Here is a 72,089-nt window from a genome sequence, read left to right as displayed (position 1 = left end):
TTATGTAGTGCACTCTATTTTAGTAAACTAGTGCATTGTTGTTGACTATTTACACCCAAGTAATTGACAGTATGAATAAAACTGTTATGAACATAAACATTAAGACACATTTGTTATATTTTGTGTCCCTGTGGCACACTACAGGAAAGATTCTGAAATTTTTACGGCATCTATGTATGAGCGACTGTGTCCTAGCCAGGCTGAATACTGTATGTGCTTTTAATGTGCAAAAAGTTTTAAATGCACTTTTTAGAAATTCTAGCAAGTTCATGTTTTCCAGAATGTGAATGGAATCCAATGGCAATATGAGAAGTTAAGGTACCATTTTTTTATCATTCTATTTTTTCATGTTTAATCATACAAATTAATAAAGTGAAATTCACTCTTTTTAGTTTACATTTCTGAGTTTCAATAAACCTGCAACTACCACAATAAAATACAGAATTGTTCCATCACTCTCCCAAAAAACACCCATGGACACCTTTTTAATCAACTCCCACTAGCCCTTCTAGCCTTTTATCTGTTTTCTGTGCTAATAATCCTGTCTTTTCCAAAATGTCTTACAAATGGAGTCATGCTGTGCATATCCTTTGCAGTCTTGGTTGCTTCACTTAGCCAAATGCATTTGAGATTTTTCTGTTATATTTGTATTAGTTATTCATTCCTTTTCATTGCTGGCAGTATTCCATTATATGGATGTACCAGATTAAGTCATCCATTTTCTAGTTGCACTACATACATTTGGATTGCTTTCAGGTTCTGATGATTACAAATAAAGATGTTAAAATTTCATATATTTGATATGAAGTGAAAACTAAATTACACTTCATTTGGCTAAAAATCTAAGTCTGTGTTTCTCATTGGTTAGAGTGTGGGCACACAGAGAGAGGTTCTCGAGTTTGATACCCGGTCAAGGGCAGGTACCTGGGTTGCAGATTTGAACCCTGCCCTGGTTGGGGCAGGTGTGGGAGGCAACCAATCAATGTGTGTCTTTCTTACATCTATGTTTATCTCTCTCCCTCTCCCTTCCTTCCACTTTCTCTAAAATCAATGGGTGAAAAATATCCCTGGGTGAGGATTTGAAAGAAAAAATCTCAGTCTAAGATTGCCAGATCTTAAGCTAAGCACATATTTAACTTCAGTTAAAAATTGCCCAATTTCTCCAAAGTGCCAATACTTTTGTGAATTTCCACCAGCAATGTGTGAGCTGCCATTACTCCACATCCTCGTCAGAACCTGGTACTATCTTTTTTTCAATTTAAGCATCCTAATAGGTTGTCAAAGGTACATCATTGTAGTTTATGTTACATTCCCATAACGGTTAGGTTTGTTACGCAGCTTCCCAGGTGGAAGACACTAGCCTAGGCTCTGGCGGAGCCCCACCAGCAGCCATGAGAACAAGTGGAAAAAGGGAATCCTTGCGCACGATTGGTGGAATGCTAAATGGCACAATCACTATGAAAAACAGTATGGACGTTCTTCAAATCATTAAAAATAAAACTACCATGTGATTCAGCAATCCCATTTCTGAGTGTACATCCAAAGAAATTAAATTCAGAAACTTGTAAAGATATCTGTATTCCCATAATGCTGCAGCATTATTTACGGTTACAATATATGGAAATAGCCTAATTGTCCATCAACCTATGAATGGATAAAGAAGATATGGGAACAGGTATATATAGATAGATAGATAGATAGGTAGGTAGGTAGATAGATAGATAGATAGATAGATAGATAGATAGATAGATAGATAATTCAGTTATGATAATGAAGAAAATCCTGCTCTTTGTAACAATATGGATGAAACTAAGGGGGCATTATGCTAAGATAAATAAGTCAAATAGGAAAAGATAAAAACTCTATGATATCAATTTATGTAGAAAATAAAATAGCCAAACTCAGAGAAACAGATTAACATGGTGGTATCCTGGGGCTAAGGGTTGGAGGAAATGAGGAGATACTGGTAAAAGGGTACAAATTTCCAGTTATGAGATTAACAAGTTCTGGAGAACTAATGTACAGCATAGTGATTATAGCTAATACTACTGTATTATATATTTGGATGTTGTTTAAAGAGTAGATCACTTAAAAATGGTAGTTATGTGACAGGATGGAGGTGTTAGCTAAAGCTGTGGTGTTCATCATTTTGCAATACATAAATGTACCTTAAAATTACACAATGTTGACAGGATCCGGCTGGAAGAGGTCAATGGTGGGGGTGGGGAGGAGGACCTATGTAATACTTTCAACAATAAAGATTTTTTTAAATTACACAATGTTATATGTCAATTATATATCAAAAAAGTTGGAAAGAAGGAAAAGAAAAGGAGAACAAAGATACATGGCAAAAGATATGCAACCAATAAATGCCATTGTATTTAAGGATTGAAAAAAAAGTATTGCTATAAATGATTGAATCCTAGCTAACATAGTAATTATGAATATGGACTGAATATTAGATAATGACATTGTATCAATGTTAAATATCCTGAATTGTGTACTGGACTATGGTCATATGAGAGGTTTTTGTTCTTAATAAATACATGCTGAATATTTAAAGTGAAAGGTCATGATATCTGCAAATTATTTCAAATGGTTTACCAAGAGAAAAGTGTAAAGCCTTGGCCAGATAGCTCACTTGATTACTGTACTTCCAATATGCCAAGATTGTGGGTTTGAAACTCGGACAGAGCATGTATAAGAATCAACCAATGAATGCATAAATAAGTGGAATAATAAATCAAAATTTCTCTCTCTTCCTTTCTCTCTATATATAAAAGGAAGAAAGAAAAATGTAAACATATGTATATATACATACCAAGGATATGAAAGAGAGAAAGCAAAAAGAAAATGTGGCAAAAGTATAATAATGGGTAACTGCAGATGGAGGCTAAATGGGTTTTCATTGTAATATTCTTCCAACATTCTGGTACATTTTAATTTTCTTAAAATTAATATAAGTGAAAATTTTTTATTGAGCTTCTCTATAAATTAAGTGGAAGTAGAATTCTGGATCACCTTCTTATATCATTTTGACTAGAATGCTATGGTTTAAATATAATGCATACAGGGGTTTAGCCCTGGCCTCGTGGCTCGGTTGGTTGGAGCATTGTCCCATACACTAAATATAATGCACAGATAAAAATATATTTATTAGGCATATACAAATATTTATATGTACAGTTACTTGGCTTAATTAAATAAAAATAAAAAGATACGAAAAGGTGGAGATACATTTACCAGAAGCAGAGCTGAATAAGATAACTGAAAATTAAATGTAGATCATTTGGTAGCCAAAGGAAAAGAGGATGCAGAGAGGCTGTCATAGTTGACCTTGATTCACATTAAGTAGTACAAGTACACTTTGCAAAAGATATTCAAGTATTTTCACATAAATACTTAAAACATTATTATTACAAACCTCAAAGTTGTATTGACTTAACAAATGTGGTATAAATTTAATTCATTTCTCTACGTTACCAAGGAACACTTTTGCTAAGTGTTTTTTAATTATGTTGATTTTCATAATTGTGCTGACTGAAAACAGGATTAATATTTACTAATTGCCATTAAAATAGAAACAGGACTAAATTGTGATAATGCTAACAATTTATTAGAAATAAGTACATGAGCACAAATAAAGGCATATGCAGAGTAAACAGTGGGATAGTCAGACTTGAAGAGCCATAATGACTTGATCCCATGTATGGGAGAAAGGAGATGTTGTTGAAAGGACAGCTCTAAATCTGGACTCCCTGGAATAAGAGCTGCCCCTGAGGCTCTCAGGCAAATACATAAAATCTCAGTTCCTTGGCGCCAGTCACTCGGAGACCTCTTGTGACTCACTTCATCTAGCCCATGAGAACTTCATTTAAAGCAGGTGAGTGATATTTTTTTTTCCTGTGGGATGAAATTTCAAGCAAGAATGCCCTCTCCACACTCGATGCTACAGGACCTACGGTAGGTGGTGGAAAATATTAGGACCATGAACTAGAAATAAATAGGATGGAAGAGACAAAATCAGCTGTGTGCTAGAGCCACTGGTACTGACTCATTTGTACCCATTGCTTGCAGACTCCACATTCACTGGCATCATGTGGGCAGCTGGAACAAGACCATGGTAGGAGAATGTACAATGCAGAAATTGGCAAATACTACCGATCAGGATTTTGTATTTGCATATGTATTTAAAGTATGGAAATGTAGAATAAACCACAATGATGTATCTTTAACAGCCTATTAGAATGCTTAGCTTTTTAAAAAGGTAGTACCAGGCCTTAGCCAGTTTGGCTCAATGGACAGAACATCAGCCTGCTGACTGAAGGTCCTGAGTTTGATTCTGGTCAGAGGCATAGGCCCGGGTTGCAGGCTCGATCCTCAGTGGGGGGCATGCCAGAGGCAGCCTATCAGTGATTCTTCCTCTTCATTGATGTTTTCATCTCTCTCTCCCCCTCTCCCTTCCTCTCTGAAATCAATAAAATAAAATATATGTGTGGGTGTTTTTTTAAAGTACCAGGTCCTGATGAGGATGTGAAGTAATGGCAGCTCATACATTGCTGTTGGAAATTCACAAAATTGGCACTTTGAAGAAACTGGGCAATTTTTAAATAAAGTTAAACATATGCTTACTCTATGACCTGGTGATCTTAGACAGAATTGTTTTAAATACTCACCCAAGGATATTTTTCCATTGATTTCAGAGAAAGTGGAAGGAAGGGAGAAGGAGAGAGAGAGATAAACATTGACATGAGATAGACATTGATTGCTTGCCTCCCACACATGCCCAGACCAGGATAGGGATTGAACCTACAACCCCAGGTACCTGACCTTGGTTGGGAATCAAACCTGAGACCCTTCCGTCTGTGTGCCTACACTCTAACCAATGAGAAACACAGACCAGGGCTAGACTTAGATTTTTAGCCAAATGAAGTGTAATTTAGTTTTCACTTCATATCAAATATATGAAACTTTAACATCTTTATTTGTAATCATCAGAACCTGAAAGCAGTCCAAATGTATGTAGTGCAACTAGAAAATGGATGACTTAATCTGGTACATATAATGGAATACTGCCAGCAATGAAAAGGAATGAACTACTAATACAAGTATAACATAGAAAAATCTCAAATGCATTAGGCTAAGTGAAGCAACCCAGACTGCAAAGGATACATACAGCATGACTCCATTTGTAAGACATTTTGGCAAAGACAGGATTGTAAGTACAGAAAACAGAAAAATATACAGATAATCGAATTTTCCTGTCTCTGTAAATAGGTGACAAGGTCTTAAAAGATTTCCACGAGCATGACTGCCTCAAACCACACTGGTGTGAGCCACACAGTCTTCTACTTGCTGGGCATCCCTGGCCTTGAGGACCAGCACGTGTGGATTTCCATCCCCTTCTTCATTTCCTACCTCATCGCCCTCCTTGGGAACAGTCTGCTCGTCTTCCTTATCCTCACCAAGCCCAGCCTCCATGAACCCATGTACCTCTTCCTCTGCATGCTGGCCGGAGCAGACGTTGTCCTCTCCGCGTGCACAGTGCCTCAGGCCTTGGCCATCTTCTGGTTCCATGCTGGGGAGATCTCCCTGGATCGCTGCATCGCTCAGGTATTCTTCCTCACTTCCACTTTCATGTCTGAGTCAGGGATCCTGCTGGTGATGGCATTTGACCGCTACATTGCCATATGCTACCCGCTGAGATACACAGCTATCCTTACACATGCGCTGATTGGGAAAATCGGTGCGACAATCTTTCTGAGAAGTTATGGTACAGTTTTCCCTGTTATATTTCTTCTAAAAAGACTGACTTTCTGCAAAAGCAACACCATCCCAAACACCACTTGTAAGCACATTGTCTTGGCCAAAATTTCCTGTGATGACATACGAGTAAACATCTGGTATGGTTTTTTTGTCCTAATGTCAACCTTAGTCTTAGATGTTGTGCTAATTTTTGTTTCGTATATGCTTATTCTCCGTGCTGTCTTCCACATCCCATCGCGAGATGCTCGACACAAAGCTCTCAACACGTGTGGCTCCCACGTCTGTGTCATCATCCTCTTTTATGGACCTGGGATCTTCTCGGTTCTCACGCAGCGCTTTGGGCGCCACGTTGCACTCCACGTTCACGTTCTGCTGGCCAATGTCTATACTCTCATTCCACCTATGTTAAATCCCATCATTTATGGCATTAAGACCAAGCAGATTCGGGACCTGGTGGTTTGTTGCTTCCAAAGCAGAAATGACTTTAATAATAGAAACTAACCTTGTCCTTTTCTCAGTAATTCCCACCAGGCTTGAGGTGACATTATTTATCAGGATATGGAGAGGTCCAGTAGAGATACTAGTCAAACGTCTCTGTGTCAAGTTGTCTTACAGCAATTGTATGAGTGATATGTTGATGGATGTTTCTTGCAAAGCCTTGAATAGGTCATTAGATATCAGTTTCTTTGGGGTCTTACTTAGCGTTCTCATAGAATTCAGATCAGTTCACCTCTCTACTCCTAGACGAAGGTTAGAATACAATGAAGTGGAGACTGGCCTTCCCTGGAAAATTGTTAAACTATACTGGGGTATTCTATGCTTTGAATGTCAGCACTTGTTTTATTCCTCTCATTAGGACATTTTCCCAGCCATTCATCCCTATATCAGATCCTCATATTTTTTTCTTTTAGACAGATTATTATGAAATGTATATATTACATATGTCATATATATTCAATTTACCATTATACTTTTAGCATAATTGAGTATTCATGTAAATATATTTTTCTTCTCTCTTTTAAAATACAAAACAGTTCATTAATGCTTATGTTTGTAAAATTTTTATTTATGTTGTTAATTATTTAGAAGAAAATATTCAACATGAAACCAAATAAAGTACACACAAAAAAAGTATACTAATCAAGTATTAAACAGAAAATACACTACTATGTAACAAATGCTATCTAGGTTAACAAAAGTGCATACTAGGTTAAATCAACCATGGCACATCTATAATTTACAATATAAAAGAGTAGTAAGAGGTAATAATATGGGTTTATATGTTTGCTGATGGAAATATATTCACATTATATTTGTGAGACAAGTATGTCCCAGATCAATCAGTTAAATATGATGGAATTTTAAAATAATATGTTAATCTAAACATCACACATCAATCTATGCTAAAATTGTATGAATGAGTGACTATACTTGGGTTATAAGGTATAGGTGATTTTTATAATAATTTTAGTCTGAATTTTCTAATACTTATACAGTGAGCATAAAGAAGAATAAGTTAAAGGTTTTATTTTTTTTAAAAAAAAAGTATGTTCAAACACCATTGATCAATATTTCCTTTAGTATAGGAATACAAGAGATTAATTATCTCAGGTTTTGATTGTGTGGAAACATTTTTATTTTGTTAGTCTTAATTTTGAAAGGGATAATTTCATGGGTATAGAATTTTAATTTGGCAGGGGTTCCTAGAACTTCAAAATTGTTCATCGAGTACTTTTTATTTCTATCTTTTGTATTAAGAACTGACTTGAAAGTTTTACTCTTGCTCCTATGAATGTAATGTACCTTTTATAGCTGGCTTTTTTTGGTCTTTTTTTTTTTTAAGAACATTAATAATATATCCATCTGTGGATAGTTTGCATATATCTTCTTGGAGTTTTTCTGACCTTCTTGAATTTGTGAATTTATACCTTTCATTCATTTTGGATGGTTTCTGTTATTATTTTCTTGAATATTTTTTCCCAGCTTCTCTCTGGTTGGAACTACAATTATTCTTATATACCGAGTGGCCAGATTATTATGACCACCCCATTAGTACTTCGTTGGGCCACCTTTTGCCTTCAGTACTGTGGCAATTCTTCTTGGCATTGACTCCACGAGATGTTGAAAGGTGATGCGAGGAATCTGACACCATAATAAGGGATTATGGTGTCCTCCCCTCTGACAGCTGCCAATCTGTTCCATGTATCCACTCTGACTTATTTCATCCTGATAAATAGCACTGTCCAGTTCTGTGAGATTTGATGGTTGTGGAACCAGCTGCCTGATGGCTCTTTTAACTTCGTCCCACAAATGCTCAATTGGATTGAGATCTGGTGATTGTGGGGGCCACCTAAGCAAGGTGAAGTCTTCCTCATGTTCTTGAAACCACTCCTGCACAATATGAGCACCGTGGCATTGTCTTGTTGGAAGAAGCCATCTCCATTGGGATATGCCTTCAACATGATAGGATGAACTTGATCAGCAACAATACTTGGGTATGTTGTTGCTATTCAGACGTTTATAATGGTCTGGCCCTCTAGCAACTTCAGCGCGAAATTATAGCTAATTTGCCTACAAACGTCAGGTGGTCATAATAATCTGGCTACTCAATGTATATATTTTGACTGTGTCTATCATTTGTCTTATGCTCATTTTTTGCGATTTCCTTTTTCTTCCTTTCACTTCAGTTTCTGTCATTTGTATTAATCTATCTCCCAGTTCCTAATCCTGTCTTCTTTTTTAAAAAATCCATTGTTTAAACCCATCCAGTAAGTACATCTTTTTAGGTAATAATGTTTTTAGATGTATAATAACATTTGAATACTTTCAAGATCCTAATTCCTATTATCTCGCTAAACATTCAAGTATCTTAACTATATTTTATTTATTTTTAACAAAATTCTATAAATCTTGACTGATATTTCCAACAGTTGGGTTATTTATTTGTCTTCTTGTTTCTGTTTTAACTTTTGATAATCCTATCTAATAAAAGAGAAAAATGGTAATTGGCGTACGACGATACCCTTTTCATTGGCTAATCAGGGCTATATGCAAATTAACTGCCAACTATGATTGGCAGTTAACTGCCAACTAAGATTGGCAGTTAACTGCCAACAAGATGGCGGTTAATTTGCATATGTAGGCACAATGCAGGGAGGCGAAAGGGAAAGCAGGAAGAAGCCCCCTGCCACTGACAGTGATCAGAAACCCAGGGGGGAGCTAAGAGCTGGGGGGCAGGGCAAAGGCGGCCCTGGGGCCGCCTTTGCCCTGCCCCCCAGCCATGATTGGAGAATCAGGTGCCTTTTCCGCCCTGGCCAGTGATAGCAGGAAGTAGGGGTGGAGCCAGCGATGGGAGCTGGGCACGGTCGAAGCTGGCAGTCCCAGGAGCTAGGGGTCCCTTGCCTGGGCCTAAAGCGGAGCCCACGATTGCGGGGCCGCTGCAGCTGCGGGTCCCCGCTGCCCGGGCCGGACACCTAGGCCAGAGGCCTCAGGCCTGGTCAAGGGGCCGATCCGGTGATTGTTGATCGGAGGGTGATGAGGGTCAACTCCTCTGGCCGAGGCATCAGGCCTGGGTGGGGGGCAGAGCCGGGGATTGGGGGGATATGATGGTCCCCTTGCCCAGGCCTGAAGCCTGGGTCAGAGGCGTCAGGCTTGGGCGGGGGGTGGACCAAGCGATCAGAGGGAGATGGGGGTCCCCTGCCCAGGCATGATTCCTGGGCCAGAGGCCTCAGGCCTGGGTGGGGGCCAGAACCAGTGATCAGGGGGAGATGGGGGGCCCCTGTCCAAGCCTGACACCTCTGGCGGAGGCGTCAGGCCTGGGCAAGGGGCCGATCAGGCGATCGGAGGGTGATGGGGGTCAACGCCTGAGGGCTCCCAGTATGTGAGAGGGGGCAGGCTGGGCTGAGGGACACTCCCCCCCACACACCCAGTGCACGAATTTCGTGCACCGGGCCCCTAGTTGATTATAAGGTCATATCTTTTTCCCGATCAAGTAATTTTTTTATTTAAAGATCTAAACAATCCTAGTATGTATAATGTGTATTTTGTTAACACTTTGTACATATTAAACCTGATCAGGAACAAGTTAAATATAATTTTTTAATTTCAGTAATCTCTCCTATATAAAACATAAATAAATATAATAGACCACAATCAAAGACTCATGAATTATTATGTTTATAACAATTTTATTAACATTGGGAACTATTTGAAAGAATCCACTGATGGACTATTTCAAAAGACATTCATGCCCTAACCGGTTTGGCTCAGTGGATAGAGCATTGGCCTGCGGACTGAAGGATCCCAGGTTCGATTCCGGTCAAGAGCATGTACCTTGGGCAATAGTGTTGATGCAGCAGTGTTCCAATAAAACTTTATTTACAAACCGGGCAGGGGGCACATCTGCCCACAGGCCACAGTTGGATGACTCCGCCCTAAGCCAAAAAAAAAAAAAAAGAGCATGTACCTTGGTTGAGAGCACATCCCGAGTAGGGGTGTGCAGGAGGCAGCTGATCGATGTTTCTCTCTCATCGAAGTTTCTAACTCTCTATCCCTCTCCCTTCCTCTCTGTAAAAAATCAATAAAATACATATATTTTTAAAAAGACATTCATAATTTGAAATAGATTGAAATATATTGTTCACATAAAAATATATCATTGTGGAGATTTCAAGATGGTTACAGAGTAGGTGAAAGCTACCCTCACCACATCCAGGTGCCAAACCAGATTTATAGCAAAATTATAGAGCAATGAACCTAAATGAATGACTGAAGGACAGCTGAGCAGGACCATTACATCCAAGGATTTATTAAAGAAGCTACACAGAGACTGGTAAGAAGGGCAGTGATGTGAAGAGGGCTGGCCCCCGAATCCATGTGTGGTGACTGAGGAGCCAGAGGGATATCTTGGCTATAAAAGTACTGCCTGAGGAGCTAGGGACTCAACCCCACGCCAGGACCCCCAACCCAGAGCACCAGGGCTAGGAAGAGGAGTCTGCATAGCACCAGGCAGTGAAAACTGATAGGAACGCAACAGGAAGAGGAGAGAGTCTGCCAGAATACCAGGTGCTGTCCTAACGGGTCACTGCACAGGAGCTTGCTCTCAGGAACTCACCAAGAGCTCACAGAGAGGGAAGGTGGCCGGGGGCATCTGGTAGTCATAGAGATCTGGTGGCATGACCCCAAAAAGAGAAATGGAGGGTCAACTACCTCAGTCACAGTCCTGAATCAATATCCCATATCACCCTCAGGCACCATCTTCCTATTATTTTTTGTTTGTTTCTTTGTTTTTTGTTTTTAATTTATTGTTGACACTATTACAGATGTCCCCTTTTCTCCCCCTCCTTCACCCACTCTACCCAGCCTCCGCTTCCCCTCCCTCTGGCCATCACCACACTGTTGTCTATGTCCATGGGCTATGCATATATGTTCTTTGGCTAATCTCTTTACCTTCTTTCATCCAGTCCTCTCGTATCCCCCTCCCCTCTGACCTCTGTCAGTCTCGTCCATGTATCCACGCCTCTGATTATCTTTTTTTCACCAGAGGGCATAGATACATAGAAAAGACTGGCAGCTGTCTGTTAATAAAATATTTTTAAAATAAATAAAACACAAACATAGACATGTATACAATATTTTTAAACTCAATGAGCTTATAATATTTAGTTGGGTAAATAAAACACAGATTTTTATATATATACATATATATGTGTATATATATATATATATATATATATATATATATATATATCATTGCATTATGAAGTTAAGCTTAATATATGTGACATATTTTTGTTGAATTTTTGAAGTGCAATTGGTTCACAAAAATACAGGTTTCAAGTGTACAACTCAACAAAACATCCTCTACACAGTACGTTCTGAACCCATTGCCCAAAGCAAAGTTTCCTCCCCTCCCCTTTTATCCCCCTTTTGCCTACCTCCACCTACCCCACCCCTCTTTCCTTCCGGCTATCACCACATTTTTGTCTGTATCTATGTATTGTATATATATATATATTTTTTTTGCTTAATCCCTGCACCTTCTTTTACCCAGCCCCCCAAACCTCCTCCCCTCTGACAGCTGCCAATCTGTTCTATGTATCCATGCCTCTGTTTTATTTTAGTCAGTTTATTTTGTTTGCTAGATTTCACATATAAGTGAGATCATATGGTATTTGTCCTTCTCTGCCTGACTTATTTCACTCAGCATAATACTCTCCAAGTCCATCCATGCTGTCACAAAATGTAAAATTTCCCTTTTTCTTTTTACAGAGGAGTATTCCATTGTGTAAATGTACCACAGCTTTTTTATGCACTCATCTACTGAGGGGGACTTGAGCTGTTTCCAGATCTTGGCTATTGTAAATAACACTGCAATAAACATAAAGTTGTATATATTGTTTTGAAGTATTTCACATTTCTTCAGATAAATTCCCAGAAGTAGGATCTCTGGGTCAAAAGTCAGTTTTATTTTTAATTTTTTAAAATATACTTTTATTGATTTCAGAGAGGAAGGGAGAAGGGGAAGAAAGAAATATCAATGATGAGAAAGAATCATTGATCGGCCACCTTCTGCACAACTCCCCCTGGGGGTAGAGCCTGCAACCCGGGCATGTGCCCTTGACCAGAATCGAACCCAGGATGCTTCAGTCCGCAGGCCGACATTCTATCCACCGAGCCAAACCAGCTAGGGCTCATTTTTAATTTTTTGAGGAAACTTCATACTGTTCTTCACAGTGGCTTCATCAATCTGCATTCCCACCAACAGTACACGTGGGTTCCCTTTTCTCCACATCCTCACCAGCACTGTTGTTTGTTGATTTATTGATGATAGCCATTCTGACAGGCATCAGGTGATATCTCATTGTGGTTTTAATTTGCATCTTTCTGATGATTAGTGGCATTAAGCATCTTTTCATATATCTATTGACCATCTGTATGTCTTCATTGGACAAGTGTCTATTCAGATCCATTGCCCATTTCTTAATTGAGTTGTTTGTTTTCTTTGTGTTGAGTTGTACAGTTTTTTATATATATATATATTGGAAATTAATCCCTTATCAGATGTATCATTGGCAAATATGTTCTCCCATTCAGTGGGTTGCCTTTTCATTTTGTTGATGTTTTCTTTTGTTGTTCAAAAGCTTTTTAGTTTGATATAATGCCATTTCTTTAGTTTTTCCTTTGTTTCCCTTGCACGAAGGGATATAGCAGCAAAAATACCTATGAAATATTTCTTTGTATGCCAGAGAAAATTCTTTTCATTTGACCCTAAATAAAAATGGAATTCATAAAAATCATTATATCATATATCAATGTGTGAAAATATGCTTAAAGAACAAAATATTTTCTAAATATTCATGATTATGTGTCATGGATGAGATCGTTGTGATTATTATGTTTCTTTATTATGTGTTTTTAAACAAACAGATACTATTGAAATGTTAAATATAAAATTTAAACTCTAGCACAAATGAAATTTTAATAAATAGTAAGTAATGGATGTATCTTAAAATGAGAAAAACTGAGGGGAAAAGAAAAGAATAATCCAAGGGAAAGACCAGTGATTTGACTACATGGAAATCACTAGGCATCAGGTTACCCAGCTTCTCGAGAGTTTCCACCAACTACTATCATATAATTTATTGATCCACCCTCCCATTCATCCTCTTATGATTTATTCATTCAACAAATATTTAATGAGGTCCTGAAATGTGCTAAGAACAGTTATTAGATGCTACAGATACAGTAGTGTAAATATCACACAAAAGTATTTTCCTCATCAAATTTTTACTTACTTAAAAGAATGCTAAAATAAACAAAATAAAAGCAAAGCTGGCATATAGTCAACTCTATGTAATGGTTTGCTATGACAACCACCACCAGCAGCAGCATGTATTATAGAGAAAAATAACAAATGCAAAGGGCCTACATTATCAGTTGTGAGATGTCACGGGGATTCTGATATTAAATGGGATGGTCATTAGAAATCTGTGCTTTGGGATCTCAGCATTCTCATCCATTGAATTCAGAATAAGATCCATTTACCTGTCTACATCTAGACTAGAAGTTTGAATGAGATAAACTAGAAAATGGCCTTCTCTGGAAATTTGTTGAACTATACTGGGATATTGTATAATGGTTAATTTTATGTGTCCATTTGACTAAAATATGGTGCCCACTTCTTTGGTCAAGCACCAGTCTACATGTTGCTGTGAAAATATTTTTAAATATAAATAATATTTAAATCATTAGACTTTAAGTGAAATAGATAACCCTCCATAATGTGAGTACGCTTCATCCAATCAGTTGGAAACCTTGAAAGCAAAGACTGAGGTCCCCAAGGAAGATGGAAACATAGAAATTCAGATTGCAACATAGAAATTCTGCTGGCACTGTGGACTACGGAATATGGACTAAGATGAGGACACATTTTGATTATTGATTTTCAAAATGTGGAGATCATTATGATTTTAACAAGTGCAGTTTAAATGAGCTGGTATAAGCGAATGAGAAAATGGAGTGGGGTCAAGAAAAAAATTAGGGGATTTGAGACTGCCAGTGGACATTAGGTACTTTCCTCTATGAAGAGAAATGAAGTAGTAGATGTAGGTGAATGTAGATTGGGGGGGGGGCGGTTCAAATTTATTTTTGTTTTGGTATATTTTTACATTGAAGGAAAAAGTGATATGAAAAGATGGGAATGGCTCTGGCAGGTGTTGCTCAGTGATTAGAGTGTCAGCCTGCGCACTGTGGTGTCATGGATTCAATTCCCCATCAAGGGCAAGTACCTGGGTTGCAGGTTAGATCCTGCACCCTACTCAGGGCCAGTGTGGGAGGCAACAGATCAATGTGTCTCTCTCACATCACTGTTTCTCCCCCGCCCCTGCCCCCAATCTGATTCATTCTCTCTCTCTCTCTCTCTCTCTCTCTCTCTCTCTCTCTCTCTTTCTCTCTTTCCCACTCACTCTATCCCTCCTTTCAACTCTTTCTAAAAATCAATGGAAATCCTTGGGTGAGGATTAACAACAACAAAAAGATGAGAATGATTCCAATAAAGAAAAATATGTTAAAAATAACAAGGACAGAGAAAAAAATGGCTGGAGAAATGTCCTAAGCTTGATGAGAGACAAGCGAATTCAAAGCACAGAACACCTTGAAAAGAATAGTTCACCAATTTTTAGGAAAAACCACTGTTAAAGATTTAACTCATTGAATTCCTTAGTCCACAGTTACAGCGGTAAATAAGACTTAGAGAAGTGGCCTGATCTAGTTCTTAATTCTATGGGTGAGAAAGCTAATTGAGGCTCCCAAGACAGATACTTAATGACACATTAGAGGCTTTGGGAGAAAACTGCATCAAAACCTCACTGATACAATTGCACTAGAAACACCAACTTCTGGATTCATTTGGCAAGTACTATCTCACCTGCCGAGATATACTGGTGCTAAAGATCACATCATGCATGGATACCATAGCTGCACAAAAGAATCAGCTTCCAACAGGGAAAGTTATTTCTGCTTTGTAAACAACAGGTGGACCACCTGATCCCTAATTTGCTTGGTCTTAATGCCATAAATGATGGGATTCAGCATAGGAGGAGCCAGAATGCAGATATCAGCCACCAAGACATGGATATGGGGTGAGATGTGGCGTCCAAACCTCTGAATAAGGGTTGTGAAGATCCCAGGCCCATAGAAGAGGATGATGACACAGACGTGGGAGCCACAAGTATTGAGAGCTTTGTGTCGAGCATCTCGGGATGGGATGTGGAAGACAGCTCGAAGAATCAACACATATGAGACAAAAATTAGCACAACATCTAAGATCACTGTTGACATTAGGACAAAAAAGCCATACCAAATATTTACTCGTATGTCATCACAGGAAACATGGGCCAAAACAATGTGCTTACAAGCAGTGTTTGGGAGGATGTCACTTTTGCAGAAGGTCAGTCTTTTCAGAAGAAATATTATGGGGGACATTATACCATAACTTCTCAGAAAGATTGCCACACCAATTTTCCCAATCAGTGCTTGTGTAAGAATGGTGGTGTATCTCAGTGGATAGCATATGGCAATGTAGCGGTCAAATGCCATCACCAGCAGGATCCCTGACTCAGAGACGAAGGTGGAATGGGTGAAGAATAGTTGAGCGATGCAACAATCCAGGGAGATCTCCCCAGCATGGAACCAGAAGATGGCCAAGGCCTGAGGCACTGTGCACGTGGAGAGGACAATGTCTGCTCCGGCCAGCATGCAGAGGAAGAGGTACATGGGTTCATGGAGACTGGGCTTGATGAGAATAATGAATATAAGCAGGCTGTTCCCCAGCAAAGCGCTGACATAGGAAATGAAGAAGGGGATGGAAATCCACATGTGCTTGTTCTCTAAGCCAGGAATGCCCAGCAAGTGGAAGACTGTGTGGCTAACACCAGTGTAATTTGAGGTAGTCATATCTGAATCAGATGACGTGGCACCTCACTTCCTATTCACGGGCAGCAAAGAAAAATAAGATTATACTAAAGATTTTCTTACCAAAACCGGACTGTTCACGTCTACTTAATACTATTCCATTCTGAGAGCGCCATGGACTACGATATTAAAGGTGAATAGCCCTAGCCGGTTTGGTTCAGTGGTTAGAGCATCAGCCTGTGGACTGAAGGGTCCCAGGTTTGATTCTGGTCAAGGGCACATGATGGGGTTGTGGGCTCGATCCCCAGTGGGGTGCATGCAGGAGGCAGCAGATCGATGATTCTCTCTCATCATTGATGTTTTTATCTCTCTCCCTTTCCCTTCCTTGCTGATATCAATAAAAAAATATTTTTTAAAAAAGTGAATAAAATATGGCTTCTTTTCTGAATGAGGTCTTAAGCTCCTAAATAAGATAGACATTTATATAACTAATGATTTAGTCAACATATTATATAAAGTCTATATATATATAAGGCAAATATGCTGTGTCCCCCTCAGGAGTTCCATTGCTCTCTATGACGTGCGCTGTCCACCAGGGGGTGGCGTGAAACGAAGGAAGGCCCCAGCCGGCAGCCGGCAGGCCCTGATTAGCCTTGACTGCCGGCCAGGCCTAGGGCTCATACCTCTAGCATTTAATATTGAAAGACAGTATTACTTATTGTTCATATATCTAGTAGTCTTAAAAATTACTTCATATTTGAACTTTGCCTTGAAAATAAAGTATGATATCATCAGGTTGAGGAAGTACCAAATAATGAATGGAGTGAAGTTGTTTGGGAGTCTAACAAGAAAAGTTTGACACATGAATGCAAAATATTCAAAGCAGCTTTCAGCTCTGAGAGGTTGTGATAGTGAAAATTTGAAGTAATTGGGGTAAAAAAAGATCACAACAAAGATAGATTGGCTCCTAATATAAATTAGAGTATAGATGTCATGTTAGGAAAAATGGTCAGCCATAGTTTTGGAAATTGGAAACCATTTTGGATATATTTACCTGGCAGCTACCGGATAGATAGAAAGGATGGAAAAGGAGAGCAAAGACTAAAATAATGAAGTTTGCTCGATTAAGAGAAATTGATGTATTGATGAATTACTGTCACATTGAAGTAAGATCAGGAAAGTATCCTTTTTAAAGTAACATCTCAATTTTAGGGACTAAGAGGAACATGTTACTTGTGACACACCGTTCATTTCTTCTGCCAACACTGTCAATAGGGATTATCATCATCCACTTTTCAAAATAGGAATTTCAGGCTCAAGAATATTGTCACAACTCAAAGAACAGAGCTTGGAATCTGAAGCTTTTCTACATTTACTAGGCACACTTTCTCATCTTAGAAATAGGTCAAGTAAAAGAGACCTTTCTAAACTAATGAAATTGAGATGCCCTCCTGACCTAGGGAAGGATGTCCCTCAGTAGGTAGCTCTATGTGACCCCCTTTACCACAGAATGAAGAGCAGGAAAAATACCACAAAGTTTTTATAGTTATGATTGAAATTTCACCAGCTTTTGATATTTGCTTCCTTGGTATTGTCTCAAAAAAGGTGGGGGATTGTAAAATTGTGGTAAGGATGTAAAGTACTGTGCATCCAGTACCCAAGCCAGGAAAAGGCTGACACCTTGAGAAATGCCTCTGTTGTCCAGTGTTGTACAGACCAAAAAAACAGGTGCTAACATGGATAGCAGGCAAGTGGACCAAACTACAAAAACTGGGGAAGAAGGCAGAAAAAAGAAAAAGTTAAACTGTTTCAGATTCTAGAAGCGCAATGGTTTAGTGGATAGAAGCAAGCACAATTACTTGTGGAAAGAATAATTTCAGCCCTGGTCATGTGGCTCAGTTGCTTGGAGTAGTGTCTATACACCAGTATACCAGTAGGTTGTGGGTTGATTCCTGGTCAGGACACATACCTAGGTTGTGGGTTTCGATCTCCAGTTGGGGCGTGTACAGGAGGGAACTAATCAATGTTTCTCCATGTTTTGTTCTCTTCTCTCTCTCTCTCTCTCTCTCTCTCTCTCTCTCTCTCTCTCTCTCCTGCTAAAATAATGATGATAATAATAATAATAAATAAAAATTAAAAAACAGAATAATTCCACTCTCAGGGCAAAGCTCTAGATCCTAAACTCTGCACACCTCTCCAGGTGATTGTTTAACTTGATATCCATTTGCAGGATTTGAGCTTAGTGCAGAACACAGATAGTGAGAAGTTCAGAGATTCCAGGGATGAAGAAGCAGAGGTAAGCTATTTTAGCATCTTTGCATTACACAGTGCCTGGCTTGGACCTAGCACATAGTAAGTAATATAATCATTTGTTCCCTTGTCCTCCAGATTTTATTCTCCTCACCTCTAAATTTAATTTCCAGAGCAGGAATATCTGCTCCTGCTTTTATTTTCATGCTCCCCCTAAGAAACAACTAAAATTGTACTGAAAATAAAATCACTTGAATGGAGCCCAGTAGATGCTTGTGAAAGTGCCTGCTACAGTCAGCAACTACCACCAGGTCACACTCTATGGTCACACAACCACCATGAGTATATAAATTGCCCTGAGGAAAACCATCCTCCAGGAGATGGAAGAAATCTGAATAGGTATGATAATGCCATTGGGGGTGATGGACAAGTGTGACTCTATTGACAAAGTAATGGCAGGGAAAGGTGGTGATAAAGCAAATAAGTAACTAAAGAGAAAAGCTAAACAGGACCTCTTACACATATTGATAAATCTGGGATACTTTGGGAGCACCATAGAGGACTTTTCTTTAAGGTAGAAGAGAATATAGGCTAAGGAGCTTGCCAATGTGGGCTGGTCTTCAGGTGAAGTTTTATGAACTACAGTGGCTCCTTGTATAACTCAAGGTCACTTTTAAAAACTTTCTCAAATGCTTCTGCAGCCTTGATCCGGGCACCTTCAGTCCCCTAGACAAGATGCATTTCGCTGTCTGATTTGTTCTGTGGAGCTGCCTGCCCCAACTCAGTGCACTCTCACAGTCTGCCCACTATGTCAGGAAGGTGCCTGCATGACATCTTTCCACAGGTCGCTCCTATCCCTCTGGTTTCATAGGCGTCTAATCATCAGAGCACCTATTCAGGGATAGTAGCATATTGTCACTGTTTCCCAATTGATTGTAAACTTTCTGAGATTTGAGAATTGTCTTGTTAAAAAATGGATGCTCCCAACACTCTGATGCACAATGTAATTCCTCAATAATGATAACTAGCGGATGGGAGGTATAAACAGCCAGGACAGGAGCCCCCAGTGAGTTCTTTCTAGCGCCTAAAATGCTCCCAGTAATGAGAATCTGGTGACAAAGTGGAACTTTCTGTGGAGGGGTCCAGGCTCCTTGGCACACTGAGAGCTAAATTGTGGGCTCAGGCCCAAAGACTCCCCACCTGCCCCTCCCGGACAGTAGTGTTCATTCTACTTAAACATCTATATTTGTAAGTCTGGTCCAGTGGTGTGCTGATGAAATAGCTCTTGGGTGTGGGGGGGGGGGGAGGCCCTTTTATTATTTGTTGTTGTTGTTAATCCTCACCTGAGGATATTTTCTCCATTGATTTTCAGAGAGAATGGAAGGGAGAGGGAGAGACAGAAAGATCAACCCAGGTACATGCCCTTGACCGGAACTGAACTCACAACCCTTCCATACGTGGGCTGACACTCTAGCCACTGAGCTAAACTGGCTAGAGCAAGGAAAACCCCTTTCTTTAGTGTTTGCCAATTCCTTCGGTTAAAATCCGTCTGTGCCCTGACTGGTTTGGCTCAGTGGGTAGAGCGTCAGCCTGCAGATGCAAGGGTCCCACGTTCGATTCTGGTCAAGGGCATGTACTTGGTTGCGGGCACATAACTCAGTGGGGCATGTACAGGAGGCAGCTGATCGATGTTTCTCTCTCATCGACGTTTCTAACTCTCAATCCCTCTCCCTTCCTCTCTGTAAAAAATCAGTAAAATATATTTTAAAAAATCCGTCTGTGCTACTCAGTTTCAAACTACCTACATGATGCCCCTATATGTAGATTTAGCAAGAAATGTACACAATTGACTCTTACAAACACTACTGCAGTCATTATTCTCATTCTACCCAATTAACTCAAGACGAAGGTCCTAATATTTTCAACCATCTAATTTATGCCTCATACCACCTAGTATCCCTCTTGAAATTTTATTTCAGCCTGGCTGTGGTGGCTCAGTGGTTGAGTGTTGACTATGAACCAGGAGCTCACAATTCGAGTCACAGTTCGATTCCCTGACAGGACACATGCCCAGGTTGCAGGCTCCATTCCAGCAGGGGACATGCAAGAGGCAGCCGATCAATAATTCTCTCTCATCATTGATGTTTCTATCTTTCTCTCCCTCTCCTTTCATCTCTGAAATCAATGAAAGTGTATTTTTTTTTAAGTTTATTTCACAGCAATAAAATAGTCACTCACCTGATTCATGTGCAGTCCTCGTGGGCTAGGATGGGATGCGTCACAGGAGGACTCTAAGAGATGAGCATCAGAAAGCGGAGATTTTATGCATCTGCCTAAAGACCACAGAGTAAGCTAATGCACAAGGGATCTCAGACTTAATACACATGCGTCAAGTCGTTATGGTTCTGCAATGACACCCCTACACCACCCAGTCCTCCAGGGTCCATCCGTACATAACAAGTGCACAGGTATTGTTTTCAAGAAATTCAGTGTTAGCATTGCTATGGGAAATATCTCTGATTTCTTTTTAAGGGAAATTAATAAACATTAATTCCTGTCTTAATCAATACTTATAACCTGAAAATCAATATACAAATTATATTTTATAATTTTACTTTTAAACAGTTTCCTACTTAAAGAAAAATTACATAGTACACAAGTGCCACACTAACATGTTACATCAGTATGATACATATGCTAAAATTAAATAATACTGGTGGATTGCTATTAACTAACATCCATACTGTATTTAGACTCCATAATTTTTACCCACTGTCCTTTCTCTTCCAGGATCAGATTCGGGATTATACTGAATAGTAGTCATTGCTCTTTAGGCTGCTCCTGGCTTTGACAGTTTCCCAGACAAACAATCTTTGGGGATTTACCTGGTGCTCTTTTCATAACAATACTGAGGTTATATGATTTGGGGAGGAGGATTACAGAGGAAAATTGCCATGTTGAACCCAAACATGGTTTATCACTGTTGATGTTGACTATATTCACATGGCTGAGTGTCCTTCAGGCTTCTACACTATAACTTCCTCTTTTTTCTCTCTTTCCTGAATACACTCTTTAGGAAAAAAATCATTATGGGCATGCCACAGTGAAGAGGTGGGGAATTATGCTCCACTTCCTTGAGGGTGGAATATCTGTACAAATTATATAAAATTAGGTAGTTTCTGGTCAAGATAGTGGTGTAGGTGCATACGGTACTTGCCACCTCCCACAACCACATCACAATTACAACTACTTTGTAGAACAACCACCGGAAATCTAGCTGAACAGAAGTCCTATAACTAAGGATATCAAGAAGCAGCCACATCGAGACTGGGAGAAGAGGCAAAGGCTGCAGAATGGGCTGGTCCCACACCCATGTGTAAAACTTAAAATTTGAGAAGGAAGCCCAAGCCTGTTTGGCTCATTGGATAGAGTGTTAGCCGGTGGTCTGAAGGGTCTAGGGTTCTATTCTGGTCAAGGGCACCTACCTTGGTTGCAGACTCAAATCCTGGCCTACGTTGGGGTATGTGCAGGAGGCAACCAATCGACGTGTCTCTCTTACATGATTAATGAAATGGCTATAAATATATCTATCTATCAACAATTACTCTAAATGCAAATGGATTAAGTGCTCAAATCAAGACATATGGAGAGAGAAACCCAGAACTTCCAAAGGCCCAAGGCCCCACAGCAGCTTGCATTGCTTCACAGCTGGGCTTCTGCTGGGTAGCCTCAGGCAGAGGCTAAATTAGCACCTCCTCAGAGATCCAAGAGCCAGTGTACCCAGTGGTCAGAGTGGGACCAACCAGATTACAACTCCTCAGATCCATAAGGAACACACTCAGGGGGCAGACTCAGTGAGCACCAAAGCCCCACTGAAGCAAGTCTTGTCCCAGAAGGGTGTCTCCAGCACAGAAGTTCTCCCACTGTAGACACAACTGATTCTCATAGCCAATTGGCCTGGACTCAATTCCTCCCAGTGGTACCTGCAACAATCAAGGCTTAACTACAAAAAAACTGTGCACAATGCCCACAAAGGGGTGCACCAAGAGTGTCCACCTCAGGTAATTGGGGAGGCTGAGACACTGGGCCCTATAGTGTCAAGTAAGACTCCCTCCACGTTCTGCGTGGAGTAGGGTTAGGTATCTGAAAGAGGAGCTGCACAACAAATGAGAGAAAAAGACACGAGATAATTTTGCAATATTGGGGGACCAGGCGGCCAAGTCCCGAAGGACTTCCATCACTGCTTGGGCTGCTACAATCTTTTATTGATCTGGGGTACCCCTTAGGGTAAGGAGGTTTCAATGACACACAGATCAGCAGACAATTTCCAGGAATAGACAAAGTATCTGATTAGCTCATCAATAGATTTCTGGGAGTATCTGATTAACAATAATCAACAAGGATCTATATAAGTATCTAAGGAATTAAGTGAACTAAGGTGAGGATGCTTCAACTATTATTACCTAAATTAACTGGGTGGTTCCTAGATTAACTGGGTGGTGCACAGTTCTGACCTTTGCTAGAACTTCAAAGGTTACTAGCTTTTGGGGGGTCTCTGTCTAAACTCAGCTAGTGAAGACAATGAATGGACTCTGTCATCTCCTCCTTATTTTTTCTTTAAAAAATCAAGTATCTGTAGACTAGAAATATAAGAACAAGTCCCAATTTCAATGTCCAACAGTTCTGAGTCCAAGTTTCAATGTCCGACAGTTCATGTGTACATGCCAGCAATGAAATGCTGGTTCTGGATGGTGGACAAATGGTGGTAATGCAGGTCCGGTCCTCTCTGGTCTGGTCCTGGGCACCCTGCAGCGACGCACGGCTGCTGACTGCTAGCATGGCAAGGCGTCTTCACCATCACCACCTCTGAACTGTCTCTTTTGTCTTTGTGGCTGGAGCAATTCTTTCTGGGATCTGTTGTCGCAGGAATCCATATGGTTTTGAAGCTGTTTTCTGAAAGTATACAAACATATTCTCGACCAAAGGTTAAAGGAAAAAACCTTACTTGGGTTTTTTTCTTTAAAATGATCTTTCCCTGGCTTACCCTGGCATCATGTGTGTTTTTCCTGGGTGTCTCACTATTAGCATTATAAACGAAAAAATTTTTTCTCTAAATGTAATTTAGTTACAGGATCTATTTCCTTACATGGCATTTTTCCACTATATTTTTCCACTATCCCCCTTTTTTTGATTTAATTAGGAGGCTTCTTGAAAATTTTATAATGCAGTCTAGATAGCTTTAAATATTAATTTTTTGCACAAAAAAATGAACCTGAACATGCTTTAGGTTCATAGCATGATAAGCAATTTTACCATGAAATGAAAATTCTTGTTAATACTTTATTTCAAATTAGCCAAATTTAATTAATTTGAAAACTTGACTTTAATTAATTTGAAAACTATTTTGCTGTCAAATTTAATATTTTAACAATAATCTTAATTTACACTGTAAATATTAATGAAAAGGATCACTTTACATCCTTGTGAAGGCCCAAGCATTCCTGTTGTTAGGCTAGATTTAGACATAGGGTCTGTTAGCCAAGCCTCCGCTTATCTGGATTCTGATTTCAGCTGGACCAAATCTCTTTTGTTATTTGGTTCCTGATCTGGGCTGGGCATGGGAAGCAAGAAGCAGCCATGGGGACAGGAGACCTTCCTCAGAAGGGGCAAGTGTTCAAGCCCCTGCACCATTGGGGAGGGTGAGGACCTGTGCTCCACCTCTGTTGAACCCCAAGTTTTCTCCTACTGACCCCCGACTGTGCCTGTCTTAGGTCGCCCCACCCTGTGGGGTCTTACCCGTCTTTGACTACCAGCCATCTCTGGGCCAAGTAGGGTGATGTGAGGTTCAGTTCTGTCTCCTTGGTAGCCTATGTCCCTCTGGCCTCCATGCCCAGCAACTGCCTTTGGATCCCCTCGCCTGCTGGCGGGGTCCCTGCATTGATCATAGGGAACCCAGGTTTCTTCTCCAGAGAGGGCCCAGCTTACGCCATTGGGCAAGAGACAGATCCATGGTACCAGCTTTTCATGATCTCAGCTTGAACAGAGAGATCAGATAACAGCTGTAGACAATTGGAATCCTTTTGGTAAAAAAGGTCAAGAGAGGTCAATACAGAATGCTTAAGTACCTTCCCAGGAGGGAATAAATCCCTTCACATTCTCAAAATATTTAAAGAATTAATTTGTAAGTTTTTTTGGATAAATGCATAATATACTGTTGTAAAGCATCAAAAATTATGAATAAAACTTGTAGAATTATACCATGTAAGAATATTCTTTGCTCTAGGTCATGACAACTTAAATTTTAAACTCAAGGTTTGGAATGAGGAACCTAGTTTTCAAAAAAAGCAATTTACAGAAGCAGAGACAGTATGCTATCTAAATTACAGTTCTAGGTAAACACATTATCTAGAGTCCTTGGTGACCTAGGTTAAACTTAGGCATGTTGTCTAAATTACAGTTTTGGGTCTAGAACCCTTGAGTGACCTGGGTTAAACTTAGGCACTTTATCTAAATTACAGTTTTGGGTCTCCAGAACACTGAGTTGACATATTAACTGGAGCCCTCTGACCTTGGGATAGCTGTGCTGTCCTTCCCAGGTAACGGGAAATGTGTCTTTTAAGACAAAACTTACAGTTTTAAACTGAAATAATTGTTACCATACTTCACTTTACCGTGCCCCAGGTGGTCTCTGGGCTGTTCCTTTTATTCTGACACCAATGTAGCTCCATAGGTGTCTTTCCATTAGCATCACAAGTGAAAAAATTTAGAGTAATTAAAGTTAGGTGCAGCCTACCTGAAGGTGATTTCTCCATCATCCCCCTTTTTTGTTTTTCAAGTTGGGATTTTTAAAAGCTGATGAGACTCTGAAGCCTCTTTTAAAAAAGCAACCAATTGATCAGCATGTGCATTTCCCTTAGTTAGTGGGCTAGGTAATATGCTGTGAGCCCTGATGTGGGTGATATAAAAAGGGTATTTTCTCTGCTGCACAATCTGTTGAACTTGCTTAAATAGTAAGAATAAACTTTGGTCACTAAACCATTTCAACCGGGCAGTTTCAATTCTACTTACTAGGCCCGAAGCATAAGAGGAATCAGAAATTATGTTAACAGGCTGTTGGAAATCTTGCAATGCAGCCTTGATACCTTCTAATTCAATTCTTTGCACAGAAGTATGACTGGTCAGTATGACTCTGTCAGAATTTAAAGTATGATAGGCAGCTTTCCCATTTGATGATCCATCAGTAAAAACAGTTAAAGCTCCAGGAATTGGTTCCTGCCTAGTGTTTTTTGGTATAATGATGGAGGTCTTATATAAAAATTGTAGTAGTTTATATTTTTAAAGAGTATCCCCTTTTGCTTATTTGCATATACAGAAGAATCATGGGAAGCCTTCAGTAACTTTTTTAGAAGAATTTATTTTACTAGGATTCAATTGCTTACAAGGATAGTAATAGGCAAAGCGAAGCAAGTAAATTTAGTATTTAGTAAACTTGATTTACTAGGGGAAAATGCTGCATCACTTCCAGCCTACTTTAAAATGCAGTAGTGAGGAGCTTTTGTTATTTCAAATTACATCTTAAAAGTCCACTGCTGCATTCTAAGAAATATTAAACAAAATAACTTGTTTTGCCCTTTCTCAGAGGCAAAAACTTAAAATATATTTATTAATTTTTATTTGATGAAGCTTTCCATGTGATTTCAAGTATATTAAATTTAGCTAAATTAAAAAATCCTTTAAAAAGAGAGAATACAGAAAACTACAGGACGTTGAAAAAAGATATAGAGGAAGACATAAACAGATGGAAGAACATACCGTGTTCATGGATTGGTAGAATCAACATCATTAAAATGTCCATACTACCCAAAGCAATCTATACATTCAACGCACTTCCCATTAAAATACCAACGGCATACTTCAGAGATCTAGGACGAACTCTCCAAAAATTCATCTGGAATAAAAAAAGACCCCGAATAGCTGCAGCAATCCTGAAAAAGAACAAAGTAGGTGGGATCTCAATACCAGATATCAAGTTGTATTACAAAGCCACTGTTCTCAAAAATGCCTGGTACTGGCACAAGAATAGGCATATAGATCAATGGAATAGAATAGAGAGCCCAGAAATCGGCCCGAACCAATATGCTCAATTAATATTTGACAAAGGAGGCAAGAACATACAATGGAGCCAAGATAGTCTCTTCAATAAATGGTGTTGGGAAAATTGGACAGATACCTGCAAAAAAATGAAACTAGACCACCAACTTACACCATACACAAAAATAAACTCAAAATGGATAAAGGACTTAAATGTATGACAGGAAACCATAAAAATTCTAGAAGAATCCAAAGGCAACAAAATCTCAGACATATGCCGAAGCAATTTCTTCACCGATACAGCTCCTAGGGCACTTGAAACTAAAGAGAAAATGAACAAATGGGACTACATCAAAATAAAAAGCTTCTGCACAGCAAAAGAAACCATCAACAAAACAACGAGAAAACCCACTGTGTGGGAAAACATATTTGCCAATGTCATATCTGATAAGGGCCTAATCTCCAAAATTTATAGGGAACTCATACAACTTAACAAAAGGAAGATAAACAATCCAATCAAAAAATGGGCAAAGGACCTAAATAGACACCTTTCAAAAGAGGACATTCAGAAAGCCAAGAGACATATGAAAACATGCTCAAAGTCACTAACCATCCAAAAGATGCAAATCAAAACAACAATGAGTTACCATCTCACACCTGTCAGACTGGCTATCATCAACAAATCAACAAACGACAAGTGCTGGAGAGGATGTGGAGAAAAAAGAACACTTGTGCACTGCTGGTGGGAATGCAGACTGGTGCAGCCACTATGGAAGACAGTATGGAGTTTCCTCAAAAAACTGAAAATGGAACTCCCATTTGACCCTGTGATCCCACTTCTAGGAATATATCCCAAGAAACCAAAAACACCAATCAGAAAGGATATATGCACCCCTATGTTCATAGCAGCACAATTCACCAAAGCTAAGATCTGGAAACAGCCTGAGTGCCCATCAGTAGAAGAATGGATTAGAAAACTGTGGTACATTTACACGATGGAATACTATGCTGCTCTAAAAAGGAAGGAACTCTTACCATTTGCAATGGCATGGTTGGAACTGGAGAGCATTATGCTAAGTGAAATAAGACAGTCAATGAAGGAAAAATACCACATGATCTCACTCATTCATGGACAATAGAGACCATTATAAACTTTCGAACAATAATAGATACAGAGGCAGAGCTGCCTCAAACAGATTGTCAAACTGCAGCGGGAAGGCTGGGGAGGGTTGAGGGGCAGGAGGTAGGGGGGTAAGAGATCAACTAAAGGACTTGTATGCATGCATATAAGCACAACCAATGGACATAAGACACTGGCGAATAGGGGAGGCTAGGGGACTGTCTAGGGCGGGGGGATAAAATGGATACATATGTAATACCCTTTGTAATACATTAAGCAATAAAAAAATAAATAAATAAATAAATAAATAAAATAATCGGGGGGAAAAAAAAATGCTGACACGCCAAGCTCAAAAGGTTCGTCATCACTGCTCTGGTCCTGTCTAATCTAATAAAAGAGAAACATGGTAATTGGCGTACAACCGCTACCCTTCCCATTGGCTAATCAGGGAGATATGAAAATTAACTGTCAGCCAAGATGGCAGCCCGCAGCCAAGCAGCTTGAAACTAACATGAGGCTTGCTTGCTTCAGTGACGGAGGATTCCAACATTCCCCGCCTGCCTTGCCGGACTCTGAGCCTGCAGTTTAAGAAACATTGTAACATATAGAAGGTAAAAAAAAAAAACCCAGAAACCAGCTTTCAGCGAGCTGGGATCTCAGAGCTGGAGTCAGAGCTGGAGTTATAAATTGTTTCGATTACCTACTTTCAGCAGCAGAGGCCTAAGAGCTGGAGCCTCAGAGCTAAAGCTGGCCCATAGTTAAAAAAAAAGAAAAAGAAAAAAAGGAGCGGTTGGGAGCTTCCGTCACCCGCCAGCCTGAAAACAGCCCTCAGCCCCTCACACAGACTGGCCAGGCACCCCAGTGGGGACCCCCACCCTGAAGGGTGTGTGACCAGCTGCAAACAGCCCTCAGCCCCTCACCCAGGCTGGCCAGGCACCCCAGTGGGTACCCCAACCCTTAAGGGTGTGTGACCAGCTGCAAACAGCCATCATCCCCTCACCCAGGCTGGCCAAGCACCCCAGTGGGGACCCCCACCCTGAATGGTATGTGACCAGCTGCAAACAGCCATCATCCCCTCACCCAGGCTGGCCAGGCACCCCAGTGGGGACCCCCACCCTGATCCAGAACACCCTTCAGGGCAAACCAGCCAGCCCCACCCATGCACCAGGCCTCTACCCTATCTAGTAAAAGGCTAATATGCCTCCCAGCACCGGGATCAGCAGAGCCGCGAGGCCTCTGGGCACCGGGATCAGCATGGCAGGGGGCAGCGCCCAAACCCCCTGATCACCCTGTGACTCTGTGTGTGACAGTGGGTGGTGCCCCAACCCCCTGATCGGCCCTGCTCTGTGTGTGACAGGGTGCGGCGCCCCAACCTTCCCACCCCCTATGGGCCCTGCACTGTGTGTGATGGGGTAGAGCCATAACCTCCCCATCGGCCCTGCCCTGAGTGTGAGAGTGGCGGCGCCCCAACCCCCTGATCGGCCCTGCTCTGTGGGTGATAGAGGGTGGCGCCACAACCCCCACACCTCCCACGGGCCCTGCTCTGTGTGTGATGGGGTAGAGCCATAACCTCCCCATCGGCCCTGCCCTGAGTACGAGAGTGGTGGCATCCCAACACCCTGATTGGCCCTGCTATGTGGGTGATAGAGGGTGGCTCCCCAACCCCCTGATCTGCCCTACTCTGTGTGTGACAGGGGGCGGTGCCCCAACTCCCCTATCGGCCCTACTCTCTGAGTGACAGTGGGGGAGCTCCTCAACCCCCTGACGGGCCCTGCTCTGTGCATGACAGGGGGTGGCACCGCAACCTCCCCATCGACCCTGCCTTGAGTGTGACAGGGGGCGGTGCCCCAACCCCCCAATCGGCCCTACCCTGAGCATGACTGGGGGTGGCATCTCAACCTCCCGATCCACCCTGCTCTGTGCATGACAGGGGGCGGCGCCCAAACTCCCCAATCAGCCCTGCTCTGAGCCCGACCAGGGGCTGCACCTAGGGATTGGGCCTGCCCTCTGCCACCCAGGAGCAGGCCTAAGCCAGCAGGGCGTTATCTCCCAAGGGGTCCCACACTGCGAGAGGGCACAGGCCAGGCTGAGGGGCCCCCCTTTCCCCCCGAGTGCACAAATTTTTGTGCACCGGCTCTCTAGTATAATAAAAGGGTAATATGCAAATAGAACGAACCACAGAACAACTGAAGAACCAATTAAAGCATAATATGCTAATGATATTCTAAGGCTGTTCAACTGCTCGCTATGACATGCACTGAACACCAGGGGGCAGAAAGTCAACTGGTCAACCAGTCGCTAAGATGTGCTCTGACCACCAGGGGGCAGATGCTCCCCCTGGTAGATTAGCTTGCTCCTGGGGTCCAGCCGATCAGGACTGAGCAACATGGGCCAGACATGCCCTGGAGCCCTCCCACGGCCCTTCCCGGCTCAAATGTGCACTGGGCCCCTCAACCTGTACTGTGCCTTCTTAAAATCCAAGACCCCTCAAAGGATGTCAGAGAGCCGATTTCAGCCCGATCCTGCAGGCCACTCCCCTTAGGAGGCCGCCAGATGCAGGGCTCATAGCTAGCGAGTGCTGCTGCAGCAGCACAAGCCTCTCCAAATTGGATTAAAGGGGCACAGCAGGCACAGTGGGGCTGGGATTAGCAGGAGAGACAAATAGGAGCTGCAAGTGGCGTTGGACGGCAGGTTTCAGCCCGATCCCTTCAGGCCACCCAAAGGGACCCCACCCGTGCACAAATTAGTGCACTGGGCCTCTAGTAAGGGAATAAACAGCTAAAGCAATTTATCTTTCTGAGTACTTGTCACAGCAGAGCTGCTACGTAAACCCTGGGCTTCCTCTCCTGGGATTCTTGGCTCAGAGAAAAATAAATGTCGACCTGTCTAAACCTAAAAAATTATAATAAATAGACACATAGATGCTAAATGATGATAGATGATAGATAGATAGATAAAATAATCTGTTTCACAGTCAATTTATTTATGCTGATATAAATGGGAATAATATTTACTAATTCTCATTAAAACATAAGCAGAAATATTTGATGTAATGACCCTACATGTTATTCATTGGAAATAACATATGTGCACACCCAATCCAGGGATGGAGTTGTACTGGAGAGGTGGTATTAGCAGACATAAAGAGCCATAATGACTTGACCCATGTGTATGCAATGGAGGGGTTGTTGTTAAAAGCAAATCTGAGTTCCCTGAGGTACTGGCCTCCCCTGGAGTCTTCAGGCAAACACATAAAAATCTCTGCTCCCGATGCCTGACAATCCACATTCACCACATCTTAGGCTATGAAGACTACATTTGATGCAGGTGAGCAATTATATAATAATGTGGAGTAACCCTATAGGGGATAAAATGAAGAATAAACTAAAGGACTATGGGACGTAGAGTAAATATTTGAGAATATTAAGACCTTTGTCTGACATTAAGTCAGCAGAGTAATATCTAATGCTCTCCAATTTAAAGCACAAGGTGATTGAATATCTCCTCCTAGGAAAGCATCCAAGCCCGTTAATTTGTAATCAGACAATATACTTTGATTTGGATCTTTTCACCATTGTGTTATAGATGCAATGAAACAACCACACGGGATTACACACTGTTTTAAATGCATTAAATATTTATATAACAAAAGTCTATCTTTAAAATGCCAAATGACTTCATTCCATTCTCAGTCTGGCATCCTATACCCAAGTAGATTGAATTAGCCATTCTGTTGGGTTCCTATAATAGTATCTTTTTACCACTAACATGTTCACTTAGCATATTGTTTTGTAGGCTTTATAAACATCTATTCCTCTCTAAGATTGTTACCTCACTGGGAGGAAAAACGACAATACCCTACTCATTTTGTTATCCTAGTTGTTCTTGGAACTAAATATGGAAAAGAATCAGATAAGTGCTATAAAGTTTGAGTACAATCTGAAATGTTGATTTCTCTACAAACAGAAAGTGAGGTCCCAAGTCATATACTCCAGGTATGACTACCTTAAACCACACTGATGTGAGCTACACAGTCTTCTACTTGCTGGGCATCCCTGGCCTTGAGGACCAGCACGTGTGGATTTCCATCCCCTTCTTCGTTTCCTATGTCATCGCCTTGCTGGGGAACAGCTTGCTCATCTTCCTTATCCTCACAAAGAGCAGCCTCCATGAACCCATGTACCTCTTCCTCTGCATGCTGGCCGGAGCAGACATTGTCCTCTCCACGTGCACAGTGCCTCAGGCCTTGGCCATCTTCTGGTTCCATGCTCAGGAGATCTCCCTGGATCGCTGCATCACTCAACTCTTCTTCATCCACTGCACTTACATCTCTGAGTCAGGGATCCTGCTGGTGATGGCATTAGACCGCTACATTGCCATATGCTACCCGCTGAGATACACCACCATTCTTACTCATGTGCTGATTGGGAAAATTGGTCTGACTATCTTTCTGAGAAGTTACTGTACAGTATTCCCCATGATATTTCTTCTGAAAAGACTGACTTTTTGCAGAACTAACATTCTTCAACACACTGGTTGTGAGCACATGGGGTTGGCCAAGTATGCCTGTGATGACATACGCATAAACATTTGGTATGGATTTTTCGTCCTCATGTCAACAGTGATTTTAGATGTTATACTAATTTGTGTTTCATATATGCTTATTCTCCGTGCTGTCTTCCGCATCCCTTCCCGACAGGCTCGCCACAAAGCTCTCAACACTTGTGGTTCCCATGTCTGTGTCATTATCCTTTTTTATGGTCCTGGGATCTTCTCAACCCTCACTCACCGCTTTGGACACCACATTTCACCCCACATTAATGTACTCCTTGCCAATGTCTGCATTCTGATACCTCCTATGCTAAATCCCATCATTTATGGGATCAAGACCAAACAGATCAGAGACCAAATTACTTATGTCTTGCTTTCCAAAACAATATGACTTTGGGAAAAGGAAACAAGCTACTGTTTCCTCAGCATTTTTAGCTGTACATGAGGTGAGCTTTAGAAGCCCTAGTAGGTGGAGAACAGTTGCTCTTTAAAGTCTTTGATAAATAAGAGAGATGAATTTCTTTGTGCCTTGGTGAGTTTTCTTACTCAGAGTCTGAGAAATACACCAGTTACCTTTTTAATTCATTTCTAGTCTATACTCTACAGAGGTCTTTGAAAAGAGTTACATTATGGGTAATAACTAGACTATTCTTTCCTGGTTTGATTCAGACATGATGTGGTAAAGAGATTGGGAGAGAAGTGAGGGAAGCAGGCAAAAACCTCTGCCATCCACATTCCCCTGTCATTTGTTCTCTGCCCTCCTCCTCCCCCTTTCCCCTGTCTCCCTCTTATCTTTCTTTTCCTCCTCCCTCTCTTCCTCTCCTTCCTCTTCCTATTCTACTTCTCCTTCTTTCTCTCTCTCCATCACAGTAAAAGACCTTGAAAGAGTTGTCTATACATTCACGACTCAATGTCCTTCTCTATTTTTCTTCCTCTTACCCGAGTCAGACAGTTTTCCTATGCCATGACACTGCATGTCACAGTGTCCTCCACAATGCTGAATCCAATGGTTAAGACTGTCTACATCATACGTGACACTTCAGCACCATCTGACACAGGGAAACAGTCTCTCATTCTAGAAATTCACCACTCCTTTCAGCTTAGAGAGTGTATTACAAAAAAATTGTGTAAAATCTCCATTTTTTAAGTCAAGATATTTATTGCTAATACTTTATGACAGGTTACTGTTTATTTTCTGTAAAGTGTGTGTAGGTAAGTAAATTGTTTCAATTGAACTACAGTTCACATACTCTTCTAGAATAAGCCCCTGAACTGAATCCATACAAGGGTATGCCATTTATAATTTAGACAGGCATCCTCTTTTAAAAAACATTTCTCTTTCTTTGACTGGCTTATTTCACTTAGCATAATGTTCTCCAGGCCCATCCATGCTATGACAGAAGGGGATTGTTTTTCCTTTTACAGCAGAGTAGTATTCCATTGGGTAAATGTACCATGGCTCTTTTATCAGCTCATCTACGGACGGACACGGGTTACTTCCACATCTTGGCTATTGTAAAAAACACTGTAATGAACATAGGGGTACATATATTCTTTCACATTAGTGTCTCATTTTTCTTCAGATAAATTTCCAGAAGAGGAATCACTAGATCATAAGGTAGTTTTATTGTTTGTTTGTTTGTTTGTTTGTTTGTTTGTTTTAACTACCAAGCAAAATAGAGGCAAATAGAGAGAGAGGAAGCAGACGGCTCTGGGTGGAGGGCAGTTAGGGAAGGGGGACAGATTACTCATGTCTTACTTTCCAAAAAAATATGATTAAGCAACAAAGAAAAAAAGAGAGAACTGATGTACATGGATAACAGTGTGGTGATTGCGGAGGTGGAGGGGGCTTGGTGGAGGTCAAAGAGGTCATATAGGGGGTAAACAGTGATGGAGAAAATATTAAATTAAAAATAAATAAAATCATTTTTAAAAAGCCTTTTTCACATGTAAATGTGATCATTTTAGTTCATTACCCAGTTGAAAGTAGGCTCAGCATTCTATGTATGTTACTTCCCTAGTGTCTATTATGTTGCTGAAAAACTAGGCACTAAATCAACATACTTAAAATACACTTCCTTGTAAACTAGAAAACTATGAAATTATCACTTTAAAATATTTAGAGAAAATGAAACTTATAAATAAGTAACATTTATTACTTCTGTGAGTGTGACTTGCCTTTTTCCTTTGTTTTGTAAATACATTTTTACATATCTGAAACTATTTTTCACATAGCTTACATACATATTCTATGTGAAGTCTATATATTTTTACATACATGAAACTACTTTTTTCCATAGATTTATAATATAAATATTTTAACATAAGTTTTCTAGCCTCACCTGAGCATATGGTTGTTGCATTTTAGAGAGAGGAAGCTAGAAAGAGAAACACCCATGTGAGAAAGAAACATGGATCAGTTGCCTCCCTTATGCGCCATGACCGGGGGATTGAACTGGCAACCTAAGTATCTGCCCTGGCTGAGAATCAAACCCAAAACCTTTTGTAAAACATAATTTAACTGGCAATAAAATATACAAGTTTATAGAAGACCCATAATTTACCTAGCCATTTCATTATTATTAACATGCACTCTATTTCAACTTTTTCAGTTGTTCAAGTCATAATGTTTATTAAAACATTTCCTCATTTTGCCTGTATACCATATTTACACCTCATGTGGCTACAAATCTAAGACTAAGATTGCAAGGTCATAGGATAAGCATATTTCGTTATGGGAGTGGGGCAGTGTCCTCCACATTTATTTTTAATTTTCAAAGTGGATACAGCAATAATGGTTACAGCACAACATTCATTAAAACATTTCCTCATTTTTCCTGTTTATTAATCTTAGTTATATATGAGTCCTTAAAATTATGTAATCAAATTATTAATCCTTTTTGTTTCCTTTGTGTTCTTCACAAGTGCTTCAAAATCAAACATGAATTGCCTTATTTTAAATTTTTGTTTGTATTTAATTTATCATTTGAATAAGTTCAAAAATATCTATTGCTATAAAAAGACAAAATAACAAAGAGGCATTGTAATTTCCACTAATCTTACCCATTTAGCTAAATAGTTCATAATTCTAAAATGTTTTGTCATTTAAGCAAATTTTCACTTATTATAAACTAGAGGCCCAGTGCACAAAAATTTGTGCACTCGGGGGGAAAGGGGGGGTCCCTCCGCCCGGCCTGTGCCTTCTCGCAGTCTGGGACCCCTCGGGAGATAATGACCTACTGGCTTAGGCCTGCTCCCAGGTGGCAGAGGGCAGGCCCAATCCCTAGGTGCAGCCCCTGGTCGGGCTCAGAGTAGGGCTGATTGGGGAGTTGGGGCGCCCCCCCTGTCATGCACAGAGCAGGGAGGATTTGGAGATTGCGATGCCACCCTCAGTCACACTCAGGGTAGGGCCGATTGGGGGGTTGGGGCACCTCCCCCTGTCACACTCAAGGCAGGGTCAATGGGCAGGTTGGGGCACCACCCCCTGTCATGCACAGAGCAGGGCCAATCAGGGGGTTGGGGAGCTCCCTCCTGTCACTCACAGAGCAGGTCCCATCAGGGGGGTTGGGGTTCCATCCCCTATCACGCACAGAGCAGGGTTGATCAGGGGGTTGGGGAGCTCCCCCCTGTCATGCACAGAGCAGGGCCCTTCAGGGGGTTGGGGAGCTCCCCCCTGTCACTCACAGAGTAGGGCCAATAGGGGAGTTGGGGCACCGCCCTCTGTCACACACAAAGAAGGGCAGATCAGGGGATTGGGGCGCCGTTCCCGGTCACACCCAGGGCAGGGCCGTTGGGGAGGTTATGCCTCTACCCCGTCACACACAGAACAGGTCCCTTGGGGGGGTGGGGGGGCGGGCGCCACACCCTGTCACACACAGAGCAGGGCCTATCAGGGTGTTGGGGTGCTGGACCCTGTCACACACAGAGCAGGGCCGATCAGGGGGTTGGGGGGACATAGCCTGTCACACACAGAGCCGCAGGGCAATCAGGGGTTTGGGGAGCTTCCCCCTATCAGGCACAGAGCAGGGCTGATCAGGGGGTTGGGGCGCCTTCCCCTGTCACGAACAGAGCAGGGCCTATTGGGATGTTGTGGCCCCACCCCCTGTCACACACAGGGCCGCAGGGTGATCAGGGGTTTTGGGCTCTGCCCCCTGTCATGCTGATCCCGGTGCCGGGAGGTATATTTCCCTTTTACTATATAGGATAGAGGCCTGGTGCACAGGTGGGGGCCGGCTGGTTTGCCCTGAAGGGTGTCCTGGATCAGGGTGGGGGTCCCCACTGGGGTGCCTGGCCAACCTGGATGAGGGGATGATGGCTGTTTGCAGCTGTCACACACTCTTCAGGGTGGGGGTCCCCACTGGGGTGCCTGGCCAGTCTGGGTGAGGGACTGAGGGCTGTTTTCAGGCTGGCGGGTGACTGAAGCTCCCAACCGCTCCTTTTTTTCTTTTTCTTTTTTATTCTGGGCCAGCTTTAGCTCAGAGGCTTGGCTCCAGGTCTTAGGCCTCTGCTCGTGAAAGCAGGTTTCTGGCCTTTGTTTACCTTCTGTAGTTGAAACAATGTTGTGATCCTGCTGGCTGAAGCCCAGCGGCTATAGCGGGTTTCTGGGGTTTTGTTTAGCTTCTATATTTGTAACATAGTTGCTTAGAGTTGCAGCTCAGAGGCCTGCAGCAGCAGGCGGGGAACGTTGGAGTCCTCCGTCACTGAAGCAAGCAAGCCTCATGTTCGCTTTAAGCTGCCTGACTGCTGGCCGCCATCTTGCATATTGCCCTGATTAGGCAATGGGAAGGGTAGGGGTCTTACGCTAATACCACGTTCTCTTTTATTAGATAGGATTGGGAAACTATTTTATATCCACCTTTTTAATGTAATGTTGTATAACAAGTATTTTCATTGGCATCCAGAACATTACATAAATATTAAGTTGAATAAGTGCATTATTATTGAATATTTATATCCAACTAATTGATAGTATAAATAAACTTGTTATGAACATGAGCATTAAGACACAGTTGCTAGATTTCCTCTAGTGTACTATAGGAGAGATGCTGAAATTTTTTACTGCATGTATGTAGGAGTGACTGTTCCTACCCAGGCTGAATACGTGTTTTTTTTATGTGCAAAAAGTTTTTTAATGCACCTTTTAGAAATTCTAGGAAGTATGTGTTTTCCAAAAAATTGAATGGAATCCAATAGCAATATGCAAAGTTAAGGTACCATTTTTCATCATTACATTTTTTATGTCTTAAACATACAACTTAATACAATGAAATTAATTATTTTTAGTTCATGTGTCTGTGTCAATAAACATACAATTTCCACAATAAAATATAGAAGTGTTCCATCACCCGCCCAAAAAACACCCATGTGTACCTTCTTAATCAACTCCCACCAGCCCTGGTAGCCTTTTTTCTGTTTTCTGTGCTTACACTTTTGCCTTTTCTAAAATGTCTTACAAATGGAGTCATACGAGAACCAAGATGGCGGCATAGGTTAATGCCGGAGTTTGCTGCTTTGAACAACTACTTCAAAAGTGAAACCAAAAAACGGAAGGGACATCACCCAGAACCACAGGAACGCTGGCTGAGTGGAAGTCCTACAACTAGGAGCAAAGAGAAACGCTTATGGACGCTCAGAGGAGGCGCAGTGCTTAAGTCAAATTCTGAGGTGCGGAGTGGGCTGGCAGCGGAGGGCGCGGTTGTTGTTTTCAATCGGGAGGGAGTCCCAGACTCTGAGCTCCAGATACAGCCGAGTCTTTAGGGACCCAGACTCAAACGGGAGAAGCGGGACTGTCTGGCTTCGGTCAGAGCGAGTGCAGCTTTCTCTCCGAGCTTTGCAGCGGGTGCTGGGACTCAGAGAGGCAGAGCCCCTGGGGACAGGACTGAGAGCCGCCATAACTGCTCTCTCCGGCCCACCCTGTTGATCCTCTGCGACCAGCCCTGCCCAAGCCCTGCACAGAGGCATTTGCAGGATAGCCTCAAGCAAAGGCTAGATTAGCACCTCCCTAGAGGACAGAAGTTCTCTCACTGCTGACACAGCTGATTCTCATAGCCACTTGGCCTGGAGGTCAAACCCTCCCTGGAATTAGCTACAACAATCAAGATTTATCTATAAGACTGCGAACAAAGACCACTAGGGGGTGCACCAAGGAAGCATAACAAAATGCGGAGACAAAGAAACAGGACAAAATTGTCAATGGAAGATATAGAGTTCAGAACCACACTTTTGAGGTCTCTCAAGAACTGTTTAGAAGCTGCCGATAAACTTAATGAGATCTACAAGAAAACTAATGAGACCCTCGATCTTATATTGGGGAACCAACTAGAAATTAAGCATACACGGACTGAAATAACGAATATTATACAGACTCCCAAAAGCAGACCAGAGGAGCGCAAGAATCAAGTCAATGATTTGAAATGCAAGGAAGCAAAAAACATCCAACCGGAAAAGCAAAATGAAAAAGAATCCAAAAATGCGAGGATAGTGTAAGGAGCCTCTGGGACAGTTTCAAGCGTACCAACATCAGAATTATAGGGGTGCCAGAAGATGAGAGAGAGCAAGATATTGAAAACCTATTTGAAGAAATAATGACAGAACACTTCCCCCACCTGGTGAAAGAAATGGACTTACAGGTCCAAGAAGCGCGGAGAACCCCAAACAAAAGGAATCCAAAGAGGACCACACCAAGACACATCATAATTAAAATGCCAAGAGCAAAAGATAAAGAGAGAATCTTAAAAACAGCAAGAGAAAGAAACTCAGTTACCTACAAGGGAATACCCATACGACTGTCAGCTGATTTCTCAACAGAAACTTTGCAGGCCAGAAGGGAGTGGCAAGAAATATTCAAAGTGATGAATACCAAGAACCTACAACCAAGATTACTTTATCCAGCAAAGCTATCATTCAGAATTGAAGGTCAGATAAAGAGCTTCACAGATAAGGAAAAGCTAAAGGAGTTCATCACCACCAAACCAGTATTATATGAAATGCTGAAAGGTATCCTTTAAGAAGAGGAAGAGGAAGAAAAAGGTAAAGATACAAATTATGAACAACAAATATGCATCTATCAACAAGTGAATCTAAGAATCAAGTGAATAAATAATCTGATGAACAGAATGAACTGGTGATTATAATAGAATCAGGGACATAGAAAGGGAATGGACTAACTATTCTTGGGGGGGAAAGGGGTGTGGGAGATTCGGGAAGAGACTGGACAAAAATCGTGCACCTATGGATGAGGACAGTGGGTGGGGAGTGAGGGCGGAGGGTGGGGCGGGAACTGGGAGGAGGGGAGTTATGGGGGGGGGGGAAAGAGGAACAAATGTAATAATCTGAACAATAAAGATTTAATTTAAAAAAAAATGGAGTCATACTTTATGTTGCCTTTTGGTCTAGGTTGTTTCATTTAGCATAATGCATTTAAATTTTATTCATGGCGTACTTGTGTTAGTAGTTCATTCCTTTCCATTGCCAGCAGTACTCCAATGGATGGATGAACCATAGCATTTCACCCATTTTCCATTTGAAGGACATTTGGGATTTTTCAGGCTTTTGTAACTAAAAATAAAGCTATAATAATTTCATATATTTGGGAGGTAAAAGACCTGTATTCAGAAAACTACAAGACATTGAAGAAAGAGATAGAAGTAGACATGAACTAATGGAAGAATATACCGTGTTCATGGATTGGTAGAATCAAAATTGCTAAAATGTCCATACTACCCAAAGCAATCTATAGATTCAATACAATCCCCATTAAAATACTAATGCCATATTTCACAGACCTAGAACAAACTCTCCAAAAAAAATTCATATGGAATTAAAAAAAGACCCCAAATAGCAGCAGCAATCCTGAGAAAGAAGAACAAAGTTGGAAGGATCACAATACAAGATATCAAGCTACATTACAAAGCCTCTCTTCTCAAAACTGCCTGGTGCTGGCACAAGAACAGACATAGAGACCAATGGAACAGAACAGAGAACCCAGAAATCAACCCAAGTCATTATACCCAATTAATATTTACAAAGGAGGCAAGTGTATACAATGGCATCAAGACAGTCTCTTCAATAAATGGTGTTGGGAAAATTGGACAGATAACATGCAAAAAAAAATGAAACTATTACACCAACTTACACCATACACAAAAATCAACTCAAAATGGATAAAGGACTTAAGCATAAGACTTGGAAACCATAAAAATCTTAGAAGAATCCAAAGGCAGAAAATATCAAACACACGTCGTAGCAATATCTTTACAATACAGCTCCTAGGACAATGGAAACTAAGGAGAAGATTAAAAAAATAGGACTACATCAAAATAAAAAGCTCTACACAGCAAAAGAAACCATCAACAAAACAACAAGAAAGCCCACTGCATGGGAGAACATATTTGTCAATGTTATTTCCAATAAGGGTCTAATCTCCAAAAGTTACAGAGAACTCATACAACTTAACAAAAGGAAGATAAAAAATCCAATCAAAAAATAGGCAAAGGACCTAAATAGACACCTTTCAAAAGAAGACATACAGAAGGCCAAGAGACATATGAAAACATGCTCAAAGTCACTAACCATCCGAAAGATGCAAATCGAAATGATAATGAGGTACTATCTCACAGTGGTCAGAATGGCTTTCATCAACAAACGACAAGTTAGATATTCTCTGGTGAGGATGCAGAGAAAAAGGAAGCCTCTTGCACTGCTGGTGGGAATGCAGATTGGTACAGCCACTGTGGAAAAGAGTATGGAGCTTCCTCAAGACACTAAAAATGGAACTCCCACCCTGACTGGTTTGGCTCAGTGGATAGAGCATTGGCCTGCAGACTGAAAGGTCCCAGGTGCAATTCCGGTCAAGGGCATGTACCTTGGTCTCGGGCAAATCCCCAGTAGGGGGTGTGCAGGAGGCAGCTGATCCATGTTTCTCTCTCATTGATGCTTCTAACTCTCTATGCCTCTCCCTTCCTCTCTGTAAAAAATCAATAAAATATATTTTTTTAAAATGGAACTCCCATTTGACCCAGTAATTCCAGTTTTAGGAATATATCCCAAGAAATCAGAAATACCAATAAGAAAGGATTTATGCACCCCTATGTTCATAGCAGCACAATTCACCATAGCTAAGATTTGGAAACAACCTAAGTGCCCGTCAGCAGATGAGTGGATTAAAAAACAGTGGTACATTACACAATGGAATTCTACACTGCTATAAAAAAAAAAAAAAGAAACTCTTAACATTCGCCATAGCATGGATGGACCTAGAGAGCATTATGCTAAGGGAAATAAGCCAGTCGAAGAAAGATAAATATCACATGATCTCACTCATTTGTGGTATATAATGAGCAACATAAACTGATGAACAACAGAGACATAGAAGCATTGAACAGACTGTCCAACCTCAGAGGGAAGGGGGTGGGAGGGGCGGGTAAAGAGATCAACCAAAGGACTTGTATGCATGCAGATGAGCATAACCAATGGACACAGACACTAGCGGGGTGAGGGCATGTTCTGGGGGGTGAGAGTAATTGGGGAGAGGTCAAAGGGGGAAAAAGGAGACTTATGTAATACTTTAAACAATAAAGAGTTTAAATTTAAAAATTCATATATTTTATTGGAAGTGAAAATTAAATTTATACTTCATGTGGCTAAAAATCTAAGACTAATAAGATTGCCAGGTCATAGGATAAGCATATTTGGTTATGGGGGCAGGGCAGTGTCCTCCAAATTTATTTTTTATTTTTAAAATGTTTATAGCAAAAATAGGGCTTTAGTATACTCATATAAATGCTGGATCAACTTATCAATTGCTACATTTAAAAAGCCAGCTAAGCCCAGCTGACATGGTTCAGTGGTTGAGCGCCAACCCATGAATCAGGAGATCACGGTTTGATTCCCGATCAGGACACATGTCCGGGTTGTAGGCTCAATCCCCAGTAGGGTGCGTGAAGGAGGCAGCTGATCAATGATTCTCATCATTGATGTCTCTCTCTTTCTCTCTCTATCTCTCTCTCTCCCTTCCTCTCTGAAATCAATAAGAAAATATATTTTTTAAAGCCAGCTAAGATTACTTTAAATTTTTTTAATTTTTTTCAATTACAGTTGGCATTCAATATCCTTTTGTATTAGTTTCAGGTGTACACCATAGGCATATGTTTAACTTACTAAAAAATTGCCCAACTTTTCCAAAGTGCCTATACTATTGTGAATTTCCACCAGCAATGTATGAGCTGCCATTATTCCACATCCTCATCAGAACCTGACACTATCTTTTTTTAATGTAAGTATTCTAATAGCTTGTTAAAGCTTCATCATTGCAGTTTAATTTACATTTTCATTATAATTAGTGGTGTTAAGCATGTTTTCAAGTACTTATTTGCTATATGTACATTTTCTTTATGTACAAATATTTCAGCCATTTTTATTGAAGTTTCTTCTCTAATTATTAAGTTTTATGAGTTCTTTACTCTGGATACAAGCCCTCTGTGTGATCTATGATTTGAACATAATATCTCTCATTCTATGACTCTTTCCACTTCCTTAATAGTGTCTTTCAAGCAGGATAAATTATTAATTTTGATGATATTTTATTTTATACATCACTAGAGGCCTGGTGCACAAAATTCATGCACTCAGGGAGTGGGGCTTCCCTCAGTCTGGCCTGCGCCCTCTCGCAGTCTGGGAGCCCTCAGGGGATGTCCGTCAGTCGGACATCCTTAGCACTGCCGCAGAGGCAGGAGAGGCTTGCCAGCCCTGAGCCAGGCTTCTGGCTGAGTGGTGCTCCCCCTGTGGGAGTACACTGACCACCAGGGGGCAAGTCCTGCATTGAATGGGATTGGGCTGAAACCAGCTCTCTGACATCCGAGAGGTCCTGGATTGCAAGTGGGCATAGACCAGGCCGAGGGACCCCACCGGTACATGATTGAGGCCAGGGAGGGATGCAGGAGGTTTGCCTGCCAGGGAGGGACTAGGGCGGGGGGGGGGGGGGGGGGGGGCTCTAGGGCATGTCTAGCCCATGGTTCAGTCCTAATCAGCCAGACTCCAGCAGCAAGCTAACTTACCGGTTGGAGTGTCTGCTCCCTGGTGGTCAGTGCATGTCATAGCGACTGGTCAACCAGTCAACTGTTTGCCCCCTAATGGTCAGTGCACATCATAGCAAGCAATTGAGCGGCCTTAACATATCATTAGCATATTACGCTTTGATTGGTTGAACAGACGACCAGACGACCAAACACTTAGCATATTAGGCTTTTATTATATAGGATGTTTTGATGTTCCCAGATTCATGTGTATAATTCTAGGTGACAAAAGTGTTCTGACTTCTTTTAGAAGTTTTATAGTTTCAGGTCTTTACCTAGTTCAATGATTCATTTTGAGTTGATATTTGCAGGGAGTTTGAAGCATGAATTGAAGGTCATTATTTTGCAGATGGATATCTAAATGTTCAAGCACTATTTGCTGAAAAGGATATCCTTTCTCTATTGTTGCTTTTGTATCTTTGTTAAATAAACTTGCCACGTGTGTGGGTTTGTTTCTAAACTCTGTGTTCTGTTTTATTGATTTTAAAAACTAATTTTACTCTTACCATGCAATGCAGAAATCATATTAGCTTATGTAAATTGAAAATGTATATTTACTCAAACACCGGCACACAAAATTTATTACAGCTTCATTTATAATTGTCAAAACTTGGACGTGATTAGTGTCCTTCAGTAGGTGAATGGAGACGTAAACTATTTTTTAAAAGAACTAAATAAAATAAAAGGTATACAGTTTGAGCAGAAAAAAATCTCTAGAAAAAAAACAACTAAACAAAACAGAGACAAGCAATCTAACATATGCAGAGTTTTAAAAATGGTTATAAAGATGCTCAATAAACTTAAGGGAAGAGTAGATGAACTTAGGGAGAATTTCAACAAAGAGATAGGGAAACATAAAAATGAAAATACAAAATATCAAAAAGAACAAGTCAGAAATGAAGACTACATTAACTAAAATTAAGAATACCTTACAGGAAATCAACAATAGAGTAAATGAAGCAGAGGTTAAGGAAGCAGGAAAAAAAAATAAAGACATCAAAAATAAAAAAGTTTTTAAAAATTAGAATAGTTTAAAGAGCCTCTGGGACAACTTCAAGTGTGCCAACATTTGTATCATATGGGTACTAGAATGAGAACAGATTGAGCAAGGGATTTAAAACATTTGAAAAAATAATTATGAAAAGATGTACAAGTCCAGTAAGTGCAGTCCCAAACAAGAATTTATAGAGGCTCACACCAAGACACACCATAATTAAAATGCCAAAGGTCAAAGACAAACAGAGAATCTTAAAAGCAGCAAGAGAAAAGCAGTTAGTTACCTATAAGAGAGCTTCCATAAAACTCTCAGCTGATTTCTCAACAGAAACTTTGCAGGCCAGAAGGGAGTGGCACAAACGATTCAAAGTGATGAAAAGCAAAGACCTACAACCAAGATTACTCTACCTAACAAAGCTATCATTTAAAATAGAAGGATAGATAAAGAGCTTCCCAGACAAAAAAGCTAAAGGAGGTTATTACCACCAAACCAGTATTACAAGAAATGTTAAACTTAAAGAGTCTTCCAGAAGAAGGAGGAGGGGAAAGAGGAGGAGGAGAAGAAGGAGGAGGTGGAGGAGGAGGAGGAGGAGGAAAAAGATTAAAAATATCAATAATAGTCCAGGCAGAGGGCTCAGTGGTTGAGCATCGACCTATGAACCAGGAGGTCACGGTTCAATTCCTGGTCAGGGCACATGCCCTTGACCAGAATCAAATCTGGGACCCTTCAGTCCACAGGCCGACGCTCTATCCACTGAGCAAAATCAGCAAGGGCTATATGTCTTCTTTTAAAAAAAACTGTCTAGCCCTGGCCAGCATGGCTCAACATCATCTCATGCAGCTACAGGTCACCAGTTTGATTCCTGGTCAGAGCTGGAATCGGAGCGGGGGGGGGGGGGGGGGCGAGGGGGGGGCAGCCAGTCAATCAATGCTTCTCTCCCTTTCCCTTCCTCTCTCTCTCTCTCAAATCAATAAAAAAAATTTTTTAAATTGAAAACTGTTTCTCCAGATCTTCAGACCATTTTAATTAGGTTGTGTGGGTGTTTTGCTCTTGAATTGTATGAGTTCCTTATATATTTTGCATATTAACCCCTTATCAGGTATATGTTTGCAAATATTTTCTCTAATGCCATAGGTTTCTTATTTATTACGTTGATCGTTTCTTTTCCAATGCAAAGCCCTTTAGTTTAACATAGTTCCCCCTTATTGATTTTGCTTTTGTTGCTGTGCTTTTGATATCATATCCAAAATATCATTGGCAGACGCTATGTCAAGGAGCTTTTTTCTTCCATTTTCTTTTAGGAGTTTTATGCTTTCAGGTCTGATGTTTAGGTTTTTAATTCATTTTCAGTTCATTTTGTTTTGAGTGGTGTAAGTTAGGGGTCCATTTACATTCTTCCGTGATTATCCAGTTTTATGAACATTTATTTAAAAGACCATCCTTTCCCCAATAATTATCCTTGGTTCCCTTGTCAAATATTAGTTCACCATATGTGTGAGAGTTTACTTCTTTCTGTGTGTTCTGTTCCATTGATCTATGTGACTGTTTTTATGCCAGTACCACATTATCTGATTACTGTAGCTTTGTAAAATAGTTTGAAATAGTTATAGATTCACAGGTGGTTGTAAACACACACACACACACACACACACACACACACACACACAAACAAACAAACAAAAAAAACCAACACTGTAAAGGGTAATCCCTTGTACCATTCACTCAATTTTCCCCAATAGTAATATCTTATATAACTAGAGTACAATATCTAAACCAAGTGACACTGGTAAAATCCACATATCTTATTTAAATATCAACAATTTTAAATGTATTTATTGTGTGTGTGTAGTTCTATGCAATATTATCATATGTGTAGATTTATGTAAGTACCACTGCATTCAATTTAGAGAAGTGTTCTATTACCACAAGTTCTCTCATGCTACTTCACTCACCTCTCTCCCTTTTTCTCCCCCTTTCTCTCTCTCTCTCACTTTCTCTCTCTCTTCCTCTTCTTCCCCCTTCTTCCCTCCCTTCCACTCTTTCTAAAAATCGATAGGAAATATCCTTGCGTGAGGATTTTTTTTAAAAAGAATTTTAAGTGCTTTGTCCTTAAAATAAGGTTGGTTATTTTTAAATTAGTAAGAAAAAGCAACTAAGAGGATTAGGAAACTTGTAGAAAGCAAACCATGCCCACCCCCCCCCCTCTTCATTGGCAGTTGAATATTAATATCCTATAACATATTTGGTGAATTTGCTTCAAAAACACAATCTTCTTTGCCCTAACTGGTTTGGCTCAGTGGATAGAGCATTGGCCTGCAGACTGAAGGGTCCCAGGTTCAATTCCAGCTGGGGGCATGTACCTGGGTTGCAGGCACAATCCCCAGTAAGAGATGTGCAGGAGGCAGCTGATTGATGTTTCTCTCTCATCAGTGTTTCTAACTCTCTATCTCTCTCCCTTCCTCTCTGCAAAAAAATCAATAAAATATATTTTTTTAAAAAAAGTTATAAAAAACAAAACAAGCCGAACCGGTTTGGCTCAGTGGATAGAGCGTCGGCCTGCAGACTCAAAGGTCCCGGGTTCGATTCCGGTCAAGGGCATGTACCCTGGTTGCGGGCACATCCCTAGTGGGGGGCGTGCAGGAGGCAGCTGATCAATCTCTCTCATCAATGTTTCTAACTCTCCGTCCCTCTCCCTTCTTCTCTGTAAAAAATCAATAAAATATATTTTTTTAGAAATAAAAATAAAATAAATAAAATAAAAAATAAAAATAAAAAAAACACCATCTTCGAGCTATTTCCTAGTGTTTCCTAGTATTTCCAGTTTACCACCAATATTTCCATCCACCACTTCCATAGATCACACCATGAGTAGCTATAGATGCTGAAAACTCTGGTCCTTTTCCAAAGTTATTCCTGCTTTGGGAAAAACATGTGAACAGCCTGCTCTCGGATTTGCTTGGCCTTGATCCCATATATGATGGGATTCAGCATAGGTGGAACCAGAATGCAGACATTAGCAAGCAAAATGTGGATATGAGGAGGAATGTGGCGTCCAAACCGCTGAGTAAGAGTAGTGAAGATGGCAGGCCCATAAAAGAGGATGATGATGCAGACATGGGAACCACATGTGTTGAGAGCTTTCTGACGAGCATCTTGGGAAGACATGTGGAAGATAGCATGGAGAATCAACACATAGGAAACAAAAATTAACAGGGCATCTAAAACCACCGTCGTTATTATTACAAAAAGTCCGTACCAGATGTTCACTCGAATGTCATTACAAGCATATTTGGCTAAGCCGATGTGTTCACAAAAGGTATGCGGAATAATATTATTTTGGCAGAAAGTCAACCTTTTCAAAAGAAATATTATGGGGAAAATTGTACAATAACTTCTCAAAAAGATGGTAACACCAATTTTCCCAATCAGTGTATAGGTAAGAATAGCTGTGTATCTCAGTGGGTAGCATATGGCAATGTAACGATCAAATGCCATCACCAGCAGGATCCCTGACTCAGAGATGAAAGTGCAGTGGATGATGAAGAATTGAGCGATGCAGCGATCCAGGGAGATCTCCCCAGCATGGAACCAGAAGATGGCCAAGGCCTGAGGCACTGTGCACGTGGAGAGGACAATGTCTGCTCCGGCCAGCATGCAGAGGAAGAGGTACATGGGTTCATGGAGGCTGCTCTTTGTGAGGATAACAATGATGAGCAGGCTATTCCCAAGCAGGGCAATGACATAGGAAATGAAGAAGGGGATGGAAATCCACATGTGCTGGTCCTCAAGGCCAGGGATGCCCAGCAAGTGGAACACAATGTGGCTAACACCAGTGTGGTTTAAGGTAGTCACATGTGGGGAGACCACCACAGGCATCACTTCTTATTCACAGACACAGGAAAACACAGTATTCCTTGTAGTATTCTTTCTGAAGGCACAAGACCTTTTGACATATTCCTTCTTCTTTGAACATGCAAATAAAAAGAAACATATAAGATAATAGATTATAGCCTCTGCATTAATGAGTGACAGTCTGATTAAAAGGTATACATATTCCCAGCTAATCAAATAAAACATTTTATTGTATGTATTTCTCCTACCAACAGAGGATTATGAAAAGACAAAAGGGAATTATTCTATGTATCTGGAAAGGCTGTAACAAGTGTTTCTTGAACGTGAAGAACTTGAACTTAGCTTTGTGGTGGGTACTTTATCATACAGAAAAGAAAGAAAATAAAGAGAAACAACAAAAGAAAACGTGGGTATTCAAAACAAAGTATAGCATCTTTGTGAAACAATGTTCAGCTCTGGGTGGCTGTGCATAGGGAATACTGAAAAAAGCAGGGTAGATGTTTGTTCAGACAAATTTGGTATAATTGACGGAAATGAGATTTGAAATCCCTCTGACTTCACCATATACAATCTGCTTGCTTGTGAAGAGAATCAAGGGAACTTTAAGAGGTAGCATTAATAGGGCCTATGTGCCTGAGGTGAGGCACTGCTCATGCTCACACCTTAAGGAACTAAGTTTATAAATGACTAAAATTTTAAAGGAAGGCATTGCTGCTGGGAGGCGTTGTGCATGATATTTTAAAGCTTTTTCTTTGGGTGGAAATTCTATCATTTAGTTCTTAGTGTGCATTCATTCATTCATTCATTCGTTAACTCTGTCATTTAGGAAGCAGTAACTGTTTTTCAGGTACCATATTACAAACTGGAGATGGGGGGGAGAGGGGGCGGAATTTGACCAAGTCCTATGAACTTAGGTTTGACGTAAACAGATAGGTTGAAGAGCTGAAGACATATGTTAATTCCCCCTAATAAAAAAGTATTTTAAAATATCTATCTCCGTAGCTAAGTTATAGCTCATGCTCAATAACATTATTTCTTCCACTCCAGTTACCCACATGATGCCCATAATTTTCCTTTCTGGGGAAAATTACCAATTACCATCCTCCAAGTGCTGGAGGAACATGGTCTGTTATCAGAGTCACCTACAAAAGGGCCCAATCATCTGACCTAGTTAGGGTACTGTGTCCTGCAGAGCATATGGCTGCTTTATGAAAAAGTTCTCTCCATATCAGAATGGCTATCATCAACAAATCAACAAACGACAAGTGCTGGCGAGGATGTAGAGAAAAGGAAACCCTTGTACATTGCTGGTGGGAATGCAGACTAGTGCAACCACTATGGAAAACAGTATGGAGTTTCCTCAAAAAATTAAAAATGGAACTGCCACTTGATCCAGTGATCCCACTTCAAGGAATATATCCTAAGAAACCTGAAACACCAATCAGAAAGAAATATATGCACCATATGCACCCCTATGTTCATAGCAGCGCAATTTACAATAGCTAAGATCTGGAAACAGCCCAAGTGCCATCAGTAGAGGAGTGGATAAAAAAGCTTTGGTACATTTATACCCTGGAATATATAAAACAGAAGGATCTCTTACCCTTTGAGTCAGCATGGAAGGACCTGAAGAGTATGATGCTAAGCAAAATAAGCCAGTCAGAGAAAAATAAGTATCACATGATCTCACTCATATGTGGGATCTAATGAACAAAATTAACTGATGAACAAAATAGATCCAGAAACATAGAAGCATGGAACAGACTGATAAATCTCAGAGGGGGTAGGAGGGTTGGGAGAGATTAACTGGGGAATTTATATGCATATGTACATAGCCCATGAACACAGACAATAATGTGATGAAGGCCTGGAAGGGATGGGTGTGGGGTGGAGGGAGTCAATGGGAAGAAAAGGGGGGACATCTGTAATACTTTCAACAATAAAGATAACATTTTTTTTAAAGTTCTCTCCAGTAAAGGCAGCTGACTTCCTGCATGAAAAAAAAAGTGGGATGGTACCAGAGGGATGTGAGAGCTGGTGTGTGTTCCCACAGACCTGATTGGGAATGTAAAGGGGGGAAATGGCAAGAAAGAAAAGGCCACAGAAGACACAAAGCAACAAATGCAGAGCTGGAAAGGAGGAAAGATTATAGAAGCTGGTAATGGCCATGTGTTTGAGGAAAGGGAGCAGGAGAGGAAATTGTGTTCATTGGAGCCAGAGAGAGAAACCAGGGAGCTCAAAGGTTGAAGATATGCCTGTTTGATTGGTCCCCTGTCCAAGGTAGAGTGACTTTGGTCTGACACAAGTTTATCTACGTGCTCCACTCAATGCTCTTCCCCCTATTCCCCTTTCACAACAGCCCAAGGTGTCCTGGTTCACTCCCCAAGTCCTGCTTTGGGAAGGCCAGCACAGATCCTTGTCATTCTCAGGGCTCTTCTCATATTTTCCAAGAGGGGTCTGCAGTCTAAGTCAATATCTTTTCTGTTTTCTCATGTCATTTCATTATTAGGACACTTGTCATATATTGGACTAGAGTCCTGGTGCACAAATTCGTGCACAGGTGGGGTCCCTTGGCCTGGCTGGCGAGGGGAGGGGCTGTGGGAGGTCGGGAAGGCTGATCAGGGCTCTGATCTGGCCAGTTGGAAGCTGCACAGTCAGGTCTAACTCCCGCCCAGTCAAACTCCTGCCCAAGGGGACAATTTGCATATTAGCCTTTCATTATATAGGACTACTTCTCTTTATTTGCCAAACTTCATTAACCTCAGCTACCCATATACTTGTACTCTCAACCTCCCTTCCCACATCTTACCCTCCACTTATGCTGTAACCAACCAGAAAGATGCCACTCATCTTTATATTTCTGCATCCATATATATCAATAACCTCCCTCTGACCTGTATGGCTTGGCCAGCTCAGTCCTTACCCTGATCCTGAAACCACTCCACCCATAGATGTCTATTTCACTCACCAGCTTTTACTGAGTCTTCAGGAACAGACGTGAGATTGGAGATGGAATTCAGTTTGTTGGGGACCAGGCAGTTGAGCTATTTATTCTCTTTCATGAGAGCCCTTGAAGGAAGCACTTACATCAGGACCCCAGGGGCACAGCTGTCTCCAACAGCCTCATCCTCTTCCCAAATGGCCTTATTCTCAGCTCTATTTCCCCCCTCCCTAGAGCTTCTCCTATTTTATCTCCTTCTCCTCCTCACATGTCTGAAATCCATCCCACACCAAGTGTTCACATTTATGATGGTTTTTACTATAAGACAATCTCTCCCATCTAAACCAGCTTTTCTGCAAGCCTGTTTTAATACCTAAATCAATATTAAAGTTATTTCCAATCTCTAATATTTTTTTTTTGATTTTTTACAGAGAGGAAGGGAGAGAGATAGAGAGTTAGAAACATCGATGAGAGAGAAACATCGATCAGCTGCCTCCTGCACATCTCCTACTGGGGATATGCCCACAACCCAGGTACATGCCTTTGACCGGAATCGAACCTGGGACCTTTCAGTCCGCAGGCCGACGCTCTATCCACTGAGCCAAACCGGTTTCGGCGCCAATCTCTAATATTAATCCATGCAAGAAATATGTAAAAATAATTTTCAATTTTTCATGTAAAGGATGATGTTGCAGTTATATTCATCCCTGGAGTGGTCATAAGATTCGTATTCATAAATAATGAGGGTGTTTTTTGTTTTTGTTTTTGGTGTGATTTTTGTTAATCTTCACCTGAGGATATTTTTTTCTATTGCTTTCAGAGAGAGCGAAAGGGAGAGAGGGAGAGAAAAAAATGGATGTGAGAGAGACACATCTACTGGCTGCCACCCTCACGCATCCCACCAGTGGGCAGAAAGCGAAACCATAATCCAGGTATGTGCACTTGACTGTGAACTGAACCTGCAACACTTCCGTGCACAGGCCGACGATCAAACCATTTAGCAACACCATCCAGGGCAATAAGGAGTTTTAATTATTTCCTAAGGGTACATAAATATTTGTGCACAATATATAGAAGAAATCACTCTTGACATTTGTGACATATTTTCATTTCATTTGCCTGCTTAGTGTATCATTCGGTTTAGTACTTGGCCACCAAAACTCTACATTTATGGTGGCTGGGAAAAAAATTCTGTTTTCTTTATATTCTTTTGTAACTATTTAATTTAGATTTTACTTATCCTGAATGTATGGTGTGAAATTTTTTTCAACTTGGAAATAACTTTATATTCTGATTATAAAGGTAATCATGTACCTTATTGTTTAAAAATCAGATAATAAAGACAGGAAAAACAAAGTAATCCCACCTTTATGAAAAAAGGGGTATTTCTTAATATAAATACATACAGAAAAATTTTTATCATCCAGTCTTCATGCTCTCCTAAAAATCTTACTTTTATTAGTTAAATAATTCTATAAAATTAATGCACTTTATTATTCATGCATGTGTTTGTGGATAGAATTAGCACATTTGTGCATCTCACACTCAATGTTTAAGGAGTCCAAATGAGTATCTATTAAGACAGCAGCATGTACAGAATTCAGAAGTAATCAGACTTGTGAGAAGCTATTGTGACCGTCTCAAGACACAATTCCGCTTTGTATAATACTTTATAGTCAAGTAGGTGATATTTGCTAAATTTTATATTTCCTAGAAATTCTAAGATCAATTATTCCAAAATGACCAATAAATGCTCAGAAATACATTGCACTTTCTTGTAAAGTTAAATACACCTCTCTCTTCTCAGTTTCAATAAGTTTAAATTAACAGCCATAACTTTCATGTGACCAGTAGACTCTTATTAGAAAATTCTTAAATCCCAATTTTTGAGATTTGTCTCCTCACACTAGTTCACATTATGGTAACTATGAATTTCAACTTCTTATTCCATGGATTTGACAATTGTTACTGTTGATTTGCTTCAAATTGGGGGCACTGCGAATGTGTCAGCAGAGGGGATTATTGAACTATATTAACAGAATTTTAAAACGGGCAATACCTGACTATTTAGTCCAGGGCACTGACCTCTTTTCCCTTAGACTGTCAAATTAAGAAATGACAACAGCCAACACAATAGCTGTCCGGTGCAAGTACATCAAAATGATACCTATTTTTTGTCAGATCAGCAAAATATATATATTTTTGGTGTGCTGCAGAATTTTAGTAATTACTTTATGTGTGCCATGAGATGAAAAAGTTGAAAATCACTGCTTTATAACATAGTATTAGAACAAACTGTCCCATCAGAGTATTTCAATTGAAAAAGAAGCATTGCCCTAACCGGTTTGGCTCAGTGGATAGAGCGTCGGCCTGTGGACTCAAGGGTCCCAGGTTCGATTCTGGTCAAGGGCATGTACCTTGGTTGCAGGCACATACCCAGTGGGGAGTGTGCAGGAGGCAGCTGATTGATGTTTCTAACTCTCTAACCCTCTCCTTTCCTCTCTGTGAGAAATCAATAAAATATATTTAAAAGAAAAAAGAAGCATTAATAAGAATTGAGTTGTATTATTCAATTTCCTACAAAATTCATTGAAGGGCAAATATCTCTTAGCCTGACTATAGTTCTTTGGATATATACCCAGAATTGGGAATAGCTGGACCTATAGTGGTTCTATTGTGAATTTTATGAGGATTATTGATCTCATCATGAATCAAACATATAAATTGAAAATCAATATAAAATTGTTTTTTATGCCCTAACTGGTTTGGCTCAGTGGATAGAGCGTCAGCCTGCGGACTCAAGGGTCCCAGATTCGATTCTGGTCAAGGGCATGTACCTGGGTTGCGGGCACATACCCAGTGGGGAGTGTGCAGGAGGCAGCTGACCGATGTTTCTCTCTCATCGATGTTTCTGACTCTCTATCCTTCTCCCTTCCTCTCTGTAAAAAACCAATAAAATATATTTTAAAAATAAATAAATAAAATAAAATAAAATTGTTTATAAATTTACTTTTTAGAACAGCTTTAAAGAAAAAATGCATAGTACACAGCTACCACCAACGCAGTTAACATGTCACCTTAGTATAATACACTTGCTACAATTAATAAACTAGTACTAATACATTATATTAACTATCATCCAGACTTCCTGAAATTTTACCTGATGTCCACTTGCTATTCCAGGATCCCTTCAAGATACCACATTATATTTAGTAGTCACTCTCTTTGGGATGCTTGGCTATAACCATTCCTCAGATTTTCCTTGTTTTTGAGGATCTTACAGTTTTAATCAGTATAATATGTCCCTCAATTGATATTTGTCTAGTGTCCATTATTATACTGAAGTTAAGAGATTTGGGGAGGAGAATATAGAAGTAAATTGTGGCTTTTGTTTTTTTAATATATTTTTATTGCTTTAAGAGAGGGAAGGAGAGGGAGAGAGAGATAGAAACATCAATGATGAGAGAGAATCACTGATTGATTGCCTCCTGCACACCCACAATGGTGATCAAACCTGCAACCAGGGTATGTGCCCTGACCAGAAATCGAACTGTGACCTCTTGGTTCATAGGTCAATACTCAACCACTGAGTGACACCAGCCAGGTGTAAATTGTGATTTTCAAAATATCTTTTCATTATATTAGTTTCAGATGCACAACATACTGGTTCCATATTTATACATTTTTAAATGATAACCACAGTAAGTCTAGCAAGCTTTTGACATTATTCATAGATATAAAAAGTTTATTTCTTGTAATGAAGTTTTAAGATCTACCCTCTTAGCAACTTTCAAATATGCAATGCAGTATTATTAACCATGGTATAATTATATCACATGACATTTATTTTATAACTAGAAGTTTGTACCTTTTGATACTCTTCACCCATTTCACCCACTCCTCTCACCCCCCCCCGACCTGTGGCAACCTCTAATCAGTTCTCTTTACCTATGAGCTCGTTTTTATGGGGCTGGGGGGTGGGGGGCGGCAGAGAGCAGATTTTAGATTCCACATATAAGTGAGATCATAAGGTATTTGTTTTTCTCTGATTTATTTCACTTAGCATAATGCCCTCAAAGTCCATTCATGTCACAAGGTTTAATTCATATATACATTATTTATTTCATATATATACATATATCATATTTTCTTTATCCATTTATTCATTGATGGACATGTAGGTTATTTCCATAGGTTTCCTATTGTAAATAATGCTGCAATGAAGATGGAGGTGCAGATATCTATTTGAATTATTGTTTTTGTTTTCTTCACATATATACCCAGAAGTGGAATTACACAATCATACTGTAGCTCTATTTTTAATTTTTTGAGGAACCTTCAAACCATTTTCCATAGAGACTGGACCCACTAACATTCCCATCAACAGTGCACAAAGATTCACTTTTCTCCACATCCTTTTCAATACTTGTTATTTCTTGGCTTTTGATAATAGCCATTCTAACAGAAGTGAGGTGACGTCATATTGTGGTTTCCATTTGCATTTCCCTGATGATTAGTGATGTTGAGCACTTTTTCATGTACCTATTGGCTATATGCATATCTTCTTTGGGAAAATGTCTATTCAGATCCTCTGCCTATTTTTTAATGGAATTGTTTGCAGTGGAGGAAGGAGTGTCTTACTCTTGCATTGTATGAGTTCTTTATATTTTTTTAAACATTAACCCCTTATCAGACACCTGATTTGCAAATATTTTCTCTCACTTAGTAGGTTGCCTTTTCTTTTCTTTTTTATGGTTTCCTTTCCTGTACAGAAGCTTTTTAGTTTGGTGTAGTTCTAGTTGTTTATTTTTTGCTTTTCTTACCTTTGCTTTTGGAGTCAGATTCAAAATTTATTGCCAAGACCTATGTCAAGAATCTTACTGCATAAGTTTTCTTCTAGAAATGTTATGGTATCAAGTCTTATGTCCAATTCTTTAATCCATTTTTAGTCAATATTTGTGTATGGTGGTACAGTTTGATCCATTTGCGTGACTGTGGTTTTCCCAAAACCACTTATTGAACAAACTGTCCTTTCTCCATTTTATATTATTGGCTCCTTTGGCGCAAATTAATTGACCTGAATGAACTTTTCATTGATCTATGTTTCTGTTTTCATGTCAGGAAAATACTTTTTGATCACTAGAGCTTTGTAGTATAGTTTGAAAGCAAGGAGCCCGACGCCTCCCAGTTCTTTTTTCTCAAGATTGCTTTGGCTTTTGTGATTTCATACTCATCTTAGGATTGTTTTTCTATTTCTATGAAAAAAGCCATTGGAATTTTATAGGAATTGCATTGAATCTGTAGATCCCTTTGGGTAGCATAAACATTTTAACAATATTAATTTTTCCAACCCGTGAGTACATTATAGTTTTTTATTTATTTATGGCTTCTTCAATTTCTTTTACCGATGTCTTGTAGTTCAGGGTACGGGTCTTTTACCTGCTTGGCTAAATGTATTGCTGCATATTTTATTCTTCTTGATGCATTTGTAAATGAGATTGTTTTCTTAATTTCTCTTTCTGATATTTTGTTATTAGTTTATAAAACAACAGATTTTTGTATATTAATTTTCTATCCTGTAATTTTACTGAATTTGTCGATTAGTTCTAATACTTTTTTGGTGGAGTCTTTAAGGCTTTCTATATGTAATATTACATTATTAGATTCCAGTCAATTTTTGGAAAACACAAATTATCCTGAGAGGTACATTTGAAAAATTTTTGCACATAAAAAACACATTCAACCTGACATGGACCAATCACATAGATGCAATAAAAGTTTTCAAGAATCTTCCCTATAGTAAACCACAAGAACACAAAATATAGTAAATGGTATTATTGGTTATGTTCATACAATTTTTACACTGTCAATTATTTAGATGTAAATCTAATCTAATAAAATACAAACATGCAAATTGACCATACCTTCGCTATGCCTTAAGCCACGCCCACCAGCCAATCAGAGTGACTATATGCAAATTAACCCAACCAAGATGGCAGCCAGCAGCCACGGAGCTGAAGCAGTTATGTGGAAATAAGCTTAAATGACAGACATTTTGTGATTACAAAATATTGTATTAATGGGCATGACTAGTGGTCATTAAAATGCTTCTTTATTTTGTATTTCTGCTGAAACAAACAACAAATATTTTTGAAATATGGCCTGTAATTATTCAGGTGCTCAATTAAGTAGAAGCAAAATTTTACAATAAAATAATTCTTGTTTGATTTTGAAACACTTCTGAGGAACACAAAGGAAACAAAGAAAAATAAGTTTGTCAACATACTATTTAAGGACTTGTGTATAACTAAAATTCATGGACAGGAAAAATGAGAAAATGTTTTAATAAACATTATGTTCTTAAACAAATGAAAAATGTGAAATATACTGCATGTTAATAATAATGAAATGGCCCTCGCCAGTTTGGCTTAGCGAATAGAGTGTCAGCCTGTGGCCTAAAGGGACCCAGGTTCCATTCCAACCAAGGGCACATTGCCTGGGTTTGATCCCCCTAGTAGGGGGTGTGTAGGAGGCAGCCAATCAATGATTCTCATTGATGTTTCCATCTCTCTCCCTTCCTCTCTGAAATCAATAATAAATATATATTAAAAAATAAAAATAATAATAATGATGAAATGGTTTAGGTAAATTACATGCAAATTACATCCATAAACAAGTATATTTTATAGCCAGCTAAAAATGCATTAAAAATATAATAAATACTTATGCTAAATATATAAATCTATGTGAAAAAATAGTTTGATATTTTAAAAATACAAATAGATTTTGCATAGATTATAAATGTAATCTATGTGAAAAAATACGTAAAAATTTCAGACGTAAACAAATTTTTAAACAAAAGATAAATCACACTAACAGAAGTGATAAATGTGACTTCTTTATGCATCTTATTATCTCCAATTTATTTCAAGTGAAAATTTCATAGTTTTACAGTTTACAAAAAAAATGTATTTTAAACATCTTGATTTAGTGCCTACCCTTTCAGATGACATAATAGACACTAGAGAAGAAAAATATAGAATGCCAAGCTTGTTCTCAATTGAGAAATGAACAGTGAATAAATAATTACAATGACACAGGATAAATAAATGCATTTTAAGAGTATACTTGGATTTTAAAAAAAGAGTATACTTGGATAATTGATATGTAGCATATTCTTATACAAGTAAAATAGAGAGGTGATAAAAATGCCTACAGAGATATATAGTTTTGGCATGGGATTATGTCCACGTTACTTTGCTAATTGAGAAAGGTGCATTTAAGAAGAGTAGGTGGAATATTGGCGCACTAAAAGTTTTTGTTTACCTGCACACACATACATAGTAGAAAATATATTGTGACCTTCTATAAAATTATATTAGCTGGGAATATCTCTGTGATGAAAACTGGGATTTTGTACACATTTTATGTCTAATACACTAAGATGGAATGAATGAGGAGTTTCTAGAATGAGAGAATGTTTCACTGTGTCAGACGGTGCTGATGTGTCATGAACGATGTAGATTGAGTATTGACCATTGGATTCAGTAATGTGGAGGTTACTGCGACAGGCCGTGCCATGGCATAGGAAAACTGTCTGACTGGTGTGAGAGGAAGAAAAATAGAGAAAGATATTGATTCCTGAATGTGTAGACAACTCTTTCAAAGTCTTTTACTGTGATGGAGAGTGAGAAAGAAGACTAGAAAGAGGAAGATGTGATGGAGTAGGAGGTAGAGGAGGAAAGGATGAAGAGGAAGAGGAAGAAAGAAAAAAAGGAAGAAGAAACAGAAAAGCAAAGGAAAGGCTATAGGAGAATGGGGGTGCCAGAGGTTTGTGCCTGCTTCCCTCTCTTCCTTTCTTTAAATTTCAGGACAAGGGCAGAGAGAGAACCAAGATAAGATGGCGGCATAGGTTAACTCCGGAGTTTGCTGCTTTGAACAACTACTTCAAAAGTAAAACTAAAAGACGGAAGGGACATCACCCAGAACCACAGGAATGCTGGCTGAGTGGAAGTCCTACAACTAGGAGGAAAGAGAAACACATACGGACGCTCAGAGGAGGCACAGTGCTGAAGTCAAATTCTGAGGTGCGGAGTGCGCGGAGCAGGCTGGCGGCGGAGGGCGCGGTTGTTGTTTTCAATTGGGAGGGAGTCCCAGACTCTGAGCTCCAGATACAGCCGAGTCTTTAGGGACCCAGACTCAAACGGGAGAAGCGGGACTGTCTGGCTTCGGTCAGAGCGAGTGCAGCTTTCTCTCCGAGCTTTGCAGCGGGTGCTGGGACTCAGAGAGGCAGAACCCCTGGGGACAGGACTGAGAGCCGCCATAACTGCTCTCTCCGGCCCACCCTGTTGATCCTGTGAGACCCGCCCCACCCACCCGAGCCCTGCACAGAGGCATTTGCCGGATAGCCTCAGGCAAAGGCTAGATTAGCACCTCCCTAGAGGACAGAAGTTCTCTCACTGCTGACACAGCTGATTCTCATAGCCACTTGGCCTGGAGGTCAAACCCTCCCTGGGATTAGCTACAACAATCAAGGTTTAACTATAAGACTGCGAACAAAGACCACTAGGGGGTGCACCAAGGAAGCATAACAAAATGCGGAGACAAAGAAACAGGACAAAATTGTCAATGGAAGATATAGAGTTCAGAACCACACTTTTAAGGTCTCTCAAGAACTGTTTAGAAGCCGCCGATAAACTTAATGAGATCTACAAGAAAACTAATGAGACCCTCGATCTTATATTGGGGAACCAACTACAAATTAAGCATACACGGACTGAAATAACGAATAATATACAGACTCCCAACAGCAGACCAGAGAAGCGCAAGAATAAAGTCAATGATTTGAAATGCGAGGAAGCAAAAAACACCCAACGGGAAAAGCAAAATGAAAAAAGAATCCAAAAATGCGAGGATAGTGTAAGGAGCCTCTGGGACAGCTTCAAGTGTACCAACATCAGAATTATAGGGGTGCCAGAAGATGAGAGAGACCAAGATATTGAAAACCTATTTGAAGAAATAATGACAGAAAACTTCCCCCACCTGGTGAAAGAAATGGACTTACAGGTCCAAGAAGCGCGGAGAACCCCAAACAAAAGGAATCCAAAGAGGACCACACCAAGACACATCATAATTAAAATGCCAAGAGCAAAAGACAAAGAGAGAATCTTAAAAGCAGCAAGAGAAAGAAACCCAGTTACCTACAAGGGAATACCCATATGACTGTCAGCTGATTTCTCAACAGAAACTTTGCAGGCCAGAAGGGAGTGGCAAGAAATATTCAAAGTGATGAATACCAAGAACCTACAACCAAGATTACTTTATCCAGCAAAGCTATCATTCAGAATTGAAGGTCAGATAAAGAGCTTCACAGATAAGGAAAAGCTAAAGGAGTTCATCACCACCAAACCAGTATTATATGAAATGCTGAAAGGTATCCTTTAAGAAGAGGAAGAGGAAGAAAAAGGTAAAGATACAAATTATGAACAACAAATATGCATCTATCAACAAGTGAATCTAAGAATCAAGTGAATAAATAATCTGATGAACAGAATGAACTGTTGATTATAATAGAATCAGGGACATAGAAAGGGAATGGACTGACTATTCTTGGGGGGGAAAGGGGTGTGGGAGATTCGGGAAGAGACTGGACAAAAATCGTGCACCTATGGATGAGGACAGTGGGTGGGGAGTAAGGGCGGATGGTGGGGTGGGAACTGGGAGGAGGGGAGATATGGGGGGGAAAAAAGAGGAACAAATGTAATAATCTGAATAATAAAGATTTAATTAAAAAAAATTTCAGGACAAATAATGGAATGTATACAGATGGAGGTGATCCTGTAAAGAATAAAACTTTATGATAGAGATGGCAAAGGTAATAATATTTAGAGTAACAACCCAATGTAGATAAGACAAATGGGAACTATTTCACCACAGCAAGGCATAAAACAAACCAATAAAAAATAGTCCAGTAATTTACAACAATTCATCTCTTTCCAAATACCTATCTAAGGCTATAGACTAGGAGTGGTTTACTTATCAGACTATGAGTGAGAAAGCTTACTGAGCCACAAAAAAATTGATCTCTTAGTATTGATCAGAGACTTTGAAAAGCATGTCCCAAGCTCCCCTGTGGGCTTGCTCCAGAAACATATACTCAGTGAGGTAGTCTATAGATTACATAGATATGTAGTCTCAGCTGTCCCCAACCTACTAGAAGCTTCTAAATCTTACCTCAATGTATGACTAGAAATGTTGAGAAAACTAGTCTGGTTTCCATTCCCAAAGTCATATCTGTTTTGAAAATAAGATGAGTCACCTGGTCCCGGATCTGTTTGGTCTTAATTCCATAAATGATGGGATTCAGCATAGGAGGAGCCAGAATGCAGACATTGGCCAGCAGGATGTGGATATGGGGTGAAATGTGGCGCCCAAAGCTCTGAGTGAGAACTGAGAAGATCCCAGGCCCATAAAAGAGGATAATGACACAGACGTGGGAGCCACAGGTGTTGAGCGCTTTGTGGCGAGCATCTCGGGAAGGGATGCGAAAGGCAGCATGGAGAATACGCATATATGAAACAATGATTAGAAAAACATCTAAAGCAATTGTTGATATAAGAAGAAAAAGTCCATACCAGATGTTTACTCGTATGTCATCACAGGAAAATTTGGCCAACCCCATGTGCTCACAAACAGTGTGTGGAAGAATGTTACTTTTGCAAAAAGTCAGTCTTTTCAGAAGAAATATTATGGGAAATATGGTACCAAAACTTCTCAGAAAGATAGTCAGACCAATTTTCCCAATCAGCGCATGTGTAAGGATAGCTGTGTATCTCAGCGGGTAGCATATGGCAATGTAGCGGTCAAATGCCATTACCAGCAGGATCCCTGACTCAGAGATGTAAGTGCAGTGGATGAAGAAGAGTTGAGCGATGCAGCGATCCAGGGAGATCTCCCCAGCATGGAACCAGAAGATGGCCAAGGCCTGAGGCACTGTGCACGTGGAGAGGACAACGTCTGCTCCAGCCAGCATGCAGAGGAACAGGTACATGGGTTCATGGAGGCTGGGCTTGGTGAGGATAAGGAAGACGAGCAGACTGTTCCCCAGCAAGGCAATGACATAGGAAACGAAGGAGGGGATGGAAATCCACACGTGCTGGTCCTCAAGGCCAGGGATGCCCAGCAAGTAGAAGACTGTGTGGCTCACACCAGTGTGGTTTGAGGCAGTCACACCTGGGAAGACAACCAGAGACATCACTTCTTACTCACAGAGACGGAGGAAAATGCAGATTTTCCTGGAATATTCTTTGTGAAGACACCATGAAATTTCGACATATTCCTCACTTCCATCTTCTTTGAACATACAAATAATAAGACACAAGCATTGGTGAGAAAGATATGTGCTCTGCCCTCAATGAGTGACATTCTCATTAAAAGATACACATGTTTCTAAGCAATTAAAGTACAAATATCATTGTATGTTCTTTCCTACAAAACAGGTGGTTATCAATGCAGAGAAGAAACCATTGTGTGTGTCTGGGAAGGCAGTAACAAGATGATTCTTGAACTCAGATTAAGCAGTGAATATAAGGTGAAGAATGAAAATAGGGAGTCACCATGAGAAAATGTTTGCATGCTTGAAACATTTTCAGCCCAGGTAGCTGAGGCATAGGAAGTGCCGGCAGGGCAGGGAGGATTCGCACAGGCAGATTTTTCCTCATTGTGAAGGGCCTTAATCACAACTTCACAGTAAGACTTCATCCTTTGCACAGAGAGCATTATCAGATGTCTTGAAGTCAAAAGTTTAGAACAATTATTCTTCTTTGGAAAAATTACTGGTAGGGACTTATGAAAACAGTAATTGACCAAAAATATAGGATTCTAAAATGCCAGTAATGTTCCAGGAATAGAATGGACCAGATCATAATTCAGTCACGGAAGAATTAATCTAACATTTATTAAGTATATGCCTTATGCCAGAGACTATGGTAAGCACTTTGCAATGTGGCACTTAGTGTATTTCTGAATTCTGATGTTGAATATCCAATTTCAGGATTGGATATTAACCCCATTTCACACCGAAGAGAAGCAGGACTCAATGAATGTGGATCATTTTCTAAATATCACAAACCAATAACTGATAGAAATAAGACTTTAAATTTCTGAAATTGCCCTAGCCAATTTGGCTCAGTGGATAGAGTGTCGGCCTGCGGACCAAAGGGTCCAGGGTTCGGTTCTGGTCAAGGGCACATACCTTGGTTGCAGGCTCCTCCCCAGCCCAGGCTCTAGTCAGGGCTCAGGCAGGAGGCAACCAATCAATGTGTTTCTCTCACATCAATGTTTCTCTCTGTCTTTCTCTCTCTCTTCCACTCTCCCTAAAAATCAATGGAAAAATATCCTCAGGTGAGGATTAACCAAAAAATGATAATAATAATTTCTCAAATTATCACATACAATTTTCTCACTCATTTAAGAAAATAATTAAAAGATATATAAGAGGCAACATTCACAGGGAATATGTGCCTCAACTGAAGCACTCCTTGTGCTCACACCTTACGGAACTAAGTTTAGAAATAACTGAAATGGGAAAAAAGAAAGGCATTATTGCTAGGCACGCAACACCATGATATTTGAAAGACTTCTCTGAAGTAGAAATTATATCACATGTTTGAAAGTGTACTTTCACTCATTAACTCAGTCATTTAGCAAGTGTATTTTAAGTGTTACCATTTTTCAAGTACCATATTACAAACAGGGACTATCAAAAAAAATGAAAAACATCCAGGATCCTAGAGGCTTACAGTTTGAGGGTGAAACAAATTTGTAAACAGGTGGTTTTGGAGAACTGGAGACCAATGCTAATTCCCTCTGATGAAGAGTTACCTCTAAATATCTATTGCAGTAGCTGTTATATCTTATGCACATTATGATTATTTCTTCCACACCAGGTCCCCCCTTTTGATGCCTCTGTTTTCTTCTTTCTGGAGAGGAAAAGCAGCTCCTATTGCCATCCTATAAGCAATGAGAGAAATTGCTCTGCCATTAGAGTTACTGGTCAAGACAGCCCAGTCACAGCCTGGAGAAGGGAACTATCTCTATAGAGAGTATGGTTGCTCTGTGAGAGAAAGAGACCAGGGAACACACAATTCAACAAAGACTAGAGCTTCAGATGAGGAAAGATTATAGGCGCTGATGGTGCCAAGTTATTGAAGAAAGGTTGTAGCACATAATTTTTATTAATTTCAGCCCATGACCAAAGCCAGAGAACTAAGAGGTTGCAGAACTGCCTGTTTGACCTCCTGTTGGAAAGATTTTGCTCAAACACGTTTATCCTAGAAATCCCTTCTCAAATGACTCCTCCTCCATACATTCTTCTCACATCTGCCCAAGGCGGACTGGCTGCCTCCTCAAAGCCCTTCCCACACCCTGCTTTGGGAAGCCTGGCATAGATCTGTCATCATCAAGGCACTTCTCATATTTTCTAAGATATGTCTTCAGTCTTCTGTGGGTTATTTTCAGACCCAGTCAATTTATTCAGGCACCTGTTTTTGTTGTTGTTGTTGTTGTTGTTTGGATGGTATCACTTTACTTACATACTTTCAATAACATCAGGAAACTCCTTTCCCACACCTCAACCTTCACTTCCCCTGTAACCAACCAGATTTGTGTGTCTGGTCTTTTCTATTCAGCACCCACATATATCAATAGTCTTTCAGAGTCCTCTATCTCTGGCCTATCTGTGACATAATATCAGCCCAGCCCTTACCTTAATCATAGAAGCACCCCAATCACAGATGTCTAATTCACTCACCAGTCTTAGATTAAGTTTCAGGAACAGACATTAAATTGGAGATGAAATTCAGCTTGTTGCATTCCAGGAGTTGGGTTGTTTATCCTCTGTCATAAAAGCCCTTGAGGGAAGCACTTACACCAGGGATCCAGGGACAGAGCTGTCTCCACCAGCCTCATCATTGTCCCTAATGGACATGTTTGCTAACACCATTTCCCAATGCCTTTACCTCTTCCTGTCCATTTCTCTCTTGCTTCTCTCCAGAGGATCCTATACAAAAATCATCTACCACCTAAGCTAGCCTTGCTACAGATCTATTTTATTACAATGGGAATATAAGTGCTTACAATTAATAGGGACTCATGGTTTCTAAAGGTTTAATCTTCATGAAAAGAATTACATAAAAACTCACAGTTTCAAATTCCAGAGTCATTAATAATGTTCAACTCTGATGTCTAAGGGTATAGAATTGTACAAACTTAACAATTAGTAGAAGACATGTGAGTCTTGATTACCTCAGCCACATTTCTATTTCATTTGCCTGGTCCCACCTTTTTCCATTACACTTTATAATAAATTATCTGAATACTAGAGGCCTGGTACACAGATTCGTGCACATTGAAGGGAAATTAATTAGAAGAAATATTTTAATATCGCTATTTGCCCTTTCTCTACAATAGAAGTGTCAACCAAAAAAAAAAAAAAAAAAGTGTCAACCAAATTCATGATTGACAATGACAGATCGAAACACACACGTGCAATTGGCACCAGTGAGAGCTTTATATATATAGATAAACTTGCTTAATTAGACCTGCTTTCTGATTTAGCTAAACTTTTTCCAGCCCAGTGAAACTGTCTGGGTAACTTCTCTTTCAGGTAACTGTCAGCAACATAGTAGTAAATATCAACACGAAGCAGATTATTATTGTAGATCACACAGGGAGAACAAAGGGTGAAATATTTAACTGTAGCAGTGTTTGACTATATTCTGTGCAGTGAGAAAACCAGAAGTCATTTTCAAGTTCCACCATTTATTACTTCTTTTCAGCCAGGTCAAATTTCTAAACTTTCTAAATCTCTTTTCCCCTGGTTAATGAAAAGAAAATAGGATTCTACCAAGTCTACAATCTACCTACTCCAGGACTTCTGTGAGGATCAAATGAGATGAAGCACATGGGAACACTTCACAGACATTTGATTAAACTGTAAAATGTCTGCACCTGACTCTAAAGCAAGTCATATTCCTGAGTTGAAGAAACTCCAAGGCCGCTAGTCACTAGGGAAAGGAAGCTGGGTGTTGCTATGTGACATCATTACCTGGCACCCACAGCGACCATTTCCAGATTGGGCTGGGCTGTGGGCCACATTTTGCTCCATGGGGTCTCAGCAGCATTGCCTGCAATTTGGTGGGGTGTCGCTCTGGGGTGGTGGTGGGGCCTGTGTCCTACTTGGGGGAAGCCGAGTGTTGGTTTGTTGGCGCCAGATCCATGGTGCTGACCAGTGCACATCATGGCAGCTTCTGCATTAAGCATCTGCCCCCTGGTAGTCAGTATGCATCATAGCTACGAGTTGGATAGTCAGAGAGACATTTAGCCTTTTATATATATAGACTAGTGGCCCAATGCATGAAATTCGTGCACGGGGGGGTAGGGGGTGTCCCTCAGCCCAGCCTGTACCCTCTCCAATATGCGATCCCTGGAAGGATGTCCTACTGCTGGTTTACAGGGATTGGGCCTAAACCGGCAGTCAGATATCCCTCTTGCAATCCAGGACTGCAAGAGGGATGTCCTAACCGCTCACCTGCCTGCCTGCCAGATTCCCCCTAACCACTCTGTCTGCTGGCCTGCTCACCCCCAACTGCCCCCCACTGCCGGCCTGCTCACCCCCAAATGCCCCCCACCAGCCTGATTACCCCCAACTGCCCCTGTGCCAGTGTGCTTGCCCCCAACTGCCCCCCCCCCAGCTGGCCTGCTTGCCCCTACCTTCCCTCCCCACTGGAATGCTTGCCCCCAACTGCCCCCCTGCTGGCCTGCTCACTCCAAACTGCCCCCTACAGTCCTGATCACCTCCAACTGACCCCCACTGATGGCCTGCTTGCCCCCAACTGGACCCCCGCTGGTCTGCTCACCCCCAACTGCCCCCCCCCACCGGCCTGATCATCCGCAACGGCCCTCCACCAGCCTGATCACCCACAACTGCCATCCCATCCTGGCCTGGTCACCCAAAACTGCCCTCTCCTCTTGGCCTCTAACCGCCTGTACCTCGGCCCCACCACCATGGCTTTGTCCAGAAGAATGTCTGGAAGGTCTCCTGGAAGGTCTCCCAGTCTAATTAGCATATTACCCTTTTATTAATATACTAGAGGCCCGGTGCACAAAAATTTGTGCACTCGGGGTGGAGAGGAGGTCCCTCAGCCCGGTCTGTGCCCTCTTGCAGTCTGGGACCCCTCGGGAGATAACGACCTGCTGGCTTAGGCCTGCTCCGGGTGGCAGAGGGCAGGCCCAATCTCTAGGTGCAGCCCCTGGTCTGGCTCACAGCAGGGCCGATTGGGGAGTTGGGGCGCCACCCCCTGTCATGCACAGAGAAGGGCAGATTGGGAGGTTGCGATGCCACCCCTAGTCACGCTCAGGGTAGGTCCGATTGGGGGGTTGGGGCACCGCCCCCTGTCACGCACAGAGCAGGGCCCATCAGGGGGGTTGGGACTTCGTACCCTGTCACACACAGAGCAGGGCCAATCAGTGGGTTGAGGAGCTCCCCCCTGTCACACACAGAGCAGGGTCCATCAGGGGGTTGGGGAGTCCCCCCCTGTCATGCACAGAGCAGGGCCGATCAGGGGGTTGAGGAGCTCCCCCCTGTCACTCACAGAGCAGGTCCGATAGGGGAGTTGGGGCACCGCCCCCTGTCACACACAGAGCAGGGCGGATCAGGGGATTGGGGTGCTGCCACTGTCACACTCAGGGCACGGCCGATGGGGTGGGTGGGAGTTGGGGTGCCGCACCCTGTCACACACAGAGCCGCAGAGTGATCAGGGCATTGGGGAGCTCCACCCTATCACACACAGAGCAGGGCCGATCAGGGGGTTGGGGCGCCGCACCCTGTCACACACAGAGCCACAGGGCGATCACGGGGTTGGGGAGCTCCCCCCTGTCAGGAACAGAGCAGGGTGGATAGGGAGGTTGTGGCCCCGCCCCCTGTCACACACAGAGCCACAGGGCGATCGGGGGGGTTTGGGCGCGGCCCCCTGTCACGCTGATCCCAGTGCTGGGAGGCCTTGTGGCTCCGCTGATCCCAGTGCTGGGAGGCATATTACCCTTTTACTATATAGGATAGAAGCCTGGTGCACGGGTGGGGGCCGGCTGGTTTGCCCTGACGGGTGTCCTGGATCAGGGTGGGTGTCTCGCTTGGGGTCCTGGCCAGCCTGGGTGAGGAGATGATGGCTGTTTTCATCTGATCACACCCCCTTTAGGGTGGGGGTTCCGCTTGGGTGCCTGGACAGCCTGGGTGAGGGGATGATGGCTGTTTTCAGCTGGTCACACACCCTTCAGGGTGGGGGTCCCGCTTGGGTGGCTGGCCAGCCTGGGTGAGGGGCTGTGGGCCATTTTCAGGCTGGCGGGTGACTGAAGCTCCCAACCTGTCCTTTTTTCCTTTTTTTTTATTCTGGGCCAGCTTTAGCTCTGAGGCTCGGCTCCAGCTATGAGACCTCTGCTGCTGAAAGCAGATTTCTGGCCTTTGTTTACCCTTCTCTATTTGAAACAATGTTGCGGTCCTGCTGGCTGAAGCCCGGGGTTTTGTTTAGCTTCTATATGTGTTACAATGTTGCTTAGAGTGCAGCTGAGAGGCCAGCAGGCAGGCGGGGAAGCTGGGCTTCCTCCATCACTGAAGCAAGCAAGCCTCCCTGTTCGCGTCAGCTGCCTGGCTGCCGGCCGCCATCTTGGCTGGCAGTTAATTTGCATATCTCCCTGATTAGCCAATGGGAAGGGTAGCGATCATACGCTAATTACCATGTTTCTCTTTTATTAGATAGGATAGGCCTGGAGCACGGGTTGGGGCCGGCTGGTTTGCCCTGAAGGGTGTCCCAGATCAGGGTGTGGGTTCCCTTGGGGCATGGGGTGGCCTGGGCAAGGGGCCTGTGGTGGTTTGCAGGTTGGCCACACCCCCATGGAGTGAGGGTCCCCATTGGGGGGGTGGGGCATGGCCAGCCTGGGTGAGAGGCTGAGAGCTGTTTTCAAGCTGGCCATACCCTCTTCAGGGTGGGGGTCCCTGCTGGGGTGCCTGGCCAGCCTGGGTGAGGGGCTGAGGGCTGTTTTCAAGCTGGCCACACCCCCTTCAGGGTGGGGTTCCCACTGGGGTGCCTGGCTAGTCTGGGTGAGGGGATGATGGCTGTTTGCAGGCTGGCCAGGCCCCCCAGCAGGGATTCTTACTCCATGAGGGTGTGGCCAGCCTGGGTGAGGAGCTGAGGGCTGTTTTCAGGCTGGCAATGCCCCACGGAGACCCAGGCCCCCAGGCACCCTTGAGTGGAGGTCAGGACGGGTGGGAAGCTTGGCTTCCTCCATTGCCGGGGGCAACCCAAGCCTCCAGCTCCATGGCTGCCGCCATCTTTGTTGGTTTAATTTGCATACTCACTGTGATTGGCTGGTGGGCGTAGCAAAGGGACGGTCAATTTGTATGTTTCCCTTTTATTAGTGTAGATTTAGTCCAAGCCACAGTGTTTTCTTTCTTTACATTCCCCCCAAATTTTTGTTCTGGTTCACAGAGAGATAATCTTCAAAGTCTTCTCTCAAGTATTTTTTTCAGTGGGGAACTTTCCCAATTGCTGTGTATCTTTCACCCTGACAGTTGAGCCACATCTTGGCTAAGTATGGGCTAGGTGTAGTTCTTAATTGCCATTCCACTGTCTCAGTTCCAGCATTACTGATTAAAAAAAAAAAAAAATCTAACTCCAGCATGATTCCTCTTTTGTACACAACATGTTCTTTTTAGCTGAATGTTGTAAGATTTTTCGTTTTCTCCTCAGAGTTCAAAAATGTTACCAGCATATACCTTGGTGTTTCTTTTTTCTCATCAGTGTTTCTCAATCTTTTATTCATTATCACCCACTTATGCAAACTTTATGACATTTTTCCTTAATTGCCCACTATGAAATTTTAATAGCACAGGTAACCTGCATTTCTGTTTATATATTGTGTCTGTGCTTTATACATGAAAAGAGTAACATTTTTTGCTACCTCCCCCTCAAGAACCATTTTTGCCTCCTTGGAGATATTATCACCCCTGTTGAGGAAGCATGGTCCAGCCTGAAACACAGTGAGCCTTTCATTATAGCTCAAGACATAGTCTATTTGTTTAATTATTGTCTCTCGTCCATTAATGTCTTTTATTTCTTCTAGAATTCTATTAATTTACACTTTGTTATTCTTTTTTTTCTTTCTTTTTGGTTTTTGTTGTTAATCCTCACCCGAGGACATTTTTCTATTTATTTTTAGAGAGAGTGGAAGGAAGGGGGAGAGACCGAGAGAGAGAAACATCAATGTGAAAGAGACACATCAGTTAGTTACATCCAGCACACACCCTGACCAGGGCTGGGGATCAAACCTGCAAACCAAGGTACATGCCCTTGCCTGGAATTGAACCCAGGAACTTTCAGTATGTGAGGCAATGCTCTACCCACTGAGTCAAACTGGCTAGGGCTCTTTTATTCTTGATTTATCTTTATAGTTTTACTGCTTTTTGGAGATATTTCTCAAATCTATTTTGGCTCTCAAAAAAAAATCTCTTCCTTCAATTCATCTACTAAACTATTTTTTTTTAAGAGAAATCATGTTATAGCCTCAAAACATGTTTTTCCCCCTCTCCCTCCTTGAATTTTTTTAATGAGATTACCTATTATCTTAGTTGTCTTCTTTCACCGCTAGTACCTGTATGTCACTGAGTGAGATCTTGCAAAGGGCCATGTATCCTAATGTCTTTAATTCCATGGCTGATGGTCACTTGGGTATAGGATAGTAGGGTTTAGGGCAAAGCATAATTACTACAGAATCACTGGCCTAATAGGGATTGTGCATAATTCTTAAAATGGAGATAGGTTTCATTTCTCTTTATTATTAACCTATAATATGATTTCCAAGTCAGAGGAGAGGAGAATGTTTAAGTTAAAGAAATTAGGAAGTTGTGATTTAAGTCAATTGAACGTTTTTGCATTCTTCCAGCAGTGTATGACAGATTTAATTCCTCCACAGCTAGAAAAGATTTGCTCAGTCCTTTATTTAAACTTTTTTTGTAACTTTGTCATGCTATATCACTGTTTTTTGGTTGCATTTTTTCTAAGGCTTTATGGTGAGCCTTTTTTCAGATGTGCATTTGCTATCTCTATTTTTGGTTAAATGTCTGAGCATATGTTCTGCCAAATCTATGAATTTTGGCAAGTTTCTTTAACAAACGGACAGTGAAACAAAAATGCAGGTTAGAATCTCACTCATCTTGTGTCTTTTTTGCTTTGTAGGATAAGTGTTTTTCATATTGGAAAAAATAAACTAAACAATTGACTTAAGATAAAGGTCGTATTTCATTCTTTGCATGTGAGTATCTAGTTTTCCCAGCACTGTTCATTGAAGAGAAACTATCCTTTCCCAACTGTGTATTATTGGCTCGTTGGTCAGAGAGGAGTTGGCAGTATATGCATGGGGCAACAGGACTACTTGGAAATAGGTCATTCTTCGGGACATCACAGTCGGCTGCAGAGGTTATCAAGATGAGGCACTGAGGGGAAGGGGAAAATGAACCAACTTAGGACTGATGTTCACAGTCAGTTTAGAGCAATGGTTCTCAACTTTCCTAATGCTGTGACCCTTTAATACTGTTCCTCATGTTGTGGTGATCCCCAATTTCATTTTTACAAATTGAACATAATTAAAGCATAGGGATTAATCATGAAAACATTATGTAATTATATATGTGTTCTGAGAAAGGGTTGTTCGACCCCCAAAGGGGTCACGACCCAAGGTTGAGAACCGCTGCAAACGAAGCACTGGAATGTGACAAGATCCCTCAGTTGAAATTTGCATTAACTAGGTGACCTTTCAGAGAATAGGAGCTCCTTTCACCATGAGAGAGAGTTTCTGAGAAGTAAAGTTTGTTGAGACTTTAAATATAGTAAGACAGTGGCTTACACAGTTCTCAGTTCCCGCAACATTGCCATGATGTACTAGTTCTGTTAGCGCATTTTATAGAACAGGAAGCTAAGGCTTAGC

General features: G+C 41.1%; 5 protein-coding genes across 5 annotated transcripts; 2 read left to right on the top strand and 3 right to left on the bottom strand.

Annotated features, from left to right (window-relative positions):
• The first annotated feature begins 5,307 nt into the window (after positions 1 to 5,307).
• Positions 5,308 to 7,384, top strand: LOC132241856 (olfactory receptor 52B4-like). The gene is made up of 2 exons (XM_059710821.1): positions 5,308 to 6,222; positions 7,283 to 7,384. Exons 1-2 carry the CDS (start codon positions 5,308 to 5,310, stop codon positions 7,382 to 7,384), a joined length of 1,017 nt encoding a protein of 338 aa, XP_059566804.1.
• A 7,892-nt stretch (positions 7,385 to 15,276) lies between these two features.
• LOC132242084 (olfactory receptor 52B4-like) lies at positions 15,277 to 16,221 on the bottom strand. The gene has a single exon (XM_059710999.1). It carries the CDS (start codon positions 16,219 to 16,221, stop codon positions 15,277 to 15,279), a length of 945 nt encoding a protein of 314 aa, XP_059566982.1.
• Positions 16,222 to 31,637: 15,416 nt separating this feature from the next.
• LOC132242083 (olfactory receptor 52B4-like) lies at positions 31,638 to 32,582 on the top strand. Its single transcript, XM_059710998.1, has one exon. It carries the CDS (start codon positions 31,638 to 31,640, stop codon positions 32,580 to 32,582), a length of 945 nt encoding a protein of 314 aa, XP_059566981.1.
• A 14,559-nt stretch (positions 32,583 to 47,141) lies between these two features.
• On the bottom strand, positions 47,142 to 48,136 carry LOC132241855 (olfactory receptor 52B4-like). The gene has a single exon (XM_059710820.1). The coding sequence runs from the start codon at positions 48,134 to 48,136 to the stop codon at positions 47,168 to 47,170; it is 969 nt and encodes a 322-aa protein (XP_059566803.1). The 3' UTR covers positions 47,142 to 47,167.
• Positions 48,137 to 61,287: 13,151 nt separating this feature from the next.
• On the bottom strand, positions 61,288 to 62,307 carry LOC132241854 (olfactory receptor 52B4-like). The gene has a single exon (XM_059710819.1). The coding sequence runs from the start codon at positions 62,305 to 62,307 to the stop codon at positions 61,288 to 61,290; it is 1,020 nt and encodes a 339-aa protein (XP_059566802.1).
• Positions 62,308 to 72,089: the final 9,782 nt, after the last annotated feature.

Source organism: Myotis daubentonii, chromosome 9, assembly GCF_963259705.1.
Source record: "Myotis daubentonii chromosome 9, mMyoDau2.1, whole genome shotgun sequence".
In the NCBI taxonomy this organism is placed as follows: Eukaryota; Metazoa; Chordata; class Mammalia; order Chiroptera; family Vespertilionidae; genus Myotis; species Myotis daubentonii.
This window is presented reverse-complemented; position numbering and strand designations above follow the sequence as displayed.

What these genes read in the sequence shown, in the direction of transcription:
- LOC132241854 (XM_059710819.1), bottom strand. Translation starts at nt 62,307, where the DNA reads ATGTCTCTGGTTGTCTTCCCAGGTGTGACTGCCTCAAACCACACTGGT.
- LOC132242083 (XM_059710998.1), top strand. Translation starts at nt 31,638, where the DNA reads ATGACTACCTTAAACCACACTGATGTGAGCTACACAGTCTTCTACTTG.
- LOC132242084 (XM_059710999.1), bottom strand. Translation starts at nt 16,221, where the DNA reads ATGACTACCTCAAATTACACTGGTGTTAGCCACACAGTCTTCCACTTG.
- LOC132241855 (XM_059710820.1), bottom strand. Translation starts at nt 48,136, where the DNA reads ATGCCTGTGGTGGTCTCCCCACATGTGACTACCTTAAACCACACTGGT.
- LOC132241856 (XM_059710821.1), top strand. Translation starts at nt 5,308, where the DNA reads ATGACTGCCTCAAACCACACTGGTGTGAGCCACACAGTCTTCTACTTG. An exon ending in AGCAGATTCGGGACCTGGTG is followed by an intron (nt 6,223 to 7,282) that starts GTTTGTTGCTTC and finishes AAGAAGAATAAG; the next exon opens with TTAAAGGTTTTATTTTTTTT.